The sequence below is a fragment of the Cupressus sempervirens genome, chromosome 5 (genome assembly GCF_028749045.1).
Source record: "Cupressus sempervirens isolate cs-2001-9-10 chromosome 5, ASM2874904v1, whole genome shotgun sequence".
Taxonomy (NCBI): Eukaryota; Viridiplantae; Streptophyta; class Pinopsida; order Cupressales; family Cupressaceae; genus Cupressus; species Cupressus sempervirens.
The window spans coordinates 661,993,937-662,066,025 of NC_143122.1; positions in this window are offsets into that span (position 1 = coordinate 661,993,937).

Below are 72,089 nucleotides of genomic sequence, written 5' to 3' on the forward strand. Positions count from 1 at the left end.
TTTTGTTTCTTATTTTGAGTTTCCTAGATGACTCTTCAATCCTAAGATGCTTTTCTCAAGGTACCTCTTTCCCTTTCTTGGTTCCTACATCCTCAGATGGAGTTCCTCTTTCCTCAACAGTCCCCTCAGATATTTTTCCTGATCTTTCATCCCTAAGTGGTCTATGACCAAGCAACCTATATATGAATCCATTAGCTGGTGTAGCTAATTTTTCAAGCTTACGCTCAATCCACCACCTTGTGAAATCTAAGACTAGCTTTGAAAGAGTTTCTAGATCTGTAACTTCTTTCCTCTTTCAATTATGTGGTTTAGCTATTTCTGGATTGAATCCTTTTTGCATCATGTTTGGGTCCTCCTCCATTTGATCAAGAACCTTGAATATGTTGCATGCTTTGATAATGTTCAACATTAGTCTTGAATGCATCCTCTTTCTAATATCATTCTCATCTATTGCATTTTTCCAAAAGTCTTCAAGGTGAACCTTGTGTTGGTACTTTGATCCTCCTACTGATGAGATCTTGTTGTAAGAATCAAAATCATTCCTTTTCAGATAAAGCGAAAGATGGAAGAAGTGGAGCTCATCTGAAGATCTCTCTATAGCCTTTAGACATGGGCATACCTCAATTTTCCCTTCTCCTATGGAAATTGGAAACTACAATCCCAACTTCTTCTTCCCTTTCTAAATCTTATCATAGGTTGTAAGTTGTTGAGTAAGTTCTAAAAAGATCATCTTGTCCATCAGGTACCTGGGAAGTTTTTATGGCTCCATGGAGAATCCATGAACTTGGATGTATGAAAAGGTGGGAAACTAAATGAACCAGGTGCCATATTCTTTGACCAACTTCATTGCACCCACTGACAATCTCATATGTAGCCTTTTTTGTAGTGTTCTTACTATGCATATGGCAAATATATCATTAACCCTCATGTAATCATCCTTTGAATATAAATGCAATTGTGGGTAGCACTCATGGACTTTGAGGTGTTGAGTTCCACTTCCAGTCGGTCCTTTGCATCGTAGTCCCTCATAATTCATTCTTCGTACTAGCATCTAGATTACATATGAGCTCATGTAAAATTTCCTTGTATGCTCTAGATTCATCAACTATTCATTCATATTATCACTTATGAGCCCAACCCAATCTATTCTATCACTTTCCTCCATCACTTGCTCAAAAAAATACCACATCCATGATTCAAATCTATAAGAATGAGGCATGCCAAATATGTGACTCAACATCATGATCATATCACTATATTCCCTCTACAAGTCAAGCCATACTATTTCCTTAGGAATCTTGGAATGATGTGATCTATTCCTTTTCAACCATCTTTTGTTCATTATTTCTTCACAGAAATTGATTCCAAACGTGTAGATTCTTAGTGCTTGCTCCTTTGTTTTTGTGACCATCCTTGGGTGAGAAGGAATTCCAAATGCTTCAAAAATGGATGCCAAAGAAAAATATGCCAAAATATTTCATTCCGAATCCTTGATGGTTCTATCTCTAGGACTGTAGTGTTTTGTACATTCCACAATTAACTCTGGATGCTAAAAAGAAGGAGGGAAACTAACTGCAGCAACAATTCAACTTCTCACAATCCTTGTGGCTAGGTGTGTTGGGTGATGCTCATTGTACCCAAGCGTTCTCCAGTTAAAATCTTTTAAATCAAGGCCGCTGAGGTTTGTATCTCCAATTTTTGCCCACTTTGATATAATTTTGGATTTAGGATAGAATCCTCTCCTTTCATTCTTTATCAGTTGTCCTCATGTTTCTCCTATTCCCTTGGGTTCTGTCATTCTTGTTAGCCTAAATAATAAATTTGACAACTGAGTGTCAATACACATAACCAAGATCAAGAGTAAGTGCTGAGTGATAACAGGTGCAAGTATAACAAGTATCGAGTGATACTAAGTGCCAAGTGTAATAGATGCCGAGTGTTAACAAGTGCCGAGTACAACATGTGCTGAGTGATACAGTTTTGTTTAGGTGCCGAGCTATCCAAGAAATAGCATGTTCCGAGTATCAGAAACACTTAAGGAGTCGAGTAACTCAATAGATCAACATACGAGTTTGTAATTGCACAAACTATGATGCAAACAGTTTTTACAGCCAACATAAAGTAAACCTCGAAGGATTTAATGATGAGATCGAATCTTTTATTTTGCATGCAGCCAATAAGAAAAATGCTAAAGGCATGCAACCAATCAGCAAAAGATAAGTACTGAGTGGAAAATAAATATTAAATATGGATCCTAGATCCATACCTAACCCTAAAATCTAAAAATGTCTATATAAGGAAGACAAAATTTCATTTTGAAGAGATGATATGATATGAGGGGATGAACGAGGGTATCAAAGAAAATCTATATTTTAGAAGCGAAGATTATCAGATCACAAAGGATCAAGATTAGACAAAGCATAATCAGAGCTTGCATTCAGCAATCAAGGATTGTAAACTATCAGGTTCATTATACCTAATACTTTCTAGCCATTGTATTAGAATGAAAATCCTATGGTGATAGGTTAGCTTAATAGCTATTTTGTAAGATCCTTTTGGTTAGGTGATTAAAATCCTTTAATAGGGTGACACTTCATGTTAAGTGTTTGTAAATCCTCTAACCAGGTCACTATTGACACAGTGTAAAGCCTTTAACAGGGCAGACCATCAGAAGTGGTTGAACAATATTGCTGCACTAAATTTTTGTAGGTATCATCCCCACCCCAATTTTACCTTCTTATTCATGGAGGGTTTTTGGGTTACCAAATTCTAGTGTTATGAGTTATTGATGCATGAGTTTTGACATGTTTATTTGATGTATTTACATGCATGCAATTTACTTTAAGTTAAAAGTTTTATTGGTTAAAGTTTGGCACTTCTGATTCACCCCCCCCCCCCCCCCCCCCCCTCTCATAAGTACTCTTTCCATATTTGAATATTTCAACAATTGGTATCAAAGCCGTCAAGGCTATCTTAAGAAAAAGCCTAACAACTTGAAGGAAAAGATCTAAAGATGGAAGCTTTCAAACAAGGAAAGATCATTGAAAATCAGGTGATAGATGTGCAACTTGCTTTGCATATCTTGGAGAAATTCAGAAACAAGTTGAGAAACTCATTAAAAAAGAGAAAGGATCTAGCCATAGCTGAAAATGATATACACTACAAGGAGATTGATACCACCAACATACTTTCCAGTGGAGACACTAAAGAGTTTGATGCAACAATAGCAGAACTGATGGAGAAAAACAAAATTCAAGCAGAGGAGATAAGATCTCTCAAGATGGAACACGAATCACAGGCCATAATGATATGTGAAATTATTGAACACAAGAAAAGAGCAGTTGAAGACAAAGTGATGTTGGAAAATTATAAAAGAAATCTTGCAAACAGACTTGAAGAAAAATGTACTGAATTGACAAGGATCTCAAACATGCAAATGGATACACTTGCCCAAATGATGAACCTTCATCATGAACTCAATGTAAAGGATATTGAGATCTCTACCTTGAAGATGCAGAATGAACAAATTTAGAATGAATTGAATAGAGAAAAAGAGGTAGCAGAGAATTTCAACAAATCAAGTGAAGCAATCACGTATTTTGAACAGTTGCTGAAATCACCAAAATTTGCCCATGATACATCAGGACTAGGATACAATAGCACTGAAGTCGAAGAATCATCAAAAAGTGTTGAACAAAGAAGTGACAAAGGTAAGTATTCAAAACCCACTTGTCATTACTGTAATAAGAAGGGACATACAACTAATGTGTGGAGTAGAAGATTAAATCAATCAAACATGCCCAAAAGTTTCTGTCACAAGTGCAACATGCAAGGACATATGACACAAAATTGCAGATCAAATGTCACAAGGACTCAAAGATTTGATGGACATTGTTATAATTGTAAAAAGTATGGACATAAGGCATTTGAATGTAGATCAAAACCTATGTGGACATCAAATCAACCAGCAAAAATAGAAGGGAATGGAAGTCATTATCATTGGGATTACAACACCAGGTACAATTGTCACTATTGTCAAGAATATGGACATATCCCACAAAACTACATAAGAACACATTTTAGAGGAAACTACAAAAGATGGTTGAGTCAAACTACATGTTTCAGTTGTTTAAAAACTAGTCATATCAGCAGGAATTGCCCAACAAGGTCAACGGCATCATGTTTTGAGTTCAACAATGGAAAGGCAAAGATAGAAATGAATAAGACATGGAGGAAGAAAGATGAGTATAGGACATCAAGTACAGAGATCACTTCACCTAATAGGTCAAGTGATCACACTTCATCAAATTAAGCAAAGAACAAGTGTGTGGGATTGGTAAACCAAGTTACATCATAAATCAGTCCCAAGACATATAAGTCAAAGTTGCCTTTAGGAGCCAAGTTGCTAACAACGACCGAGTTGATAGTTGATGCCGAGCTATAAAATATCAAAAGGAGCCAAGTAAAGTAAAACACAATGGGAGCTGAGTCATAGCGAAACTTTTCGAGTGCCAAGTAGACAGTTGGCAGTGCACTAAGCATTTATTACTCTATTTTGAAGGGTACATAAATCCAATTTTTGATCATTTTCCCACCATTCAAACAAGAAGCAAAGCCAAAAAGAGCGGAGAAGATCAAGATCAACTCAGAAGCCGTATGTGAAGATTTCAATAGCGATTCAAGACAAGTTTCATCGGTTTAAGGTATTTTACTTAAGTGTCAAGCTACGTTGATGATGATGATTTTAGCATATTCTTCAAGTGGGCATAGCAAAATGATAGTTTATATAATGTTGTCATAGTTCAGTGGTGAATAACGAATTTTGTAGTTATAGGTACATACAAAATAAGGCATTTTGGTGCAACAAGCATCAAATGTCAACACACTATCATTCCATATTTCACTGGGACAACTAGTATATTTTCTATTTCAAAATAAGGTAGGTGATCAAGTAACGTAATTGAATCTAGAAATTAGGTCCGCATAAATCACAAAACTCACTTTATGGTTTAATGATAATCTAACTCGTGATGAAGCTGCATGGTGTTGAATTTCATGTTTGCTTGTCCTACAATCAGTTTGATGCATATAAGATGAACAAATCTTGAACTTTTTTAATAGTGTCTATACTCTCATCTCAAGTAATTACGTTATGAAGTTGTCTTAAACTTACAGAAGAAAAAGGAAAAATGCAATATTACATTTGAATATATATATAAACTTATAAGGAAATAAAATACACCACATATAGGGATCTATGAATAAAGCTTTAATAAGTGTAAACAAAGATCTGAGTATATTTATGCAAATTGAATTCAAATGACAAAGACATAAATAGATCTTACATTGTTTATGGTGATATTTCAACTTCAACAACTTCAACAGGTTGAAACACTCACAAGAAATTTGAACTTTGATGTGGTATTATATCTAAGATTAGGAACCTAAGTTAAAGTTATTCTCAACTTTTTGAGGCCTAGAATTAGTTGATGTCCATGTCTCTATCCTTGAATATTTTGTTTGTGCACACTCTCATCCGCTGTTAAATTTCACTTTCAAGATTGGCAGAATATTTTTTTGCCTATGTTTCTACTTGCATTTGAAAATTAGTTTGAACAAAAAGTACCATTTTGCATTTATGATAGATAGTGCATAGACCCCATTGACTTCAGTAATAATAGAAGTCAAACCCTATTATAACTGATAAAAATAAACTAAGAAGAATCTGTCAGAATGTTGATGTAGCAGAAATTGAGCTATGAAAAATACAATTATGACTTTCTGTAGATTTAAATACAATGGAAAATCTATTGATGATTAAAATAACCTAGGGTGAAGTCCTTGAATACACAATTAGGACAAACATCTTGTGACCCTTGGTGCACAAGCCAATGAGTAACATTCATATTTGGGAGAGTTGGTGTGAAATCAGGATATTTTAAATTAAGAGCTAGAGGACTAATCCACATGCAATTCTTTTCTTGATAGATAGAACTGTGTGTGTGCCATAGTTTAGGGAGGGATAAAATTTCTTAATCGATGGATGTAGCATATGAGTAATGGTTCATGCATTGGTCAATTTTTTTTCTATATAATTAAGTAAATTGGTACCACAAAACAAACAACCAACTTGTAGAAAAGAAATAAGCATAAGATAAACAAAAACAAATACTAAAAATTGAGCCATAACTCTACTCAAAGAAACAAGACTGGCCATTAATTTGATAAGACAACATATAGGTACATATCAAGTTAAAATATATAAATAAGAGTAGTTAAAATTGATTGCATTCAAGAATATGTTTCCTTGTGCTATTATGCAAAGGTTCTCATGTTAATTGGGTCACTTTTTGTTATCCTAATTAATGTTCTTCAATTTTCCAATGGGACTATTAATATATGATCTTTAATCACTTTAAAATGGACCCAATAATTAGAAAGGATTATAAAGCTGCAAGTTGTGTGAGATTTCATCCAATTAGGTTGTAGCTTATGTTTCTTAACACACAATATAGAGAATGATGGCCTCGAGAATAAGATAAATTCAAGTGAAGTTCTCACAATAGGAGTAGAGACTGAGATAAAGAGAATGAAATATTGTGTTGAACTACTTGGAACTCTTTATGTGTATTTTAGGAAATTAGGATGCAAGTTATGTAGAGAACTGTACAACACAAAGGTATGCATTTCATATAGTATAGCCATTCTTTAAGCTCGTTATGGAGAAGAATAAGAATTTTTGATCTTAGGTGTGCAACTAGTCTCAATAGTATATTAGTTGTAGGTTTGGTCATGAAGACATCGACAAATCTGTGCATTGGATCAAAATTAGCTATGCTATAGTTGCATGTTTTCTACTCTGATTTGTCATCCAATGACTTTAATGTGTTGCTAATCACTTTTTACCTTTTCTTGATTTTTTTTGATGTGGGTGCACATGGCCAAGTGTTACATTGTTAGAATTCTATTGAAAGATGGTGTTTTCAATGAATTGTGGCTTCTTATTTAAGATATGACTTCTTTAAGGTTAATTTCTTGGTACAATTATGCTTATAGGTTCTTGCAAAGCTTGGATCAATAGAAGCAAGCATGATATTGTAGAAATATACATCAAGCTATCTTAGAAAGATCTCACAACTTTCGTGAAGTGTGAAAAAGTTAAGATGGCAGTCAGAGGCATAATATGTGTTTGTTTGATGGGGATAGCAAATACTTCACCCCCAACAGAACAAGTTTTAGTAGATGGGGAATTCTATTTGAAAATATGATTAAAAGCTTTGTTGGTAGTCTAGTGGAACCCCAAATTGGCATTGAGAACCACACTTTAAATCACTTTAGAATAATGATATTGTAAAACAAAATATATTCAATGGGGCCTCTGGTCACACAATTACTTACTTTGATTTTCTTTCTATCATAGTGATTTTGGCATTTCTTTTGGACACTTAGGTCAAGTCATTTGTAGTGCTAAGGCTCCGTTTACATATCCTTGTTTATTGCTATACGATTTCTCTCTTTTGCAACTTCGAGATGGTGATTCTTTGACAATATGAATTATGCCTTGTTTTTTAAAAGGCTTTGGCACTATTTCACTTAAAAACTGAACTCTTACTATGTGTATGTTTGATTTGTACTACTTCTAGTGTCATGTAGGTTACCATTCAAAAGGGAGATTCTTTAGATTTTAATGCTTTATTTTTTCTCATTTTTTTTGGCCTTTTCTATCTAATAAGAAATCATATGGGTGTCTCTATTATGTGGAAAATTTTATGGTGGGTTCATTTGGATAGGGCATTTTTCTTTAACCAATCCACATGCTCATCCTTATTTCTAGGACATATTCTTCCTGGGACTCTCTAGGTAGGTGTGGAGGTTAAGATGTGCGGTAGATTTATTTCTTCTTTTGTTGTCGTTGTGCATGGATGAAGGAGTGTCATCCCTTATCAATTGGCAACCAAAAAAATGCAAAAATATAGAATGTGACACAAATAACTAACATTTCCACTCCCAATCCTATTAGAGTATGTTCTCCCATTATGTGTTGTTCTTTAGGATATAGAAAATTGGACATGTCCTCCCCTCACTTGTGAAGATAGGGATAAGAATTTTTGGTTTTGCAAAATGGAGAAGATTCATAGCTAGTAGAGAGGTAGAGCCAACTATCTTAGTTTGTATCAAGACTTGGATCCCTCTCTTGCTTGTTTTTACTCCTCTCCTCTAGCGAGAAGAAAGACTCAACCAACTAAAATAAAAGAAAAATATGTCAGACATTTGCACTAATAAAGAGGATGATGGAAGTGACAAAATGTATACAATCTGATGAACACTAAGGTAGAAATGAAGTAGTTCAATCTATTAAATTATTTCCTCTTAAGCACAAATAATGAACTTTGGCCAACACCTATAAAGCACTGAAGCAATGAAAACTGTCTAATTATTTTCCCTTAAGCCAATCAATAGTTAGCCATTCTATTCCAATTGAATGGAATTGGCCTTTTGGGTGTTCACTCAGCATACTGAATAGGAGGACACAGAATGAACAAAGCATAAGCATTGAAGAGAGTATTAGAGAGTTGTAGAGCCATATTTAACAAACTTTTCTGGCATCAATCTAGTCAATTCAAAACCTTTGATTACAGATTTATTTTTTTGCAAAGAAATTTTAATACTCTAGTGAAAAGAAGAATTGGACGCCCAATGCTAGATGAAATGAGAAGAGGATAGGCTTGCATGTTTCAACACTGGTAAACTTCAATCACTCTCTTGTGCCAACAATTTCTTTTCCTATTTCTTTTAATTTTCTTGCAATGTGAAAAAGGGTGGAGTAAATGGCCCATACTATTTCTAGGATATGCAATGCAATAACGCATAATTGTTTAAAGGAAAATAGAAATGATTAAAGAACAATAGGTTTGGATCTATGAGAACATAAATTGAAAAGCTAAAAGGTGATGTCATCAATGTAAGAATTACATGCGAAAGACTACGTCCACTATTTTGCATAGGTCTTCCCACCCATTGCCACAACATGCACCATTCCCACAAGTTGCCATGAATTTTATGCCAATTTTTTTGCATAAGAAATTAGAAAAGATCGCTAGGAAATTGCAAGGCAACTAATGGAAAATTTGAAATTTATACCCTAAAAATTGAGTTTAATAGAAATTGATTGACAAAACTTCGATTATAGAAATTTTTTTGATCATTTGTATATTGACTGAGGTGGGAACAAATGCAAAATAGTGCGTCAAAATATTTAGTCCCCACCTTAGATGGTAGGGACTAACAATGATATTTGTTAGATGGTATAGATAGAGAAAGAGGAGTTCCTAAATTTATAGAGAGAAGAAAAAATAGTACAATCTTAGGAGGATATAGAAATTAAAGTTTCATTTCAAAAGAATTCAATATCAATCAGATATCATAAAACAAATGTGTAATGTTATTATTGTAAGAATTAGGGTTATTTTTCATGTTAATGTCAAAAGAAGCAAGGTAATGTAGGAAAATAAAATATGAATTTTCCTAAAAGAAGTTCAAAGATTGTATTAATTATATGTCATGTTTCTCAAGAAAGTTTTGTGATGTTTAGTTTTCTGATAGTAGTTGTATTAGTTATGTGATAGGAAATAGAGACATATTTGAAAGCTTGGATACCTCAATCAAATCAAAAGTGAATTTTGGCAATGATGACATAGTGGAAGAAACTAGAAAAGATACAATCAATGAGGTAGAAAATCTTGGTACAAACTATATTCTTGATGTTTATTTTGTACCCTACTTGAAGCATAATCTTATTTATGTGGGACATCTTCATCAATATGAGTATAGACTTATTATTTAGAAGAATGTGTGCCCTATATTTGATATTCTTCCTAGCAACATGATGATTGCAAAATAGAATTTTACTGCTTCACAATAAGAGAAATATGGTGTAAGATTTTGAAGTAAGTTTCAAGGTAACAAGTCATTACAATCATGGATATGGCACTTGAGTTATGGTAATCTAAAACTAAAAGGATTGTATTTTATTGCAAAGAAAGAAAATGGTAAGAGGATTACCCTCCTATTTAAGAACCATTGAGTTTGTTCAAAAGTTCTATTTTGGCTAAGAATCAAAGAGAAAAAATAATTCAAAATTGATGTCATATATAGCCTAAGCACCTATACAAATTAGTCATACAAATATATATAGTCCAATGAAAGCATTATCATTAAGGGGAAGTGTATATTTTCAAACATTAATTGATGACTTTACTAGCAAAACATGGATTTTTAAATTTTTTTTTCTAAAATATTTGAAAAGTTTAGGGAGTTTGAAAAATTTGTTGAGAACAAAATGACCTATCAATCAGAGTATTAATATTAGGAGAACACAAGTGAAATCAACTTTTGTATTTTTATAGGGATCATTAAATAAAAATTTTTTAAACTAAAAGTAATACACCACAAAAAAATAGTACTGGGAAAAAAAAGAATTGAACAATAATTGAGATGAAAAGGACTATGTTGGAAGGCAAGAATTAACCTAATTAGTATTGGTTTGAATTAGTATTTTGTGCAACTTATATTGTAATCAGGAGACTAATAAGGAGTATAGTAGATAAGATTCCATAGCAAGCATGGAGTATTAAGCATCATAATGTTTCATATTTCAAGATTTTTTATTGTATTGCATTTTCACATGTTCCTAAGGAAACAATGAGTAAATTTGATGATAAGAGGGGAAAATGCATTTTTATTGGTTATGATGAAAAATCTAAGTCATATGGGTTATTTAATCCTATAATTAAGAAATTTATTGTAACTAGAAATGTTTTCAAAAATGTAGAATCTTGGGATGATAGCATAGGCAAGACATTTATAGGTGCAACATCAATACTTTATGATGACGAAGATGCAAGAGATGAAGAAGATAAGGATGATCAAACAAATGAGCAAGGATGAATGCCGCCAAGATGTCCAAAAGGAGATCAAACTAAAATGAAATTTTAACAAGGAGAGTCACAAAGCCTACAAGTAAGTAACAATTCAAATCTTATATTTTCATAATTGAGATCAAGGCTTACAAGTAAGAAAACTAGATGTTTGCAAGATATTTATGAACAAGGAGATAAAGTAGATTTGCAATTAAAAATATGCTTTATTCTCTCATGGTCCTATATTATTTGAAGACAATTAAAAAATAACAATATATTAACAATGAATGATGAAATGAAATCTCTTGAGAAGAATGATACATGAGGATTAGTTGATTTACATAAGGATAAAAAATGCATAGATGTAAAATGGGTTTATAAAACTAAGTATAAGGTAAATGGAAATTTGACAACTATGAGGTAAGACTAGTAGCTAAAGAGTTTGCTCAAGAATATAGAGTTAATTATAATAAAACATTCTCTAATAGTTAGAAAATATGTTGTTAAAATAGTACTAACTATCATTGTTGAAAATAGTTGGAAATTTTATCAAATGTATCTTACATCAACCTTCTTTAATGGATATTTGAAAGAAGAAGTGTATGTGCAACACCCAGCAAGTTATGAGATAAAAGGCTCTGAAGAAAAATTCTATAGGTTAACCAAGGCACTCTATTAATTGAATAAATGACCAAGAACATTGTACAACATGATTGATGCATACATGATAGAGAGTGGTTTAGTAGAAGCACTGCCGAGCATACACTCTACACCAAAGTCAATAAACAAGATCATATTTTAATTGTTTGTCTATATGTTTATTACATGATCTTTACAAAATATTTCTACTAACATTATTAAATCAGCAAGTAAGAAGGAATTTGAGATGAAAGATTTGGGAATGATGAAATATTTTCTTAACATTGAAGTTAAACAAAATAATAAATACATTTGCATAGATTCTTAGATTGAACTCACACTAACAAATAGGAAAGAAATTATTGAGGTACATTGCAGAAACTATGAATCATGACAGTGTGTATTCTACTTTAACAGATTCTCAATTGGTTTGATATACAAATAGTAACTTTTCAAGTTGTATTGAAGATAAAATGACTACACATGAATATGCATCTCATCTTGGAACAAGTGTTGTGGTCTAGACATCAAAGAAATAACCTATAGTGATTATCTCATATGGTAAAATGTAATATTTATGAGGTACATCAATAACTTGTCAAGCACTATGGATTCCCAAAGTCTTAAAGGATTGGGCTATGAAAGAATCATGTTTTCTAGATATTTCTAAATATTATTTCCTTTAATTTCTATTGCCCTTTATTTATAGAAGAGATGCAATATATTTTAATACAGTATAATAAAAAGAATCTGGTTTCTATGGCATGGCAGACTAGTCTCCCTTGTATTCTCTGTCTCTACCCACTTCACAAATTTGATTTTCTAGACCAACAGTAATGTAAGAATGATTCTGCCCTTAATTGGCCAGCTTTACCTTTTTAGATTAGATGTTAACTTTCAAACTATTAGCAAGAGAATCCCCAAAGGAGATGTCCTAGGCCCCAACAATATAACCATGCAATAGAAACACAAAAACAAAAATAAATAACACAAGATTTGATACCAAATCAAAATGCTTTATTCATAAAATAACTGTTACATGCAATGTGTTAGCTATAAGGCCTTCCTGGCTATGGCCAAATACAATAGCAATTACAATAATAGTTCTGTAAGATCCCTCAAGATCCAATCCAAACCCAAGCTAGTCTAGATCCACACTCTGGTAGAAACCTCAAAGATCTCAACTTATGCTCACAAGTCACCAAGCAACCTCCTTGTTTCTAAATTGCAGCCACTAGCTCTTCTCACAAACTCACAACTCCACCACAATCCTATTGTAACCTGCCTCACATTTGGCGCTCTGTCCACAGACTTAGGAAAACTCACTCCTCACTTCCTCGTTCTCTCCAAGCTTCTACTAAGAAGAGATCACAGCTTGAAGCTTTCACACGTTAAAGTCTTCACACCTTCTAGCTTGATTAGAAATGCTCATATGCCTTGCTTAAAAATTCACTTTCCACCCAAGATGTTACAAACACAACCAATGTGGGAGAAAAAGGTAAATACAACTACCTTCAAAAAATATTTTATTCCCACCCAAATACAACTAAGCTCCCAACAAATATTAAATGCATGATTTAATAAAATGTCCACAACCTTCTAGAATTCCACCTATACGCCTTGATAAATGGAATGAAAGCCATTTTTATTTATATTTCTGTTTACACCACCTTTGCACCTCAAAAATAGAAATTCCTCTTTTCTTTTCTCCTTATTCTTTTTATTTTTATTTTTTTTCATTATTTTCCTCTAATTTTTGTCACTTTCTCTCTCCATTTTTTTATTTTATTTTTTCAAATTTTTCCACGCAAGATGCTTCTACATCAAAAATTTGAAGCAGATGATGAACAATACCTAGATGGTTATAATAGTTATTATAGTATGTATGTAGAAACTTACAACTCAAATTCTACTAGGACACCAATAGAAATGTCTTTTTAAAAGTTATATATATTATTGTGAAACGTATTTTCTTATAATTTTTGTAATCTAATTTTTTTTTTCAAATAAGATAAAGATATTAAAAAAAAACTATAATATGCATTAAAATTTAGAAATGTGTCCTTGAAATTAGAAATAATATAATTTAGAAATATGAAAATAATTTTCTAGTTTTATCATTTTATTTATTTAGGATACACATAATAAATTAATGAGTTTAAAATTATATTTTACAAATGAAATTATACATGCTATTATATATATATATATATATATATATATATATATATATATATATATATATATATATATATATATATATATATATATATATATATATTGTTATGTCTATAAGGAAAGGATATTTTCAAACTTTAACATGCACACAATTTTTGAGGAAAAAAAACAATTTGTGCCTCCTAAAAAAGCTTCTCTAGAACACAAATTGGTTTTAACCAATTCGAGTGCAAATAAATAAAGTTTTTTTTTGCGAAAAATAGAAAATATAAATTTTATCTTTATAAAAACCATGATTATTTAAGAAAAAAAAAACGTGATTCCATTGGTTGAAGTTAATTCATTTTCATTGCATTTTATATCATGAACAAATGTAGATGGGTTTCTAATTTATCTTTTTCTATGACATTATTTTTATATTTGTTTAAAATTTATTGGAAATTATGAAATATAATGTATTATTAAGGAATGAATTAGTTTAAATTCAAATGAACTAATAGTGTCTCTCAACATCTATCTCTTTGCATTATTTTATATATAATTTGAAAACAACTTTCTATAATGAATTTGATCATATTTCATAAGAATGACATTACCATTGTATAAACAAGTACATTTCATGTAGTATGTATATTTTTAATAATTAAATATCTATAATTTAACACAAAATGGAAAAGAGGGAATGAAAATAAGGTATTCTTTGTATAATGCCAATGTTTTACCACCATAACTTTAGTTAAACAATAAAAAATCATTTTTATACCATCTTATCATATGGACAAATATAAATGGACTTTTGGCATATAAAAACTAAGAAATTTAGATTATTTAAACATAATCAAAATTCACAACTCTCTTTTTATAGGAAATTATTTATTAATTTTTAAAATATATTGATGATTTATTAATATATTATATAATTAACGACATGGTTAATTGTAGTTCAACTGAATTAACATGAATAACTAAATTATAATGCTCATGGCTATAAGTTAGAGGCTGAATTGACATTTTAATCAAATGTATGATTTGAATAAACAAATGAAAGTGACTTTGGAGATATGGAGAATTTGTTTTTGAATGTTGTTAAATAATAACATTGTGTTTTAAAATTAAACTATTATATTTTATTATTTTTCTATTTAAAAATGAATCTCTCTATTTGAGCCCCTTTTTCTTATACAAGTTATTAAAAAATTTATAATAAACTAAATTTTTTTCGTTCTAAAATTTTAAGATTTATGAAAATTGCTATTCTATTAAAAACCTTTGTAAAGGAATCATTCAATTCAAAATAGTTTTTTAGATAAAGTAAAATCTATATTTTTGTTGAAAAATTATAGTTCTTGTACAAATGTTGAACAATCTCTTTTAAATTTGTAATATTTAATCTTTCTAAAATGTATGTTTCTATATAAAAAATGAATAATCTTTCCAAATTTTCATTTATTATTGTTAAATAAAGTTAAATCTATATTTTTATTGAAAATTTTATATTTCTCATGCTAATGTTGATCAATCTCTTTTAAATTTATGAATTATAATCTTTCTAAAATGCTATTCATTTATTATTTTCATTAACAATAATTATGAGAGTACACTAATAGTGCTTGTATATAAAGGCCTCATGAGAGCTTCTAGAATGCATAGAAGTCAGCATCATGATATATCATACAACCAAGCACATGTCCACCAGATATGGGTTATCCTCCATTGAGCACATGATTAAGTGTGATGATGTGAGGATAAGCCTACAATGGTGTAGCACACAAATCAGTGTTGTAGACAACATGTGCTAAATGAGGAGTGCGGATAACTATATTGTCAACATGACAACTCAGTGAATGATGCATACTCCTGTGTTGTAAACACCATGTGCAAAATTAGAGTTGAGTAACTCAATGAGAGTACACAAACTCCTAGGTGTCTCACCTAAAACAATAATAAAATAATGCAAAAATTATTAAATAATTCATTAACATAAGTAAACTTAAGTAAGTGTAATAAGTAAATAATTATTTATACCAAAACCCCCCCTTAAGTACAACCTAGGGGAATTTCCTTAAGCTTACAAAATCTAGGATGCAATGTAGAATGGGTCCTGGCTACTAGGCCATGTTAGGTACCCATGTACATAATGAGATGTAATCTCTCATAAAGCTGGGAAAGAGGGAAAACCTCATGGGAAAAACCCTCCCCCAAAAAGATAGATAAAGGGATGGATGGATGGATGGAGTAATCAAGACCCCCCCATTACAAAATACATCCAGTGTATATATAAGAGAATGATGAGAAGAGGAAGAGAGATAGGATAGGTTCCCCCCCGCAAAGAAGAATGCCAAACAGTGACTTCTCTGATGAAGAAGTTGACCCAAGACTATAGAATGGTATTCCTCCCCTTAGGAAGAAACAATGCCAAGGGTACAAATGAGATGCTTTCGCTGTGTGTGGAAAGAATCCCATGGAAAAGTGATGTCTCTGAGACCTGCTCAACTAGTTGAAGAACCTATCCCAAAGAACTATCTATCTTTGCAACTGATAAAGAACCCTGCTACAACTGTTGATCATAAGTATCCACAATCACTTCAACTTGTGAGGATTGATCATGTAGAGAATGAAAAAGAGAGTTAGATGGAGCACTTGTGACAAATGAAGAAGGTAATTCTGCATCAAGAAGAAGAGGCAAATCATCAATACTGTCCCCCAAATCTATCACTGAATCTATATTTGGAAGACTAGATGTACCCTGTTGTTCTAGACCTATCACTGTGGCGATGTATGCATGTGGACTGAACTGATGAAGTGACCTCTCACTACAATTTTCAATAGAACCCCACATGCTTGAATTTGTTGAAGCATTATCACTGGTGTCACTATCAGTTTCCACACTGTATAATGTGTAGAGAGGAGTAGAGGACAAGCTTGGAGAACTTTCCTCAAAATGTACGTCCTTCCCCACAAATATCTAATGTGTCTCAAGATCTAGAAGTCTATATGCCTTCACACTATCTTCATAACCAATGAAAGTACAAGGCTAAGATGACTGTGCCTTGCATGCTCTAGAAGATCTCTTTGTCCATGTAGGACAACCGAAGACTCTGAAGTGTGTCACAATAGGTTTTCTGCTGCACTATGCCTCAAAAGGAGTTTTTCCATCTAAGGTTGGATGAGGAGAATGATTAAGAATGTGAGTGGCACTAGAGATTGCTTCGACTTCTAATGATTAATCTAGAGAGTTAGCATGAATCATGCAACTTGCCATAGACTTAAGAGTTCAAATCCTCAAAGCTGCAACATCTATCTTATGTGGACTGAATGCTGGTGGAGTTTGAAGATCAATTTCCTCATGTCTGCAAAAGTCCTTAAGTCTTCTGTTCACATCCATGTTTCCATTGTCCATGTGGAGTACTTTGATGGCCTTTCTGGATTTCTGTTCTACATGAGTCTTGAAGGCTAGAAATGTGTCCAACATGTCATTCTTGCTATGCAAAAAGTAGACCCAAGTGAACCTTGAAAAGTCATCAACAAAGGTAAGTATGTAGTGACCCTGGCTGAATGCAAAAGGACCTGCTAATACCATGTGAACCATCTAAAGAACACCATGTGCTCTTGAAGACTTCTCTCTCTGTAACTTACCTTTTGGATGCATATCCACTAAATCTATTGAAAATTCACCCTTATAAAAGTTGATTTGAGGTAGACCTTTCACCATGTGGTATTTGCAAAGTTTCTAAAGGTAGTGGTAGTCAAGATGACCATACCACTCATGCCATAATTGCAAGTTTGAATTGGATTGAGATAAAAAGGCCTTTGAAGGAGATTTGGGTACAATATGAGAGAAAGAGTACAACCTTTTGTTATGATCCACTTTCACCACTGCAACCAAGGAATCATCTTTAAGACTATGCAATTCTACTAAGCCTGAAAGGAACTTAACTCTATGTCTATTTCCAAGCTTAGTGATTTGGTAGATTGATAGGAGATTTGAACTTAGGTTTGGAACATAGAGAACCTCTTGAAACTCTCCAGTTTACATCTCCACATTTCCTTTTCCTTCAACTTCCACTTTTCTATCATTCCCCATGAAGATGTGTGGTACCTTGGACTGCTTCATTGAAGAAAAATCCTTCTTTGAAGAACCCATAAGATATGAGGCATCTGAGTCAAATATCCATTCCTTTGAAGAGATTGAATTAGCCATGAGTGTTTTCCCTTTGCCCTTTGAATATGAAGATGATCCTTTATCCTTATAAGCATTAGGAAATGGAACATTATGTTTCTTCATGATATTGGTTAATTCATCAATCTTCTTGAGATAACACTCATGCACTTCATGACCCAATTTCTTGCAATAAGAACACTTCTTCTTCTCCTTATTGTTGTCCCCTTTTTTGTTGTTCAAATTCAAGGACATGCCTTGTTTATTGGATTATGGTGTTGTCTTTTCTAGATCCTCAAATTTTTCCTTCTTCCATTTCTTTTTACCCTTTCATTTATTTGAAGATTGTCCATTTGAATGTTGAGAACCCTCATTGGCCACCAATGCTTTGGATTGAAGTGTTTTGAGAATCCCCATTGATTTCAACTTCTTTTCTTCATCATCCAACAGTTTAGAATATTCATAAAAAGTGACTTTCTTATAGGTAGACCCTAAGGTAGTCTTTGAAGTGTTAAAAGAAGATACAAATGTGGAATACTCTGATGGCAGCTTGTTATGAATGAGATACATCAGTCTGTCATCTTTGATATAACTCCCACAATCAGCACGCTTTGTCCTTAGTTCATTCACCTTGATGATGAAATCTTGTATGGAATCATATGACTTAGGATCTAAAGAGACAAGCTCATCTTCGATTTTGAACACATCCTCTTCAGGCACTTTACCATAAAGGCTTTTAAGGATATCCCAAGCTTCCTTAGATGTAGTACACTTCTTGATTTGATACATGATCTTATCATCTACCCCCAAACATATATCACATAGGGCTTTCCTATCCATTGCTAGCTAATCTGAAATATCACTAGCTGAAACATTATCACCTGCTGGTTTAGAAAGAGTACCATCTACATATTGTGAAACTCCATTATGCATTAAGTGATACCACATTTTGATTGACCATGAAGCATAGTTATGAGGAGTTAATTTAGGAAACTTAAAGTTGCCCATAATGTAGAAAATGAAAGAAAAGTGTAGAAAAGTGAGAATAAAACACCAAGAACACCCCCCCTTTTCACTAAATCAAGAAACCACCCCAAAATAGATGCTTTGGGCACTTTATCAGTAGTGCAATTACAATGGGCCACTTGCCAATTTTGGCCTTTGTGGACTTTTGATTTTTCTTTTCACAACATCTTAATGGAGTACAAATCTGAAACTTTACAATGTGCTACAATTTTGAAGCATTACAAAGAAAAGAAATGCCCTATTGCTAAAAGTGACACTTTTTTCCACACAACCCTTAAATATGATAGTAGATCTAGAAAGTAGACAAAAATAATGCACTTTCAAAAAAAATGGAACCTATTTTTGACTCCAGATGTGCCTGTACAAAGCATTTGAAGTTGTCAAATGTAGGATTATGCAAGTATAGTTGCCAAAAAATGCAATTTCTGAACAATCCATGTACCAAAACTAGAAAATAGCGACACCACTAAAAAATATAGAAAATTCTATGCAATTTCAAAAAAATCACACTTGATTTAGAGTCTGGATGTCTGAGTTGTGGCCTCTCAAAGTCAGACTGCAAAAATCCAAATAAATTTGGAGAGGGGTTGCATCAGCGAATGAAGGGGTTAAATTTGATGGTCATATGGCTATCGTAGTAGTTATAATTTGCCCTGTTTTGACGTCTAGATGGCCATCAATTTTAAAAAAGCCAAAGCATGACATTAGCGACAATCAGAATAGTGATGATGTCAGCAGTTGACGTGGTAGTATGGTATTGTATGGATCATACAAAAATTGGTGATGTGTCCCTGACAAGGCATATAGATTTGTTGACTCAGTAATGACTGGGCTATGTAGTTAGATGATGTGGGCTGACAGGGACTAATGACTGGGATCTTCGTTTGTGGATGATTGAGTGGGTTGATCAGCTGTAGACGTGTCAAGATTTTTTCGTGGCATGTCTAGTTGGGCAGTGACTAGATGCAAAGCTTTATTCCTCCATGTGTTGTGTGAAGATCAGAGAAGAGGTGGGCTAAGTAGTTCAGGTCTTTGCCGAAGACTTCACCCTTGTCGTGAAATATTAAATGGCACCGAGAAACCTTTTTTACAGTGGCCAATGTTTACTACATGCCAGACTTATGCAGTATAGTCCCACATTTGTTGGTTGAAAGGTTTTGTTGTTTATAAAAAAAAGATAGTGCAAAGTACAAGGTAACGACTTCGAACTGGGTCAACAGATTTATGGGCTGCCAGTTGATCTCTGTGGCCGAATTTAGTCATAGGCCACCAAATTTTTGAGGTTTATTGCCCTTATTATAAGTGCAGTACAACATGAATTTGGTGAGCCCAGATGTAATTGTAGAGGCCCATAGATTAATATAATAGAACCTACAAAATTAAACAAAATTCTTCAGAAATACAGAGCCAAGCCAGGGTGTCACAGCTGGGTTTGGTAAAAAAAAAATTCTCTACTTGATACTAATTTTGAAAATAAAATCTAAAAATTACAGAGAAATAATAGATTTGAAAATTAATAATCAGATCAAATTACCATACCTGAATTGCAAATTAGGGCCTCCTGGTTCTTATTTGCGAAAATAAATTGCCTCACGATCAACTTTCACCCTACATAGGTTTATTTATAGTCGATCTTCACCAAATCGACACTTTGAATGCAATGGTGAGGTTAGATCTGGCTCTAGATGCTCCTAATTTTTGTGGATCCTCCAAATTCGTATCGAGGTGCTGAAACATGAACGGTCTTGAATGGCTATGTGTAGAGAATCTCCCTCAGCTCTGATACCATGTAAGAATTTTCCTCTAGGAAAAATTCACCTGGGAACTAAGAACTCAAACACAAGCACACAGTAGACCAAAGAGAGAGAGAGAGTATGATCAAAATGACAATGTATTCAATATGTCATGATTTAGAGTACACTAGGACAGCCTATATATAAAGGCCTCTCAAGAAGCATCTAGAATGTCTCTAGAAACAACCAAAAGATAAGACAACTAAGCACCTTATCCAACATTCTAGATGAATGGATAAGAATGACAAAGTGTCATATGTGTGTAGAAGATTCTTGTGTTGTAGACAACATGTGCTAAAAAGAGGTGCGGACCCCTGTGATGTCATCAAGACAACTCACAAGAGTGCACAAACTTCTAAGTGTCTCATAAATAAAATAATGCAAAATAAATAAATAACGCATTAACCTAAGTAATCTTAAGAAAGTGTAATAAGTAAATACTTATTTATAGCAACACCCCCCCTTAAGTGCAACTTAGGGGAACACCCTTAAGCTTACGAACTAGGATGAAGATGCATAATGGGTCCTGGCTACTAGGCCATATTAGGTACCCATGTAAATGCAAATCTCTCATAAAGTGGGGAAAGAGGGAAAACCTCGTGGGAAAAATCCTCCCCCAAAAAGAGAGATAAATAAGGATGCAGTGATGGATAGAGTAATCAAGACCTCCCCATTACGACATACATCTAGTATATACAAAAGATAATGAGAGAAGGAAGACAAACAGAATAGGCTCCCACCCGAAAAGAAGAAAGCCGACAAGTGAAAGTTGCTTCGATGAAGAAGTTGGTCCAAAAATGTAGAATGGTGTTCCTCCCTTTAGGAAGAAACAAAGGAAAAGGTACACTTTTGAAGATGTATGCTGGCCCTAAAACCTGCTCAAGTATCCCTGTACTAATGCTGAAGTTCACCCCTTCCAACTGTGTTGAAAAGAACAAATGTAGATCGATCAAGGATGTTTGTTGAACCTATTCCACTGAACCATCTATTTTCTCAACTAAAAAAGAGACCTCCACTAATTGTTGTTCATAAGGACCCACAATCACACCAACCTGTATAGGTTGGTCATGTAGAGAATGGACATGAGGGTTAGAGTGAGCCCTCGCAACAACTGTAGAAGGATCACCTTCATCAATGAGAAGATGTAAGTCCTCAAGTCTGTCTCCCAAGTTAACTAAAGAAATAGGTGAAAGATGAGATGTAACATGTTATGTTGGCCCTTTCACTGTGGCAATGTAAGCATGTGGACTAGACTAATGTGACCTCTCACTGCAGCTCTCGACAGAACCCCACGTTTCTGAACCTGTTGAAGCACTATCGTTGGTGTCACTATCAGTTTCCACTGTGTATGATGTACAAAGAGAATTAGAGGATAATCTAGGTGAACTCTTCTCAAAATGAACATACTTCTCCACAAGGATCTCATGTGGCTCTGGATCCATCAGTCTATAAGCCTTCACATTATCTTCATAACCGATGAAGGTACAAGGTCTAGGTTCTTGTACCTTGCAACTCCTGGAAGATAGGTTTTCCCATGCTGGACAACCAAAGACTCTAAGGTGACTCACAACTGGTTTTCTACCATACCATGCCTCAAAAGGAGTCTTTCCATCGAAGGCTAGATGAGGAGACCTATTAAGTATGTGAGTAGCATTGCTAGCGGCTTCAACTTGAAGTGTAGGATCAAGAGACTTGGCCTTAATCATGCAACTTGCAATGGTCTTGAGAGTCCTAATCCTTGTAGCTAGAACATTTGTCTTGTGCGGACTAAATGCTAGTGAGTTCTGAAGATCAATCCCCTCAATTCTACAAAAGTTGTTAAGCCTCTATCTACATATATGTTCTCATTGTCCACCCTTAGTACTTTGATGGCTATCCTTGACTTGTGTTCAACATGAGTCTTGAAGTCTTGAAGCTTATAAACCGATTCATTCTTGTGATGAAGGAAGAAGACCCAAGTGAATCTTGAAAAGTCATCAACAAATGTGAGGATGTAGCAGCCTTGGCTGACTGAAGTCACTGCAAAGGGTCTTGCTAAAACCATGTGAACTAGTTGAATAACAATTGGAGCTCAAGAAGACTTGCCTTTATCATACTTCTCCTTGAGTTTCATATCCATTGAGTAAGATGAAAATTCTCCCTTAGAAAAGTTGATATTAGGTAGAACTTTGACCATATGTTTAGAGCAAAGTTGCTAAAGAGAGCAAAAGTCAAGGTGACCAAACTGCTCATGCCATAAGTTCATGTTTGAAGTAGAGTGAGTCAACAAGGATTGTGAAGGACTCTTAGGCACAAAGTGGGAGAAGAAATAAATCCTCTTTTCATCATTGACTTTCCCAACTGCAACCAACGAATCATCTTTAAGACTTCGCACCATCACTAAATCTGGAAGGAACTCAACTATGTGACCATCTCCAAGGTGAGTGATTTGGTAAACTGATTGGAGATTGGAGCTAAGGTTTAGAATGTAGAGAACATATTTGAATTCCCCATTTTCCATTTCCACATGTCCTTTCCCTTCAACTTCCATTTTAGTATTATCTCCCATGAAGATGTGTGGTACCTTTGACTGCTTTAATGAAGAAAATTTTTCCTTTGAAGAATCCATGTGGTAGGAGGCACCTGAGTCAAGTATCCATTCCAAAGAAGAGCTTGTGTTTGCCATAAGTTCTTGAACTTTACCCTTTGAAGATGTTCGAGTTGAATCCTTGGAAGTACCTGGCACTTGAATCTTGTTCTTCTTGAGTAGATTTTCTAACTCATCAATTCCTTTTGTCTTGTGATGATTCTCGTCATGATTTGGCTTTTTGCAGTATGCACAAAAGAGTTTGTCCTTATTTTCATTACTTCCCTTCTTGTTTGAAGAAGAACCTCCTTGTTGAGAGGAGGATTGTTGTGTCTTAGATTGTGTTTTCTACTTCCACTACTGACATAGGCAAGAGGGTGAATAACTAGAGCCAAAAGCTCACCCAGCTATCCAAACCACCCTGCAAGAGGTAACACAACGGAAATAGACACAAAGAATAGCAACTAAAGGAGGAAGAAGATTGAATTACTTTATTGATTCATCAAATGATCAGCATACATGCCCAGCTGTAAGGCCTTCTGGGTTATGGCCTGATACAAAATATAACTCCTAGATCTATAATCTAGCTTTAAATTTGCATTTTCAGCCACATATGCATTCCTTTTTTTTACTCTCTAAGTTCTCCCTTTAATCTAAGCCTAAGCACTCTATTTATACTTGCCAAAATGGCTTACATAAGATTCTAGATCATTACATAATAGAAAGGTTGACACAAGATCCTATCATTAAATTCACCATCAAAATTAAATATGCAAGTCGGCTCCCACTAAGAACAAAAACATAGACAACTCAACACCCACTGGATAACTCGACACCCACTAGGAAACTAGTACTAAGCATAAACTAGAAACTAGCACTCAACATCAACTAGAAACTGGCACTCAGCATCAACTGGAAACTGGTAACTCGACATCAATTGGAAAGTGGTCACTTGACATCAACTGGAAACTAGTCACTTGACATGAACTGGAAACTGATCACTCATCATCAACTGGAAACTAGTCACTCAGCATCAACTAGAAACTGGTCACTTGGCATCAACGAGAAACTGATTGCTTGGCATCAATTAGAAACTAGTCACTTGACATCAACTGGAAACTGGTCACTAGAAATCAACTGGAAATTGGTCACTCGACATCAACTATAGAATGAACAAAAATGAGTAGGATAACAAGGCAACCTAGGATGCTCCTGCATTAGACAACCAGGGTTGAAAGAAATGATTCTCTTGAATCATCAATATGTCAGAATCTGAGTGGAATCCAACTCAGATTGCAAAATTCATGAAGCATCTTCAATAGGCCTATTCTTCCACTTTACCAAATATTCATAATAATCTTTTCCTCTTGTGCTCCTGCCAACTCTCTGATCCAATATTTGTTCAACTTCTTCAATCTTTTTTTTAGGATAATCATCTGGTATAACAACTTCATCCTTTGACTCATGATACTTATACAAATCAACAATATTAAATATAGGAGATATATCCATGTCATTAGGTAACTCAACTTCATAAGCATTACCACTATTCAGGATCTTACAATGTCCAAATTTCTTCATCTTTAGCTTACTATATGTTCCAACTGGGAATCTTCCTTTCTTTAGATGAACAATCACCTCATCACCAACTTGAAAATCATCATATCTTCTAAACTGATCAGCATTCTCCTTATACTTCTGATTGTTTTGTTCCAACCTCAACTTCACTTCCTTATGCAAGGACTCCATAAAATTAGAAAATTCTTCTCCTGCAGTGCTTTTCTTTTCTTCACCAGCAACATCTCTCAAATCTAATATACCTCTAGGATGCATTTCGGTAACAATCTCAAAAGGTGTCTTCCCTATACTCCTATTCATAGAATTATTATATGCAAATTTAGCTTGTGCCAATACCATCTCCCAATTACTTGACTTATTCCCAACTAAACATCTTAGCAAATTACCCAAGCTTCTATTCACAACCTCTTTCTGTCTATCTATTTGTGGATGGAATGTAGAATTAAACTTCAATTTATTACCCATCTTCTTACACAAAGCCTTCCAAAAATAACCAACAAGCTTACTGTCTCTATTTGAAATAATACTTTTTGGTAATCCATGCAATCTCATAATCTCTTTAACGAAAAGTTCAGTAACATGCTCAACATCTAATGTCTTCTTACATGGTATAAAATGAGCCATCTTAGAAAATCTGTCCACTACAACAAATATGGAATCATACCCTTTCATTGTTTTAGGAAATCCAAGAACAAAATCCATACTGATATCACTCCAAGGTTTCTCAGGAATAGTAATAGGTGTATACAAACCAGTATTTTGACTCACTCCTTTTGCAACTTGACAAACTCCACAACTCTTTACAAATTTCTAAACATCCTTATACATTTGTAGCCAATAATACTTCTCTTTTAGCAAACTCAATGTCTTATCAATTCCAAAATATCTAGCTAATCCACCACTATGCTTTTCCTTAATCAAATTCAACCTCATAGGACTTCTAGGAATACACAACTGAATACCTTTGAACAACATACATTCTTGAATGAAATATTCATCACACTTACTTATGTGGTCTATCAGATTTGGTGCTCTACACTGTCTCCATGCCTCAGAAAAATTATGATCAGCATCATATAACTCTTTCATCTCATCAAAACCAAGAACTTCAACCTTCATTTAAGTCAACAAAGAATGTCTTCTACTGAATGCATCAACAACTTTGTTAGTAACTCCACTCTTGTGCTTGATCAAAAATGTAAAACTCTACAAATACTCAACCTACTTCATATGTCTTTGATTCAATTTATGTTGACTTCCCAAGTATTATAAAGCTTTATGATCAGTATACAATACAAACTCCTTAGGAATCAAATAATGTCTCTAACTCTTTAATGCTTGAACAATAGCATAAAACTCTTGATCATAGACAAAATATTTCCTTTTAGCATCATTCAACTTTTCACTAAAGAAAGCAACAAGTTTACCTTCTTGACTTAATACAACTCCTATTGCATTACCACTTGCATCACATTCAACTTGAAATACTTTGTTGAAATCAAGTAAAGCCAATACAGGTAATTCAACAACCTTTTGTTTCAAAGTCTCAAAAATCTTATCAGCTCCATGTGTCCACTTGAATTCCTTTTTATCTCCCCTCATTTTTTCAGTCATATCATTACAAACAACACTAAAATTCTTTATAAACTTTCTGTAAAAACTAGCCAAACCATGAAATGATCTTACCTCACTCACATTCTTAGGTGTAGGCCATTCCAAAATTTCTTTAACCTTTTCAGGATCCATCCTCAATCCATCAACTGAAATCACAAATCCCAAATACACAATCTCCTCTTGCATAAAAGAACACCTTTTTAGATTAATCAGCAACTTTTCCTCTTTCAACTTGTGCAATACTTGTCTAATATGCTCAAGATGTTCTTCCTTAGTCTTGCTGAATATTAGAATATCATCCAAATAAACAATCAAAAATTTACCCAAGAATCTTTTTAGAACTTCATTCATCAACCTCATGAAAGTACTAGGTGCATTAGTCAAACCAAAAGGCATAACCAACCATTCATACAATCCATCTTTTGTCTTGAAAGCAGTCTTCCTTTCATCACCTTCTCTAATTTTGATCTGATGATAGTCACTCTTCAAATCAATCTTGGTAAAATACTTTGCTCCACTCAAAAAATCCATTATGTCATCCATCCTTGGCATAAGAAACCTATATTTCACTGTTATCTTGTTAATGGCTCTGGAATCAGTACACATTCTCCATTCTCCATGCTTTTTAGGTGCTAATACAATAGATGTAGCACATGGACTCAAGCTTTTTCTGATCAAACCTTTCTGCAACAATTCATGCACTTGTCTGTTAAGTTCTTCATTCTTTGTAGGTGTCAATCTATATGGTGCTTTGTTTGGAAAACTAGCTCTAGGGATCAGATCCATACAATGACTTATACTTCTTACAAGAGGTAAACCATCAGGAATATCATCAGCAATAATTTCTTTATACTCATTCAACAACTCTGCAATTTCTTTTGGCACTCGATCAATACTACCATTTGTCATTCAGTCACCACTGACTAGCACTCGGTTAACACTATTTTCTTGCACTTGGTCTCCATTGACAAAACTCAATTTTCTTTGAATTATAGCAAAATAGACTTGATTCTTTTTCATCTCCTTTTCAAATTGTTTCCCATTAACCATGCAAATTTTTATAGTACTACAATTAACCTCATTTGAACTTTCGATCAAAGGCAACAATGTTTGTTTCTTTCCATTTACCCAAAGAGTATATTGATTCAATCTTCCATCATGTACAACATATCTATCATATTGCTAAGGTCTACCAAACAAAATATGACAACAATCCATGGGCATAATATCACAAAAAACTTCATCAAAGTAATGTCCAATTTTGAACTTCACAAGGCATTGCTCACTTACGAGTATCTTATGCTCATCTTTGATCCATGAAACATGATAAAGTTTGGGATGTTTCAACCTCTGCAACTACAACTGTGTAACTAGCTCTTCTAATGCTAGATTTGTAGAACTTTCACTGTCAATGATGACTTTACAACATTTTCTAGCCATCTTACATCTTGTCTTGAAAAGACTTCTCCTTAAAATAGGTTCTCATCACCTCCCTTATTACATAAGGTTCTTCTCACCATCAAATTTTCTCCAGCCTTAGGTCCACTTGGTGAACCCTCATCATCTTCTTGAATCATAGCATTTCTATTATTCTGCCTACCTTCAGAAGATCTACATTCAAAGGATCCATGCCCTTCTTTACCACATCTAAAATAATTACTATGAAATCCACCTCTAGAATAAGAATTACCTCTTCCTTGGTAAGAATTAGTTCCTCCTCAATAAGAATTACCACTTTTCCATTCACTCTTGCCTTTGTCATCATTTTTCCATTCATATTTGCCTTTATCCTACATAGAACTATCAAATCTACCACTTTCTCCATAAGATCTACCTTTGCCTCTCTATCTTTGTTCATGATTTTTGGTCAAGATCTTCTTAGCTTTCAAGGCATATTGATATTCTTCTTGTACACTTTCCAACTTCACAAAACTTATTTCATCTTGTATTCCAGATCTCAATCCATTTTAATGTACCTTGCAATTTTCTCAACATCATCATCCACATGTCCAAATATGATGTCTAATCTATAGAATTCCTCAGTATACTCTTTCACAATCATTTCTTTTTGCTTCAAATTTTGCATCTTTCTCAACAAGCTAACTTGGTAACTAGCACGAAGGAATTTGTTCTTTACCTTGTTAACCATCTTTGGCCAAGTTTTGATCTTCTCCTTTCCTCTCCTTTGTCTATCAGTTTGCAAGTGCTCCCACCATAGTGTTTTCATACTTAAGTAACTTCTCCATATCAGAGATCCAATCCAGCACAACATTGGTGTCCAATTTTCCATCATAAGGAGCACCTTCTAGAATAGGTTTTGAATTCTCTCTAGCCAATAATCTCAAGAATCTTTCTTCATCTTGATCTTCTTCAGGTTTTGGATTATGGTTTAGTGCTGCTGCTTCATCATCACTTACATCATCAAGATTTGCTCCTCTCCTCTGGGTTGTCTCCACAGCATCTAATCTAGCTGTAATTTGTCTCAACTGATCCAATATAGCATTATAAACATTATTTCCTCTACCAAAAACCATCTTTACAAATTATGTTCCAGCAAGATCGTCACCCTCTACAAGTTATAGGTCAAATCCCCAGATCTTTCACCCTACAACCAAATCCAAATTAGGGTTCTACACAATCCAATCTCCACAAGGATGAACGTCAAGCTCTAATACCAACTAACACATGAAAGAGGGTGAATAACTAGGGCCAAAGGCTCACCCAGCTATCCAAACCACCCTGCAAGAGTTAGCACAATGGAAACAGACACAAAGAACAGTAACCAAAGGAGGACGAAGAGGTAATTACTTTATTGATTCATCAAATGATCAACATACATGCCCAGCTGTAAGGCCTTCAGGGTTATGGCCTGATAGAAAATACAACTCCCAAATCCATAATCTAGCTTTAAATTTTCATTTCTAGCCACATATGTATTCCTTTTTTTTTTTACTCTCTAAGTTCTCCCTTTAATCTAAGCCTAAGCACTCTATTTATACTTGCCAAAATGACTTATAGAAGATTCTAGATCATTACATAATAGAAAGGCTGACACAAGATCCTAGCATTAAATTCATGATCGAAATTAAATATGCAAGTCGGCTCCCACTAAGAACCAAAACACAAACAACTCGACACCCACTGGATAACTCGGCATCCACTAGGAAAATAGCACTCGACATCAACTAGAAACTGGCACTCAGCATCAACTGGAAACTAGCACTTGGCATCAACTAGAAACTGGTCACTTGAAATTAACTAAAAATTGGTCACTCGACATCAACTAGAAACTGGTCACTCGACATCAACTGGAAACTGGTCACTTGGCATCAACTGGAAACTAGTCACTCGACATCAACTAGAAACTAGTCACTCGACATCAACTAGAAACTAATCACTCGACATCAACTGAAAACTAGTCACTTAGCATCAACTGGAAACTGGTCACTCGGCATCAACTAGAAACTGGTCACTCAGCATCAATTGGAAATCGGTCACTCAACATCAACTATAGAATGAACAAAAATGAGCAGGATAATAAGGAAACCCAAGATGCTCTTGCATCAATTGCTTCTTCTTCTTGTTGATTTTCCTCCCTTGACTTGATTTGTGATCATCACTAGCCACCAAGGCTTTGGTCTTAGATGACTTGGGAAGTCCAAAATCCACCAAGTGAGATTTTTCAGCAATAAACATGTCTGCAAATGCATCAAAGGAAGGCTTGTGGTAAGTGGATCCCATTGTCAATCTATGAGTATTAAAAATCGAAACAAAGTTAGCATACTTAGAAGGTAGCCTCTTTAGGATATAATAAATCAACCTATCATCCTTCATGGGATTTCCACAATCTTTGAGAAGTGCCTTATACTCATTGATATTGATGATGTAATCTTGAATTGTGTCAAAATTCTTAGGATCTAAGAGATGTAGATCATCCTTAATTTGAAATCCCTTTATCCACCTTACCATACAAACTGTTCAAGTTTATCCCAAGCTTCTTTAGCTTCTTTAGAGTTTGAACAATTTTAATGTGGAAGAGAAGATCCCCATGTACACAACTCCTGATAACTCCTAAAGCCTATCGGTCTTGATTTTTCCCATCAATGAGTTCTTTAGCATCAATAGGTTTGGTAATTGTAGCATCTATATAAAGGCTAAATCTCTTTTCCATTAATCTACTCCATGCAATATCTTTCCATGTAGAATAGTTGTGTGAAGTTAAAGGAGGACATTTAAAACCCATGATGCAGAAATGTAAAGACCACAATAGAGAGACACAAAAAACATAGTACACATGCCCCATTTTCACTCAATCAAAAGATCCCCCCAAAAAAGATGCTATTGGAACTTTATAAGTAGTATGTTTACAATGGGCCACTTGTCAAAATAAACAAAGTGGACTTTCTAATTTTTCTTTTACAACTACCTTTTGAGGTTAAAATCTACCACTTAAGCACTGTAGCTCAGATTTACAACAATTCTAAAAATGAATCAAATCTTTACAATGCTGAAAAAGGCCTAATTCTGAAAGTGAGAAATTGGTCCACACAACCCTAAAATCTAACTCAAGATCTAGAAAGTAGACAAAAAATATACACTTTGAAAAAAAAATAGAACCAGAAAATGTGAATAGATGTGCCCGTACGGAGCTTCTAAAGTTGCAAAATGTAGGATTATGCAGGTACAATCACCAAAAAATGCAATTTCTACAAAACCTATGCACCAAAACTAGAAAAAAAACCACCACCGGAAAATTTAGGAAATTCTACCCAATTTCAAAAAATGTTGCACTTGAATCGGAGTTCAGTTGTCCGAGATATGGGCTCACAAAGTTAGGCTGCCAAATTAAAATGCAATCTGAAGAGGGGTCTAGAGTAAAAATTGGGAGTCTAAATTTGACGATCAAATGGTTGTTACTATAGCTGTAAATTGACTAGGTTTGATGGTCAAACAGTCATCAAATTAAACCTTAGGAAAAGATGATGACAGCAAAAAATTTGTGCCTTGTGTGACGTTGCAGCTGACTGTATCTTTTGTACTATATGGATGTACACGTGGAAAAATTTGTAAGTTGATGTGGCACTTCAAGTCAAGTTCCATGGCTGATGTGGAAATCCTAGATCTATGTGTCAAAGTCTTAGATGTCAAATGATGTGTGCAGGAGGGCCAAACTCTGTAGAAGACTGTCCACTTATCAAATTAGGTACAGTCCACATGAATGCGGTTGTTGTGGGTAGAAAAAAAGTCAAAGATGCAAACTGTCGTGTGTGCTAAGGTATTGTCACTTGGTGGGTAGGTTAATGCAACGGGTGGGAAACATGTGTCAGAAACATGGATCGTGATGTTAGAAATTGAGTGCAGTGTGTCAAAGAAGACTCTACCCACACCGGGAAAGGTCTATGCATGAGCAGGAAAATTGAAACTGTCAGAGTTTAGAAGATGCGCTTGCATCTTCAATGCTTGCCAAAAAAGTCACGTTAGCCGCTTGTTAGAAATCGTCATTCATAGGTTTAGTCCCACATGGGACATGCAATTGTATCCGCTTTGTTTTAAAAACAAAGCCGCGGGGTATCAAACTAAAAGACAAATAGTGGAGAGTATGGAGGGGGTGGCTACTGAGATTCTGTGTGGTTGGGGAGGATGGTAAGTGCCCAAAAATTATGTTTGGGTCGCTATCTTTGCCAGAATTTGCTAAATAAACCCGTTGAAAGGAGGTAGGTTCCCACAGATTGAATACAAATAATTAATTGGTACGGCCACTATAGTATAAAGGCTATGAATAATATTTTCTATGATAACACACAATAAAATATCCTCTCAATGGTAGATCCGGGGTGTCACTACCTAGGTCTGCTAAAAAAATTCTTTCTTGGATGCCTGAAAGGGCAAAAAAATTGGTCAATAATTTCATGAAAATTACAAAGAAATTAACGCAGATATGAAATAAATCAATTGAATCTATGAAAAATGGCCATACTCATACTGCAAATCGGGGCCTCTGGGTTCTTATTTGCAAAAAAAAATTGCCTCATGGTCGACTTTGGGCCAAGGTAGGCATGTTTATAGTCAATTTTCACCGGTTCAACATTTTGAATGCAATGGCAAGGTTAGATCTGGCTCTAGACACTCCCAATTTTTGTAGCACTCTAGATTCAGGCTAAGGTGCTAAAGAAAATATGGTCTCGAATGGCTATGTGATGAGAAAATCTCCAAGTTGCTCTGATACTATGTAAGAATTTGCCTAAGGGAAAAATTCACCTAGGAACTAAGAATTCAAACACAAGCACATAGTAGACCAAAGAGAGAGAGAGAGAGAGAGTATGATCAGAATGACAATGTATTCAATATGTCATGATTCAAAGTACACTAGGAGTGCTTGTATATAAAGGCCTCTCAGGAAGCACCTAGAATGTCTCTAAAAACAACCAGAAAATAAGACAACTAAGCACCTTATCCAACATTCTAGATGAATGGATAAGAATGACAAAGTGTCATATGTGTGTAGAAGATTCCTATGTTGTAGACAACATGTGCTAAAAAGAGGTGCAGACCCCTGTGATGTCATCAAGACAACTCACAAGAGTGCACAAACTCCTAAGTTTCTCACAAATAAAATAATGCAAAATAAATAAATAATGCATTAACCTAAGTAAACTTAAGTAAGTGTAATAGGTAAATACTTATTTACACCAATATTTCGGTTCCAATGTCATCTTCATTGTTATTTCTTGCTATCAATTTCAATTTATAATCATTTGAGATCTATTCATTATTTTGCAATAGAAACACATACATATATTCATTTAAAGATTTACCATTCACATCTGGAACATTTTTTCTTCTTCATTTATCTTTTCTCTTCCCAAGCATTAATGGGGTCATGCATTATCAATAAGAACTCCTATATTTTATAATGTTTACATATGGAGTATTTTTGACACCTAATTGGAACTAAGTAATAATATTAAACATGTGAAGAATAGAGTAATCTATTGTTTAAACCAATATATCATTAAAAAGAAAAAATGCATGTGAAATATTAAACATAAATCATAGTAAAAGATTTTTGCATACACAAAAATTAAAAATGATAAATAATTTAAAACTTTTCTATTTAAAAAATTACCTACACATCATTTACTAGAATTATATAAGAAATTTCACAAAAAGTGTTGTAGGAATTTGAAAAAGAAACATCCACATGATGAAAATTATTACGGTACACATGCATGTCAAATGTAGAAGCATTCATATAGAGTAATTTTCATGAGAAGCTATATTGTCATGATACCTTTGGATGTCCAATAGATATAAGAGGACTTCATTACCAAAATTAGAGACAACAGATATAAATAGTAGACATTTGTGTAGGGATTCAAAGATAATAATTTAGGGAATCTAAATGTGTAAAGAATTAAAATAATTAGTAAAAGAAAATAACATTCTACATCAAAAAGATATATGATAATAATTCATCCACTAGAAATAAGAAATATTTCCCTATTTGATGAGAAATAGTAGATCGATTTTATCTCCAAATTTCCTATTTTTTTTATTAGGGGGCTCATTCCTATAATAATGATTTAGAATAATTGAGAAGGGTGGGGGAGGGTGGGTGAATAAGTTATGCTTAGGTCTAGATGTACCAATTTAACTTTTACTAAATTCAAACAACTCAATCAATCTTATAAAAGAACTCTGTCTATATAACATATAATCAACAAATCAACTTTTCATGCAATTTATTAATTATCTATATCCTATATGTTTCGATTGCTAGTAAAATAAATTACTTTAAAATTAACATGCAAAAAATCACATCCAAACATGTAAATAACTCTTTGACACTATGATTTAATGTGAAAACCCAATTTGGGAAAAACCACAAAGTAACATGCTACCAATTGTTCACTCTTCTAAAGTTAGCTCGATTAGGAGTCATCCATATTAAAGATTATACACCATACTATTAAATATGACCTTGTTAAAGAATTTAATCACCTTATTAGGAGTGGCCCTATTAGAGGAATTTGGATGATTCCATTATAATATAACATTCATTAAAGGATTTACAAAATGACTTTTAGGTCAACCTTGATTAAAGGATTTTGACTGGCACAAGGGTTAGAATGTAACAATCGGTTTCATCTATAGAATTCAAATCAATTTACAATTTTAGATCTCCATTCAATCATCTTCTAGTTCATTAATTGACCTCTATTCACATCTCTATCACTAATCTTCTTGGCATCCCTTCAAGAAATCATACTTTCCAAACTCTTCACACTTCTCTTCTTCTCTTCTCTTCACATCTTCTCCTTAAAATTGCTAATCAACAATGAACCAAACCTAGAAAACATATCCTATGCCTCCCTGAATAGGTAGTTTTTATTTTTCCCCACTTAAACATCACTGTTAATCTTGGGTCTAGGTTAGATTCATTGAATCCTTCAATCATTTTTTTCTCTTTCTTCTTGAAACTTTTGATCGAATCCTTGGATTTGATCATTTTACAAAATCTACTTGTGTATGAAATATGTTTTCTCATTAATCCTTATCTTTCATGTGATTTGACAAATACAAAATTCCAACTGTGTCGAGTCAATATTATTTTTTTCTCAAAATGTAACTTTATTTGTCATTCAGTAATCACTATGTTCTTCTACTTAGTCATCACTGTGTAGCTTGACATACACTCTATTGTCTCACTTGGTATCAACAAGCACACTCATACATTACTATGCTTGGTCATTACTAATACTTCTTCATAAACTTTCTCGATAATAATTATCACTTAGCTTCCACTTAAGTTCATTAATCTTCTAATTCAACTCCTTCATTAACCAACGAATACTGATACTCAATCAAGCTTAGAGTTTAAATCAAATCTTTCCATTTCTCTTATACATCAATTCTAAATATCATCTTTACTTAATGTATTGACTAAACAACATATTATCTTGTCAAGGGAAAACTTATCAAGTGGTCATTGTAATTCCATGATAGTTAACTTCTCATCACTCATCTTCATCACTATCTCATGTTTCTATCTCTTTTTTTCAAATCTTCTTCATCAATCAAATGATATGGCACTCTACATAGTTAGTAAATGTCTCTCTAATAGGTTCGACACTCTATATTATCAACAAGTTTGAAACTAATGAAAATATAATAATTTCTCCAATTGTAGTTTCCAACAATCTCCCTCTTTGGCATTGATGGAAAAACCACTAATTACGATGGAATCAAAATCTTCAATACTTGTACTGATGACTCCCTTTGTTTTTTTGTTCTCTCTTTCTTTAGTTTCATTTTGATTCTCATCCATGAAATTAAATGATTCTCCTTCTATCATTTAAAAATGTATTTTTTCCCTTTAATAACTCTAGATGAAAAAATCTCTAGTTCAATAACATATGTCTCCCTCTTTTGATATTAATCACTCTCAAGATATCTCAATTAATGAATTGCAACTAAACATCTCCCTCTTTCTTTGTATGTTAACTATCATACATCTCCCTCTTTGGGAATAATACCAAAGAAATCATACATTCACATACATCATCATGTCACTATTTTGACTAATATAGAAATTTCACTCCAACATTAACTCTTTGTAGCTTCATCTACTCATAGTCCAGTTTCTTTCTTTTCATAGCTTTAGGCACATCCTAAACTATGACCTCATGCATCAATGTATATGATATTCTAATTAAAACATTTGATGCAATGTATCATCTTTGATTGTTTTTCTTCAAGTAGGGGAATGACTCCCAACTTACCTCTTAGATACTAGAAAACATCCTTGGGTAGTCTCTTAGTGAATATGTCATCTAATTGTTCCTTTGTATTTACATATTCTAGTCTTACTTCTTTGTCTTGTACCAACTCTCTCAGGTAATGATACTTGATCACAATATGCTTTGTATTATTATGCATCATAGGGTTCTTTATATTTTTATAACACTTTTGTTTTCACAATATACCACAACAATTCAAAGTGATCTGTTCCTTCATTCCATTGAATAATTTCTCAATCCATAGAATATTAGAACAATTCACTACTACAACAACATATTTTGCCTCTATTGTAGATTGTGAAATATAGTTTTATTTCTTGTTTGTCAATGAAATCAATCTTCTTCCTAAAAATAAAGCTCCTCCACTTGTACTTTTTATATTATGAGAATTTCTTTTCCAATCAACATTTGTATAAATATTTAACTCAAGTTTATCACTTTCTTGTACCATAGTCCATAGTCTTATGTTCCTTTCAAGTATCTCAATATAATTTTTACTACCATCATGTAATTTTTTCTGGGATTGGTAGAGAATATATAAACAATACCATCTACTAAAGCAATGCTAGGTCTTCTATGTACAAGATAATGTACTTTTCCAATCATTGACTTGTATAATTTTTTATTCACTTTAGCTGAATAATCATTCTTTGACAATTTGTATCCAATCGCTATAGGTGTTCCAACTGGTCTTGAATCTTCCCTACTAAAATTCTTCAAAATATTTTTGATAGACTTGGATTGAGTAATGTAAACACCTTTATTCATTTGATAAACTTGTAATCAAAGAAAGAATTTTGTCTCTCCGAGCATTGACATCTCAAATAATTTTATTAGCAAAAGTTTTTCTTAATGGAGCTTTCCCTCCAAATATGATATCATCAACAAAAAATTCAGCTAGCAATATCTTATTTTTTGATTCACTTTCTAGATACAAATTTCTATTGTCATCAGTTCTTGTAAAACCAATTTTCACCAAATAATTGTGTAACCTTTGATACAATGCTCTAGGGGCTTGGTTCAAACCATATATATGTTTTTGTAACTTATATACCATTTTTTTTCTTATATCAAAAAATCTTTTAGATTTATCAATGTAGATTTCTTCCTACAAAATTTCATTTAGAAATGCAGATTTAACATCCATTTGGTACACTTTGAATCCTTTGTAAGAAGTATATGCAAGGAAATTTCTCACTCCTTCCAACCTTGCAACTGGGGCAAAGCTTTCACCATAGTCAACCACTTCCTCTTTTGCATACCCCTTACAAACTTTTCTTTTCTTGGTCTTTGTGACTTCATCTTTCTCATTTAGCTTGTTCTTGATCACCCACTTAGCTCCAATCACATTCTTATTCTTAGGTCTAGGTACCAATGTCCATGTCTTATTTTTCTTGATTGGTTCAATTACTTTATTTACTTCTTCTTTTCAATATTCATTCTAAAAAGATTATTCAACATATTTAGGTAATAAAAAATATGGAAATAAGAAGAAGAAGGTGGATTAATGATATTCTCTATTTGTAAAGGAAGTGGACTAGTGTTAATATGAAAATATTGATTAGGTGATGTAACCGACTTATTTGTATGATTAAATTTAACATCAATAGAAATAGCCATAGAATAAATAAGGTCTTGACCAACCTTCATTTAACCATAACACCTTTTAGTATCATGACTTGGTTAATGTTGATATTGATAGAAGGTATTAGAATTAAAATAATTGGGCAAAGGTTTACAAGAATAAATATGAAAAATAAGAGAAATATTAAGAGTACAAATGTTAATCAACTTAGTCATCACCTCAAACCAAGGTTTAGATAAGTTAGTATATTAATTATTAGGACAAATATATAGGAGAAAGTATCCATACCTCAAAATGTAGCAGCCACTTGACCACCATCTGTATATGGATATTTGATTTTAATAACATTGTTAGATTTAGAAAACTTGTTTGAATTTCTGGTGACATCATACTTATATTTAGAAATAGGAGCCATTGGATTAGAGCTCTCAACTTAACTCACTACTGACTAGTAATGGTGAAGCATTATATATAGGTGTGAAAAGGAGATATACTCAACAAAGATAATCTTACCCCTAATGTCTTTTTGTAAATTAGAAATAAAAATGTACTCAATATCATGATTAGGCACATAATAAGAAATATGAGCATACAAATGTTTAAATCTACCAATAAAATCAATAATTTTTTCTTTAACATTCTTCTTACAATGCATTAAATCAGGTAAAGAAACTTGTGGACAAATATCATTCTAAAATTGTTGAATGAAAGAATTAGCAAGAGTATAAAAAGAATCAATATAATAAAGAGGTAGCGAGAAATAAAATTGCAAGGCTCTATCCCAAAAGGTGCATGAAAATAATTTAGTCATAAACTTATAGTCATGGGAAAATCACTACATATAGTTTGGGAAGTTTCTATATGAATTATGGGATCTCCCTTACCATTATATGTCTGAAGACAAGGTACCTCAAGATGTTGCAAAATAAAAACATGAAGGATATATAATGAAAGGGGATTCAATACATCACATGTAGAAATATTGTACTTAGATTAAGTTGAATGAGAAAGTTGTTATTGTAAAGTAGAGAAAATTTGAACTAGGGTGCTAAGAATAGGATTAAAAAAAATACTAGTAGCCATAGGTGTACTAGATGGAATAGGAAAGGTATTAGAAGCTTCAAGAATATGTAAGGATGTTAGTGGAGAATTAGAAGGAATGGGTAAAAGGTTCAAATAAGTAATTTAGGAAACACATTATACAAAGGAAATGAAGACGAAATAGAAGTAGGAGGAACACTCATGGGAAGTGAAAGACTAGGGAGAATAATACTTAAAGGAGTGGAAACTTGTATAGAATTAGTCATAAGAGCCAAAGAATATGTATGCATGTTGAAAATAGTGGTAGAAATCAAGATAGAAGGATCAATGGTTGCAAAAGGAGGAGGAAGATATCCTATCTCCTAATATCATTCCATCAAAGACTTAGTATGAGTGTCAATAAGGTGAGATATACCACACAAGATAGAAATTATATTATCATCAATACTAACAAGCTTCTTAAGAGCTCAATGCTATCAAAATTCTAATTTTCTTGAAGAACTCAAGTTTTTAGTTTATCAAATTCATTAGAAATCTTGTTAACTTTAAAAAAAGTAACTCTTAAAGTATCATCCTATCATGAGATGAGTGAGAAGAGTTATGCTTTGTTATAGGATTAAGATCATGATGAAAAATGTGAGTACCATCAAACAAATCCATATGTCTACAAGTTTTCCTAATAGGAATGCTATAGGTAGGGCTTCATGTAGTTAAGCTCATAAAAAGAGGGAAAATAAAAAGGAAAACCTATTGAGATCCAAGTAAGTAAAGAAAATCTAATATAAGAGGAAAAGATATGAAAAATAATGCAACACCCAAAAGACAGGGGATTCACATTGGGTTCACCAAAATGCTTAATGGTAAAATGGAAGCACTTTAATATAATTGTAGACTTCAACTTTATAGGGACACTAAGCCATTCAATTGAAATGTGAAATGGAAAGAGGAAATTTCTAATTATAATTCCACTTATGCTCACAATTAGCTTAAATATACCCAAAGGAAAATGGGTGCTAATACTAAATCTGAGTTGTAAAGAAGAATGACATACAAAGAAATAAACTCACTTATGTACTAAATAGAATAATGTAAATGTGAAATCGAACTAATTGCTTAAGAAATATAAATCTAGATGTTACGTGAATTCAATCAACCCAATTAAGATGCAAGTCTAGGGTTAAGATATGAAAGGAAATGAAATATGAAAGACACTCCTTGAAATGCATAGAGGAAGATGCGTTTTTTCTCAAAAGCTTTTGGATCTAAAATTTTCTAAACCTTTGATCATAGATTCCAGAATAAAATGACAAAAGGAGAAAAACCTAGAAATGTCTCAAAAATTCAAGATTGAAGGACTAGGTAGACTACGAGTAACATTGAATAACCAGGTTGATGTAGTGTATGACTTTGAAATCGACAACTCCATAAATCTTGCAAATTGTAGGTTCTAAATCTATAATTCTTTCCACTCTCAACCTAGGAAAAAACATAGAATTTTTTTTTTGGGGGTTGGGATTTGATGAGGGCCTACTTTGGTGAAGCGCTAGATTAAAGAATTAATGATAAATGAGAAAAGTAAATGTTAAGTGAATATAGAAAAATAATATAAATTTTAGAATTCATCTTACCATGTGTATGTAATGTAGATCTTGCATTAGGAAAGTAGGACATCTCCACACTTTGTAGTAGATCTATCATAAATATATCATGGTTCCATGGATATGGATGTGAATCTATGAAGAGGCTAAATTATTTAAGATGGATCTCATCACTTGATGGCCAACAATACACTAGATGTTAAAGAGGAAATTCTCACAAAATATTCTCCAATGTTAGATAGAATTCTCCTTTGTTGAATGATTGAATGTTTGAACTCCTTGAATGCAATAGATTGAAAAGTTCACTAGAGAGCATGAGCTTGAAAATGAGATGCTTGAGGTTCATGAGATATGGATTTCTTGAGATGAGATATGAGGATGAAGCCTGTAAGTCTCCTTGTATATGATTTTTTACATGAGAAAACCATATAGTCTAACTAGGTAGCTATTGTAAAATAATTAAACCACTAAGAAATTTTGGGCCCAAAGATCTAGAACTATCAGGGACTAGGTCAACTTGGGTCAACCTATTCTAGGACTATGTTGACCTTGGGGGACTAGGTTAACCTAGGTCGACCAAGTCTAGGAGGAAAGGTCCTTGATGCTATAGAAAGCCAAGGTAGATGATGTGGCAAACAATCTTACTCCTACCCTAGTCTCTCCTTGGGGCTCTCTAGGTCTTTCTCTTGACCTAATAGGGTTTCTAGTTACCCTACTCTTCTTAAGATCCTTTCTATGAGATCATAGTCCATTCAACTAATGCACACCAACTAGGTAGAACAATCACTCATTCACAACTTCCTAGGCTTGCCTTGGCCTTATTGCTCCATCTTCATTAACACCACAAACAACCCTAACTTCATGAGTAACACCCCAAATTAAGGGTATATGAATATTAGAAGACACTGTGACACTTCTCAAGACTTACTACCACATTCAGAATTAGAACCCTAAATAAGTTTCGAAAAACACCCAAAATTGCACAAAACTACTTGCAAAAAGGCTACAAGCCATTAGCCTTCCTAATGAAGAAAAATTGGATTAACTTGGACCATTTTCTAAGTAATAAAGGATTTTTGAGGTCTTAGTCTCTCAAGTCATCCATACAGTATGATCTATTTTAGTGCCTAAAATTCATGGTTTCTATGGAAATTGTACCAGTTTGACAAGAAACAAGTTTTACCATCTTTAGTGCCTTCATCATTACCTCCCACTAAGTTTGAGTATTTACCACACATTATCCTATCATACTCCACCCTTTTATTTAAGCATTTCAAGCATCCAATCACTCCTAAGACCTCTATTGCATACTGTGACCCATAACCATGTATCACTAGCCTGCCTAGGGCAACACCACAAAATATGTTCCTTTCTTCCCAGGGCCACTCCTTTATTGTAAACTATGAAAAACTAGTCATGTTCCTAATGGCAAGAGCTTGTACAAATCCTGCAATGGGAAGAGGAGTTATGTCTTCCATTTTACCCAGTGGCATGGTTAAGAATGTTGAAGACAGATTGATACAAGTATGATAAATGTGTTTCAATCATTATTTTGTTAGTGATGTCAAACCTACTATTTTTCTAGTAAGAAAACTTCATATATGATTTATGTACTATCACTTTTTTGATTGATGAATAGGATTTGATCAAAAAGATATAACAAAAGCACCTAGAGGAAATGTTGAATTATGATATGAAAAAGGAGTACAAGAACCAACTAAGATTATGATATCATAGTGCATTGCTAATCTACTTAAGGTTGCAAAGGTTGGTTACATTAAGCAAGTTTAGAAGAGCAAGTTAAAAAAAGTTTGTCTATCAAGCTTGACAATATGGATAGTAGGTGTTGAGAAAAGTCAATGCAAGCCAAGTAAAAAATTAGTTGGAGCCAAGTAAAAGTCTATTTTAGTGTATGCTAAGAAAAATAGTGGATGCCAAGAAAACTTTAGTTGATTCCAAGAACTAATAAAATTAAGTTTGCACTGAGTAATTTTTCAAAAGATGCCAAGCAACATAATATGTGTTGAGCATCAGAACCAAGTTAATGCGAAGTACCAAAATTATTAGAAAGATTGTGAATTTGATGATTTTGAGCTAAAAAGTTTATTTTCTTGGATTATGTGAACCAGGTGGAAGATAATATTGATGAGCTAGTGGAACAAAATTCATGGTAAACATTTTGAGGTGAATTCAAAGAGAATTGAAGGAGAAGTTTCTAGAAGTGATATGGAATGAAGGGTAGATTCATTGAATATTACCTAATTTGTCCTCACCCTATATTGGATGATGGAAAATGAATTACACAAGATCTTAATTCTCTATTTATAGAGATGGTCGGTCAGAAGCAAGGGTTCTCATATGCGAGAACCTAAGGAATTAAAAGAGTCAATAATATTGCTTCATCAAATGACCTAAGTAAAGAGTCTGCATTGGCATGTTAATCTAGAAGGCTTAAGGGTATGGATGCTTGAAGGGTGAACAAGCTAATAGAGCTAAAATATGTGAAAGCCAAGTAGAATGGAGGACTAAAACAAATATCTATAATCTACAAATGGAGTTGTAAGTTGTTATCAGATCAAGCCTTACTATTACTCTCTAATAGTTGTATCATTCTAGGGTAAATCCTTTGGATTAAGGTTGACCTAATAGTCATTTGTAAATCCTTTAACTAGGTGACATTAGAAGTGAATGGCCTAAAGTCCTGTAACAAAGCTCACTCCTAATAGGGTGATTGAAATCCTTTAACATGGTCGCATTTAACAGTATGTACTATAAACTTTAACAAGGTTGGCCTTTCACGGGACATCAATTTAGAAGAATGAAAAAGAGTAGCATATTAGTAGTGGTTTCTCCCAAATTGGGTTTCCACTTAAATCATTATGTCAAATGTCTTGCTGAATCTATTATGTTTCATGTTTTCGTTTGTGCAAATTGATTTGATAGTAACCTACAACTATTAAGTGAGTACATAACCTTATGGATGCATACATGACGATAAATACTTTATGGGTTCACTAAGCTATGAAAAGTTTAATTTATTCATCTGGACCTTGGATAACTAATTCACCCCCTTCCCCTCTCAGTTATTCTAAAGAATTCCAGCAAAGAATAATAGGCAAACAAGAAAAAAATAAAATTATTTAAAAAATTTAAACCCTACAAAAACACAAATTAAAGTTATAGATAATCTCAACTAGTACTCCTCTAAAACTTCCAAACACTACAATTCCAAATTCAATCCATCTAAATGCCAAGATCCATAAAAAGCATAAAATTTTAATTGTTATCTTGTTGATAGTCTTGCACACACCGAAATGGCTATATCTTCCAAACCTTTCAAAAGTATGAGGATGGCCTTAACTACATATCCCAACTCAAAATCTAAATGTTTTTGATAGTTACCAATCTCCAACCAAAAAGTTTCTCAAATGCAACAAAATTTGTCAATGTTCTCAATGACAACACTAACAATTTTGGAGCAACTTTTACATCTTTTATTATTTGACCCTCAAACTTGCTCCAAAGGTTACCAAACCTTAGAAAAAGCCTTAGATGGATAAAAAAATATGTAAAGGGGACCTTCAAACACTATTTTTTCCATTCTACCCTTCAAAACAAAATGATACCCTTATTTGACCTAATCATGCAACTAGGAGCAACTAGGGTCTAAAGAGGCTTTCTAATCTTAACTTACCTAAACCTAGGACTAGGTTATCCGTATTATTCACCTAGTGGTATGGCTAGCACCACTACAAGAAAAAATAACATAGGAGGCCTAGGTCTTCCATGAGCCTACGTAGGTGCACTTGCACCACACTCCCCCACAAAAGAAAACTATGTGACTCCTCTAGACAATAGGTCTTGGGGGATGCCAACCTTGTTGAATTCTTCCTTAGCAACCCAAGTTGCTTTTGGATTTGGCTTTGCTTTCAACTTGATGAGGTACTCCATGTAAACCTTATATTTGGTGGCCTTCTTAACCCTTGATTCCAACAGATTTTCAACTTCCAACTTGCTTGATGAAGGTACTACTATAAGCTCTAGATCAACACTCACTCATGGACTTCTAGGTATAAGTACAATGTTGTGTCACCCTTCAAGCTAACTTACCAGAACGACTGAATTTGAGTAGTTTTATCTAAAAGTTTTTTATTTTTTTAAATATATGATCTAGATAAATTCATTCTAGCTAAGTTATTCATGTTTTTACACTTTTCCAATTGGAAATATCTCTTAAATGCATGTTTTATACTAGTTTTTGTCCAATTACTAACAAAATAAGATTATTTTAGAATATTGGCATTTCAATAAATCTTACTCTTTTTAATGATACTTTTTAAATAAAATATAAATGCCATTTTATAGAGCTCAAATTTAAGAATAGTCTCATATAGAGTTTATAGTGTTTTACTTTGATATATTATATTGTAATTTAAAAATACTACAAGTATGCATTTTAACTCTCAAGAAGATGTTCATTTTGAGAAAGAAAAAAATAGTACATCTTACTCAAAAAAATTAAAGATCATATAACTTTCTAGGGGGGAGAGTTGTCTTCCAAAATGCATAATCTTTCTTTTGGTTAAAATAGCTTTGTTTTATAAAATGTGGTGGGAGATAAAAACTACTGATTTTAGGTGAGTTAAAATTTGAATTGTTATAAAAGATAAAGTATAGGTCAAAAGGCCATTTTTATTTTTGATTGATCTATTTATATATGTCATCTATAACATAATTTTAGATCAAATAGAAAAAAAGTTTTATTTCCATTTAGTTTTGTGGTGGGAACTCGACCCATCATTTTCAACATTTTTCAACAACTAAAAAATCATCCTTGAAAATTAGGAAGATATATCAATTCTTATCCAAAATAATCATTATAAATAATAATCCTAAACTTCTTCCATTTCTACACATTTGATTAGTTTACTTCATATTTAAATTCTAGTTAATAATACTAGTTTTATGTCATTGATATTGAATATAACTTATAGTTTTATTGGCCTTTTCCTTTATAAAAGGGTGACATAGGTTTTTCCTTTTACCCTACTACATGTTAATGTACCTTTGAATACAACCAAATCTTGGACATTGAAAATAGGAAAGATGCCCCAATCTAGTGGAAAATTGAGTTTATAAGAATTGGCTCCAAATTTGGCCATAATTTTGCAAGGCCCACTCTTTTCATTTGCACCTTAGTTGCCACTCCCTTTTGTAACATGGACTTGTTTAAATGAACTATAACATAATCATCAATAGAAAAATAAATGTCTTTCCTTCTTCCATCCACCTTGGCTTTCAATTTCTGTGTATTATCTTGGATAGTCTTCTTGATTTTCTCTTGGATTTCTTTCATGGTTTGGGAAAAATCCTTAGCATGTCCACTTCTATGTTCCATTCCACCAAGATCCCTCAATTCACATATACCCCTCAGATGCATGCCATAAACAATTTCAAATGGGCTTCTGCCTATGGTCTTATTCCTACTATCATTGTAAGCATACTCTTCTTGGGGAATGATGACATCCCATGTTTTCATGTACTCCTCAGTTAGGAACCTCAAGAGATTACCTAACACCCTATTAACCACCTTAGTATGACCATCAATTTGAGGATGGTATGATGAAACAAATGAGAGGTTTGTACCAAGTCTTCTCCACAAAGTCTTCCAAAATTGGCCCATGCACTTTACATCTCTATCTGAAACAATCCTCAATGTAAGTCCATGAATTCTCACAACCTCCTTAAAGAATAAGTGTGCAATATTTCTAGCATCATTGGTGGTCTTTCTTGGAATGAAGTGTCCCATTTTACTAAATCTATCAATAATGACATTAATACTACCATAGCCCTACTATGAAGTCCATGCTCACACATTTAAATGACCTATTTGGGACTAGTAAAGGCTGGTACAAACTTGCATTACTCATTCCACCTTTAGCTTTCTTACATCCCATGTATTTCTCTGCATACTTAGTTGCATCCCTAACTAGTTTAGGCCACTAGTAGAACTTTTGAAGTAGTTCTATAGTTTTACTCACACCAAAGTGTCAACTTAGACTCTACGTATGCTTTTTCCTGAATTAGGTTCTCCCTTATGGATCCCCTTGGTACACATAACTAATTTGCCTTAAATAAAAATCAATTTTGTAAGGTAAGTTCAAAGAACTAGCTATATAAATGGTTCTCAAAATTAGAGCATACCTGATATGCCTCTGCATAGTCTTCATCCTCCTTATAAAGACTCTTGAAACTCTCTATCCCAATGCCATGCTTATTAAAAATCTTCTACATCCTCCCTTTCTTATGCTTGATTGTGATGGTGAAAGCTTGTAGATAAGCCATCCATTTCAAATGCCTATTACTCAACTTTTCTTGAGTTTTGATATAGCTAAGAGCTTGATTGTCAAGGAATGCAAAAAATTTCTTAGGCAATAGGTAATGTCTCCACTTCCTAAGAGACTAAACTAGGGCATAGAGTTCTAGGTTATAGAAAGAATACTTCTTTTTGGATTCATTTGGCTTTTCAGTAAAGAAGGCTACTAGTCAACCTTCTTAACTCAACACTCCCCCTACTACTACACCACTTGCAACACACTCTATGGTAAAAAGCCTCTCAAATCTAGGAAATTGAAAAATAGGTTGGGTAGCTACTTGCTTCTTAAGTCCATTTAAACTTAGACTTTACCCCACACTTTATGGTATCTAGAAATGGTGCACATATGCCACTAAATTTCCTAATAAATTTACTATAAAACAAAGATAGACCATGAATTTTTTTTACCTCAATTGATGTAGTAGGTGGTGGCGAATTGAGGATATCATCATCCTTCTCTTGATTCATCTTCAAGGACCCCTTTCACACCAAAATGCCCTAATACACAAGCCCTTTCTTGAAGAAGTCACACTTCTCAAGGCTTATAGAAAGCTTCTCCTCATGAAGTCTCTATGATACTCCTTCCACATATTTTGTGTGCTCTCATTTTGTCTTGTTGAAGATGAGTATATCATCTAGATATACAACCAAAAATCTTCCAATGAATTCTTTAAGAACTTCATTCATGAGTCTCATGAATGTGTTAGGAGAATTTGAGAGACGAAATGGAATTACAAGCCATTCATATAGCCCATCTATTAGTTTGAATGCTTTTTTTAATTCATCTCCCTCCTTAATCCTAATTTAGTGATATCCACTCTTCAAGTCCAACTTTGTGAAGTACATTGCCCTAAAACACAATCCATGAGATCTTCTATTCTAGGTATGGGAAATCGATACCTAATTGTGATAATATTTATAGCCCTTGAGTCTATAGATTATCTCTACTTTCCTCCCTTCTTAGATGTTTGTACAATAGGAACTGCACATGGGGCTTATGCTATTCTTGATTAGACCTTGGTCTGAAATTTCTTGCACTTGTCTTTCTACTTCCAAGTTTTGATTTGGAGTGAGATTGTATGCTATCTTGTTTGGGAAAGATGCACCAAGAACAAAGTATATTTGATGTCTTATCACCCTTCTTGGAGGTAAGGTGGTAGGAGTACCATGACTCACAATGTGTATGCACTTTTCAAGCAATGCTTGTACCTTTGCAAGCAATGGGTGTTTGCTTGTCTTGTCTTCTATGTTGGACTTCAACACAAATTTATAGCTTTGGCCCTCATCATCTATGAGATCATTAACAAAGTATTTTTCACTATATAGTAACACACCAGGCACCTTAGACTATGATTCCTCTCCTTCCAATAGAGATTGAATTTTAACGGTCCTACCTCCTTTCTTGAATTATATGGAGTTTTTCTTCCCATAACATATTGTCTCTCTAACTAATTTCTAGGATCCACCTAACAACAGATGGAAATAATCCATGGGTAAGATGTGGCACAATTGTTGGTGTCAAATTGGTTTTGACAATTCAGTGTCAACACACTTAACCAATTTCTAAGTTGATGTTGAGTGTCATATAGATGTCGAGCTATAGTATGTGTCGAGCCAAAGATTCAATAGGTGTCAACTAAACTTCAAGTCTTGAGTAACTATAGGTGCCAAGAAAAGTATAGATGTTGAGTGAGACAGAATTATTATAGGAGTTGTGCAAGACAAAAATCCTATATGTGCCAAGCATCAACAATCAGTAAGTGCCAAGTAACACAGAATCAACATATGAGTTTGTGCTTTCACAAACTTAGATGTAAACTATTTTTTAGCTAACTCAAGATGAATTTCAAAGGATCTAAAAGATAAGATTGAATCTTTTACATTCCCAATGTAATCAACATGCAACAAATTAGAAAAATGGAGAAAGCATGCAATCGATAGAAAAAGTATAAAGATTTGAGCAGGAAAGATGGATGAATATTTTTCATAGATTCATACCTAACCCTAAGTCTTTGAAGCCTTTATAAGGAGGTCAAAACCCCATAATTCATGTATGGATGAGAGTTATATGGGAAAATGCTAGCGAAGTTCAGAGGGGTGTAAATACTTAGAGGAAGAGCAGCACTATACAATCAAGTTGTTCAAAACAGAGTATCAACAATATAAGCATAGAGTTATCAGATTAGGAAGGATCAAATTAGATTAAGCAGAACAAGGATCTAGAATTAGTAATTAAATATTGTAAGTCATTTGGTCAACACATTCTAATACCTTATAGCCATTGTATTAGGAATGAAAACCCTATAGAGGTAGGTTGGTTTAACAACCATGTTGTAAACCTTTAACAAGATGATAAATCCTTTAACACGGTAACATTCCAAGTGAATGTTTATAAATCCTTTAACCAGGTCACTTTTAACAGGTTGTAAAGCCTTTAACAGGGCAAGAATTTCACAAGGAAGACCATTGGAAGTGGTCAAAGTTTGTAACCTTGATTAGTTACATATTGCTATAGTGATAGTTTGTGGGTGTCATCCCCACCCCAGTTTTACCTTCTCATTTTGGAGGGTTTCTAGGTGACCAAAATCTTGTGTTATCTATTTTCATGCATGACTTTATTTTCATATTAAGGAGATGTACTAGATTCATGTGAATAATCTTAGTTAAAATTTTTAGAGGTTAAATACTATTACTTTTGATTCACCCCCCCCCCCCCAAAGTAAATCTTCTCACTTGTAGATTCCAACAAAAATAACCTATTCTTGTACCCTACTATGGACAAATCAACCCAATTGTGTTCTTACATGAGTATTATTTGACCCTTGTTGAGACAAGTAACCTTGTATGGATTCACATGGGGTGTCTTAGTTAGTTTAAACTTTTCAATTGCCTCCTCTGATATTATGTTATAAGTAGAGCTTGAATCCAGCACTACTTTGCAAACCTTTCCAAGGATCTTACATCTAATTCCAAACAAATCCCTCCTATGCTTAGGTTCATTAGAAGTTGGTTTCTTGATCCATACCCTCCTAAACATAAGGTTCTCACCTTTCTCTAACTCTATGTGATCCAGTTCATTCTCCTTACCACTAGAGTTATCCTCTAGAGCATATGCCTCTCTTTTGTAATGGTTTGAAGAAGAGGGCTTCTCAGGGCTTCTATATGTTGGATGACCTAGATGACCATAGTTGTAACACCTCATACTAGAAAAGTATTAGTTAATTTAGCCTAATCTTCTACCTCTGCTAGAACCTCCTTGTTTACCTCTTCCTCTACTATAACATCCTCTAGGAACAATTTTTGTAGCTTTCTTAGTGAGCTTTGTCTAACATTGGTTCTTCTTTTCATTACCCCTACCTTGGTATCCTCCTCTTTGTCCCCTTTGATTTCTAACATTTCCTCTATCCTTTAAGTTTAATTCCCCTTTCTTTCTAGTCTTCTCTTCTACCTTTAGGGCTATTTTATGGAACCTTTTAATAGTAGTAGCTATTCATAAGCTTAGCTCATCTTGGATGTTCCACTTTAAACCACCCAAGTACCTAGCCACCTTTATTGTCTCTTCCTCTTGCTTCTTGGATCAAAGGCATAATATCTAAGACTCCTCTGTAGAAGAGGCCACATCCAAATCTCTTTGTTTCAATGCTTGTCTCCTCTTTTGGAGTTTAATCTCATAGTCCTCTGGTAGAAAATCCCCCCTTAGTTTGGTTACCATTGCATTCCAATTGGCTATAGCCTTCTTTCCTATCCTAATCATCTCATCTTGGACATATTTTTGCCAAGTCAATGTTAATAATTCAAATGTTGACTTTGATACTTTAATATTTTGTGCATCTGACACCCCTTCACATTCAAAATGGTTTTCCATCTCATCTATCCAATCCATCATCACATCTATGTCCATCTCCCACTAAATAGTGGAACACATTCCAAAGTCTTCCCTTCTAGGGATTTTATGGCCTTCAAGAAAGGTTCTTCATTTAAGATAGGGTTTAGCTTAGGGATAACATCTTCTGCTTCTATCTCCTTAACCCTGACATTTCTCTCTTCTTCATTTTTCTTGTCTACATTAGCAACTACATCCAACTTTATCATCAACTTCCTTAGCTAGCTTTGCATTAATCGTCAACTTCCTTATCTAGCTTTTCATTACTCACCATACTTAACTCACCCATTGATTCTCCTTTAGCTGTAGAGATACACTTCCTTGCCAAGTCTTTAACTTGCTCTAATACCAATCTAATGTGACAACCAATCTTACTCCTACACTAGTCTCTCCTAGGGGCTCCTTTGGTAATTCTCATGACATACTAGGGTTTCTAGTTACCCTAATCTTATTAGGATCCTATCTATGAGATCCTAGTCAATACAACTAGTGCACACCGACTAGGTAAAAGAATCATTCATTTAAAACTTCCTAGGCTTGCCTTGCCCTTATTTTCCCCCTTCATTAACACCACAAACAACCCAAAATTCATAACTAACACCCCAAATTAGGGTATGGGCATCTTATAAGACACTAAGAAACTTCCCAAGACTTACTATCACATTTGGAAATAAAACCATAAATGAGTTACAAGAAACACTCAAAATTGCACAAAACTGCTTGCAAAAAGGCTACAAGCAATTAGCCCTCCTAATGAAGAAAAACTTAATTAACTTGGAAAATTCCTTAAAAAGGAGTTAATCATTCACTAATCTTGTTAAATTTTCAAATTACTAAAGGATTTTTGAGGTCTCATTCTCTCAAGTCATCGGTATAGTATGACCTATTTTAGAGCCTAAAATTTAGGGTTTCCAAGGCAATTGAACTAATTTGACAAGAAACAAGTTTTACTATACTTAGTTCCTTCATCACTACCTCCCCATGAGTTTGGGGCTTCTCCACACATTCTCCTATCACACTCCACCCTTTGATTGAAGCATTTCAAGCATCCAATCACTCCTAACACCTCTACTGCATTTTGTGATCCTGAGCCATGCATTAGTAGATCACCTAGGACATCACCACAAAAATAATTTCCTTGATTCCTATGGAACTTCCTTCACTATAAAGTATCTACAAGGAATCATCTTCCTAATCCCTAGAGACCATATAGATCCTTCATTGGGAAGAGGAGTTATGACTCCATTTTCCCAGTGGTCTCGTTCAGAATAACAAGCAAACAAGAAACAAAATAATTTATTTAAGAAAATTAAAACCTACAAATACAAAAAATAAAGTTATATAGAATCAAAAGTATAACTCATCTAAAAATTCCAAACACTAAAATTTCAAATTCAATCCATGTAGATTTGAAGATCCACAAAAAGCATAAAACTGTAATTATTATCCTGCTGACACTCTGTACATACCAGAATGGCTAAAGCTTCCAACCCTTTCAAAAGGTCAAGGATGACCTTAAATACAAATCCCAACTCCAAATCTAGTTTATTTAGATACTTATCAAGCTCGAACCAAAAATTTTCTCGAATGCAATAAAAGTTGTCAATATTGTCAATGATAGCATTGACAACTTTGGAGCAACTTTTACATCCTTTAGTGTTTGACCCTTAAACTTGCTCCAAATGTTACCAAACCTTACCAAAAGCCTTGGATATAAAACATGTAAAAAGGGCCTTCATACACTATTTTCACCATTCTACCCTTCAAAACACAAAGATGCCCTTATTTGACCTAATCATGAAACTAGGAGCAATTAGGGTCTCAAGAGGTTTTCTAATCTTAACTTACATCATCCTAGGACTGGATTAGCCCTATTATTCACCTAGTGGTGTGGCTAGAACCAATATAATCCAAAATATTATAGGATACCTAGGTCTTCAATGAGCCTATGTAGGTACCCCTACACCAATAGATGCCAAAGAGATGAGGTTGTAACATGGAAGAGAGAAGAGGAAAATAGAGTGAGCACTAGATTATCCATGGACTTAAAATAAAAGTTCATCTATTTTAATATGGTATAGTTTTTACTTGACAAGATAATGTGTTATTTGATAATTCTATTAAATGGGGAAGGAAGATGAGTTCAAGTGTAGAAAAGATGATTGGTGGAAGTCAAAAATCAAAAAATGACTAGTTTGACCAAGGAGTAGAGCATTACCAAGAGAAAGGTTACTAGGACAATAAAGAAGTTAAAGTAGAAGATTAAGGAACATAGTTATTAGCTAAGAAGAATCATCATAGACAAGTTATGGTAGGGACCAAGTATGATAAATGGAAACTGAAGTAATGACTACGCACAGTGATGTCTATGCGAGTTAGTGTCAGTTAAGAAATATAGAATAATAGAGATGAAGCTACCCAGTGATAAATGAGCTAAAAAACAAAATGATTATAGAGTGTTAGCTTATTAATATTTTGTGAAAGAATCAAGATTTGAGGCCAACATTATTGAATTTATAGATTATTCAAAATCCATTAAAGATAAGGATTGATGAGTTGGCATATTTAATGCATGAATTGGTATTTTTAAGCAATCCTAGGAGAAGATTGTAAGAGAAGTTTCTAGACAAGAGATGCAAATAATAGACACATTCAATGAATCTAAACAAACCCTAAGAATGATGATTATTTTTAAGTGGAAAAAAATTATACCTACCTATTTAAGGAGGCACAAGAGATATTTTAAAAGGTTGTTGAGTTGGCTGGAAAATTTGTGAAGAACAAGAGTTGTAGAGGTGTAGTGAGAACTTGTTGTAAGTGTGATTGCTTGAAGTATTTCCAAGAAGATCAGTGATGAAGAATGTAATGAAGACTAGTCAATGAACCATGAATGAGATGAATGTAGATCTAAACAAGGAAAGTAAGCTTGATTTTATTAGATCAACATACCTATTACTTTTTAACCATTTTAGTAGTAAAATACATTAATCAAGGTTGACCTAAAAGTCATTTTGTAAATACTTTAATCAAGGTAAAATTATAGTGGGATATTTTGAAGACCTCTGACAAGGCCACTCCTAAAAATGTGATTGAATATTTTAACAAGGTCACACCTAACCATGTGTTTGTAACCTTTTACATGTCTAACTCTTTACCAAGCTCCATTCAAAAAAGTGAAAAAGTGGGAGCATGTTACTTGGTGGCTTTCCCAATTTGGATTTTCATAGAAAATCTTGGTGTCATATTTATGAGAATGATATTTCCATTTGTTATGTCATGGATTGCTATGCATTTTTGCTAATCAACTATCACTAAAATTGAGAGTTTGATGTTAACATGAATAAGTTGATTTACTCATGAGTTTCTATATTGACCAAATGGGTTTATGAGTTTGATTAAGTTGTTAAAAGTTCAATTGGTACATACATGGATATGAGGATAACTGATTCATGATCTCTCTAATTTATTCTAATTATTCTAAAAATTGGTATCAAAGGTTTGGTGCTTGTAAGTAAAGCTTGAAGGAGCCTAAAGATAGATCAATATGTATAGGAGAGAGATACCCAAGTTGAACAAAGATAATTTCTTAGAATGGCAATATTTATGAGATTGTATATATTTGGTCTTTGAGACTCTACACTATATTACATGGAAAATAAATACATACAAGTACCAAGACCCATGAAAATTGAGAAAATCAAAGAGAAGCAAGAGAATAATCAAATGATGATAGAACATGCATTTTCCCTAAACTATGTTGAGTTTAATTGTATGAACGATTGTGCTAATATAAAGAAAATGTGCAATAAGTTGGCACAAATTCAAGGAGGATATGTAAATGTGTTAAGGGCTATATCTAAAATCTTGAGAGACAAGTTTGATGAAATTAAAATGAAAGAAGGTGAATCCATTTCTTAGTGTTGTCGCTGAATCTAAGAAGTGGTGACTACAATTAGAAGAGATGGAGGAAATATAACTAAAGAGACTGTGATCAACAAGATATTATGAACTTTACTTCCTCTCTACACTATTAGAGTATCAAGAATACAAGAACTAAAATGCACACTTGGTAATGACCTAACTTAGATAGTTTGGTTGTTAGAGTCACTGCACTTGAACTATCAAATTTTGATAATAATACATTAGTGTTGAATCTTCTTTCAAGTCTCAATTAACCCTTAAAAGATCTAGAAGAAGAAAAAGTAAGCATGTAAACAGTGATAGTGAATTAGCTGATGACCTTGAGGATCTAGAAGGATTAATATTGATGAAATGAGGACAAGTGGAAAGACAATAAATATTGAAGACAAAGAGACAATAGTGACAACCAAGGCAAAAAAATCTACAAAGTTAAAGGTAATACATCTAGTTAAATTTCTCAAAAAATGATTCTAATAGTGATTCTGATGAGCATGGAAAAGAAGTTTTTTATGTTGCAATGGAAGATGAATATGCTGAAGATGAGAAAATTTCTCTTATTTCATATGTGAGTAAAAATTCTAGATGGACAATTGATAGTGGTTGTTCACATCATATGACTTGTGATACAAGCAAGTTTAAAAAGATAGAACACTATAATGGAAGTTGTGTTAAGTTTGGAAATGATACACCATGTTATGTGAAAGGTAAATGATCCATTATATTGAATGACAAGATCAAAGGTAAGAATGTAGATTGAGTTGATGGATTGAAATATAATTTTTTGAGTATGGCATAATTGAACTATTTAGGCTACTACATTGAATTTCAAAACAAGAAGGAAAAAATCTATGATGCTACTAGTAAACTAATTGGAAATGGAGAACAAACAAGATGTAACTTGTTCAATATGGACCCATCTGAATATACATGTTTATTTTCACAATTTTAATATTTTTGGTTATAGCATGAGAGGTTGTGTCATGCAAACTTTAATAATTTGATAATCATTAGTAAGATGAAAAGAGGAAGATGACTACTAAAATTGAGAAAACTCGAGAAGGTGATGTGGAAACAATGTCAAATGGAAAAAATGACAAAGTCTAGTTTCATTGAGAAAGACCTATACTTTTGATGATATTTTGGAGTTTCTTCATACTAATTTATGTGGTCCTATTGGAGTTCAAATCCATTATAGTAAAAATTAATTTATGTTATTTTTTGATGATTTCTCTAGGATGATGAATATGGTGGTTATTGAAGAAAAATTTGATGCTTTTTAAATGTTTAAGTGGTATTTGGCTAGAGTTGAAAATGAAATAGGTAAAATCATGAAATGCTTGAGATTAGATAGAGGAAGTGAATTTATATAAGAGGAATTCAACAAATTTTGCAATGACAAGGGAATCAAGAGATAGATGTATGCATCAAGGAATCCACCACAAAATGGGATAAGTGAACAAAGAAATAGATCAGTTATGGACTATACAAGAACATTAATGATGGAAAATATTTTTTCACAAAAGTATTAGAGAGAGGCTATAAGTACTATTATTTATACACTAAATCATGTTCAAATCAAGAAAAGTACAAACATAACCTTTTTTGAACTAATGTATGGTTATCCATCTAATGTCAACTATTTCAAAGCATTAGGAAGGAAGTGTTACATATTAAAAGATTCAAGGAATCAAAAACTTGATGTAAAGTGTGATCTAAAGGTATATAATTAGATTATTCCACTAAAAGAAAATTACACAAGTGTTTAAATACTAACACTAATAAAATTGTTGAAAGTGCAAATGTTAGAGTTGATGAATTTGTAAAAAAGAATGAAGAAGAACATTAGAAGGAACATGAAGAATACAAAATTTTTGTATCCATGTTTGAAGGAGGGCCAAGTACTTTACTAGAACAAGAGAAAGAAGTTGCCAAGATTAAAAAAATACACACCACTGAATTACATAAAAGAACCTTTTTCGAGCATCAATAGGCTATCGAGCATCAGGCTATAGAGCACAAGTCACAAATAGAACATAGTGAATAATAAATAGAGGAAATTTTCTAATAATAGGAGATACCTAAAGAGGATAAAAGTATAGACCAAGTGAACTAAAATAATAAGAAAGATTATATGTACATTATTAGCAAAGTATGTAAGAAGACACCATAAACTAGACCAAGTCATTGGAGAAAAAGATTCAAGATTCATGACAAGAAGAAAGTTGAAGAATTATACATGTCTGAAATCTAAGTTTGAGCCAAAAATAGTTGGATGCATTAGATAATGAAGATTGGACTAGAGAAATGAATGAGGAGGTTGATGAAATAGAGAAGAACAAAACATGGACATTATTACCAAGCCCAAATGAAAAGAATGTCATTGGAAACAAGTGGGTACTAAGAAAAAATTTGAATAAGAAAGGTGAAGTCACAATGAACAAAGCAAGATTAGTTTGTAAGGGATATGCACAAGAGAAAGGAATTGACCATGGAGATATATTTTCCATAGTTACAAGGTTGGAAGGAGTAAGAGCTTTACTTTCATATGTTGGTTACAAAGGATTCAAGGTATACCAAATGGATGTCAAATATGTATTCGTGAATGGAGTTATGGAAAACGAAGTCAACATGGAACAACCATTTAAACATTTTTTTTGAAGTTAGAAAGAAGACCATAATATGTAAGTTGCACAAAGTATTGTATGACCTATAATAAGCTCCTAGAGAATAGTATGAAAAGTTGCGTACATATTTTGTAAAAATTGGTTTTAGAGAAGCTAATGATAATAGTAATCTATATTTAAAAAGTGAATATGAAGATGAGATAATATTAGATGAAATATGTGTTGATGATATTATATTTGGAGGAAAAAATTCATTGTGAAAATGATTTGCTAATTTGTTAGATAAATAATTTGAGATGTCAATGTTTGGAGGTTGAGAAAACTCTTTGTTGGTTTGCAAGTCTATGAGATGAAGAGAGGAATATAATTACACATTTACATTATAAAGAAAATACTAAAGACTTTTGGAATGCAAGAATTAGGACGTTGGAATACCTCTGGCCACGAGACATAAAACTTCAAAGAATGATGATTCTACTAAAGTAAATCAAATATTTTATCTGATCAATGATTCATTAATTGCAATATGTTACTCATATCAGATTACAAATTATATTGGCTATTGGAATTATCTCTATATTTTCTCTTAATCCTAAGGAAAATCACCTAATGGTCATGAAGAGAATATTGGGATATCCATAGGAAAAAAAGGACTATGACTTATTGTATAAGAAGAGTGATAAGTTTGAGCTACAAGTTTAATGTTGATTGGCTAGAAAATTTGACAAAAGAGAGAGTACAAGTTTAGGTACTTTCCTTCTAGGAGAAAGAGTAGATTTCATGGACATGTAAGAAGAAAAATTGTATTTCACAATATACAACAAAAATGGAATATTTGTAGCAGTAGTTAATTTCTTAAACATAGTATGAATCAAGAAATTGTTGAAAGGTATGAAGGAAGAGATTACTGAAGCTATGGTAATTTATTGTGGTAACATAAGTGCTATAAGTATATCAGAGAATCTTGTGATGCACACCAAGACTAAGAACATTATAATCAAGTGTCATTACTTGTGGGAACTAGTTCAATACAAATAGGTAAAACTACAATATGTGAATATAAAGGAATATATAGCTAATATATTCACTAAGATACTACCCAAGGATTCTTATGTGTATCTAAGAGGTAAATGAGGGATCATTCCCCTAGTTGAATGAAACAAAGAAAAGATACAACACTACATCAATTATTACATGATAAGAATATAAATATGCATTGATGCATAAGGTCACAGTTTAGGATATTCCTAAATATGTGAAAATAAGAACAAAAGCACGAAGTGATAAAGCTATAAGTAGGTATATGGTGATACACTGAAGAAAAAAAGATGAAAATGGGAGAGATAATTTAAAGATATGACAATTAGAGACATTTGCACAATGAAGGCTATGTATGTGATATCTTTGGTATTGTTGTCAAAGAGGGATATGTGTACCAAGTTACGATCCAATATCAATATCTCAAAGAGGAAGCTAATACAATTGGTATTATAGTTGGTATCAAAAAGGGGGAGGATATTAGAGAATCCATAGATGTAAATTAAAATGAAACTAAGGATATTGTTGGATGAGAATCATAATGAAACTAAGGCTATAAATGTAGATTTGAGACTGATAGAAAGGTTGGATGAACCAATCACTTGTTCATGCTCTTAGTCATCTTGTAATTCATTTAGGGTGTCTTCCCCACACTACTTGCCACCTATAGGACCTAAATTTTCAAAGGATCTCATGGCCTCTCTATCCAATCCAACAACAAGAAAATATTCATCAATCAAGTCAAAACTTGATGCCTTCTTTCTTTACTCACCATAACCCTTAAAACATCAGAAAGGATCTTAACCTAAAAATCTTGAACTAATACTTGTCAAGGTTTTAAGGTATTATGAAATAAATGAACCATCCAAGGGTGTTATAAATCACACTTATTTCATCTTCCAATCCAATTTCATTAATTCTTCATAAATAAGCATAAAAGGCTACTAGCCCTAATTAGGTCTCCTATAGTGAGAAAATAGGTAATTCCTCCTAATATCTCCAAAGAAACCCTAAAAATTTTCTTATGATTATTGGATAATTTTCTAAACTCTAAATTAGTTTTTGGGTCTTGGGGTCACCACATTCCGTACAATACCCTAACTCAATTTGACTGAATTTAGGGGTTGTAGTGATCTAACTAGCTATTATAGAAGTTGGAAGGTGTCAGGATATCAACTAGATTGATGTCGTCATACCCTCTTCATCATAAATTTTCAAGGCTCCTCAAATCAATCCCCAACTAGAATCATTTCTCTAGCTATCCACATCTATAAGATATGTTGATTGCACCTTAGTCTTCCCTAGTTAGACTCACCATAGGATTGCCTAGGGAAAGCCTTTAAAAATGGATCCCTTTCATTTTATGGCCCAATCTTATGTGCATTGAAAATACATGGAGTCTACTCACTATTCCCAAGATCTCATACATATTGGATGGTGAAAATGACTTAGAGCTCTGTCTTTGCCAAGGGATTGGACAAGACCAGCAATAACGCAAGAACAAAAATATTTACAAAAGAAAATAAAGTGATCACCAAATTCCTATCTAATGCCACAAAAAATAAAGAAGACATATAACCTACACACACCAGATACTATAGGAACAAGTTAAATAATCTAACTAACTACTGTCATAAAAAAAATTCCCAAATTTGCTTCGAATTACTTTGAAACTCTAATGTCAAAAATTCTATCTATACAATGGGTGTCCAACCCTGTATCTTGGTCAGGTAATGCCTTTTATAGGCTATTTGGTTGGTTATTTTACCCTTGTGGCTCTTTTTCATCAAGTTGACACTTTTTGACAATGTTGCTGAAGCAACTTGTCAAAGTTGCAAAGTTGCACAATGCAACTTTTACATCTTTTTGGCAAGTTTTTGCCAACTTAGCCAAATAAATTACAATGCTTCCTAATCTTAACCAAAGACCTCAACTAAAATAAAAACATCATCCCAACCCATCATAGACCCTAACATCCTCATGATGATGTCAACATCATCCTTGGGAAATCAAGGGCTTTTAAAACTTGTTAATCCCTCATTGCACTTACAAGTGTCCTAGAACTCTTCAATTCATACCTTATTGTACTCCTACAGTGCACCACATGAAATTATGTAAAAAAAATCAAAATTTCCTAAGGCACACCCACACTAAATAAAAATTTGGATTGATCAAGCAATCCTTAGGTGCTCTTGCACCATCCTCTCCCTCTGCATAACTTTCAAGGTAAATGATGAGAAATCAAAGAGAAATCAATGCCCGAGTTCTTGAAGGTAGCTTCCTATACCCATGTGGCTTCATATTCTAGTTTCCCCTATTGAGATAATGGGTGTTGCACACATTGCATAATATTTTTATGTATTATATTATTTTATTTTATCATGTAATGTTGCACCTAGATGGACTTACAACATGTAAAGATTCTCATGGGATATACTTGATGAGTTGTATTGTAACATTGTGATAATATTTCATGTAATTATTTAATATAGGGGAAAAGAATTAAATGTATAATATTAAATGTAGGGTCAATTGGTTATGTAGCATATGATTTATGCAATACCACTTGGTGGTTTTGTGGAACTTGCTACTATATAAGCAGCCCCAAGGGTAGTTGTTGTATGAGGACAAGACAAGAAAGTAAAAAGACAAGAGTCAAGTGGGACAAGGCTTGATAGGTTAGCTTGGAGAGCATTTGTGATGGTTGGAAGCATGGCATGGGATGTGTGGATTCATGCTTGTTCACATGGATTTCCTAGTTGTGGCTATGACATTGAAGGCTTCCATGATTGTATTGCAATGGTGTTTTTGTTAAATATTACATGACGATGGATGCTTTTGGAGGCTAGGTTTTTATGTCAATGAGGGTTTCCCATGGTATGCCTTGTGTCACAATTTTTTTGGGTATGTTGTCTATTCTCTTGCATATGGATTTCAGTTGCATATTTATTTTAGATTTCTAAGGGGTTATGCAGAAATAGTTATATTCTTTATTGCAAGTTTCCTTACAAGTGGTATTAGAGCTATGGTTTTATTATTGTAAATCTAGATTCAATCCATGGGAATGCATGACATGATCAAAGAAAGGGCAAGATATATGAGTTATCTATTGTAGATTAAGGGTTTAGGGTTTTTTGTTATGATGGAATGTTGGTAGATTTTGAGCATGTGAAATTATTGGTCAAATAGATATTTTTGGATGTTTCATTTAAATAACAGTTTTAGAGGGAGCTTGCAGAAATGACCTCATGGGTAAAAACAAACCTCACCATTGGATTTAGGTCAACATTTCCATGAATTTTGATATATAATAGCCCTAGTTTGGTCATGTTCAGAGGAAATTATAGAGTTTTTTAGTTTCAGTCTGTGATGGACATCAAATTTAATCTCATCTGAATTTTTGTCACGTAAAAAAAATCGCAGTGAAAATGGTAAAAAGAATGTCTTAGTAAAATGGCCATAACTTTCTGTCAAGATATTGGATTTCAAACCTTTTATAGGTGTTGGAAAGATAATTTAGAGAACTACAACTTGGTATAGGTTTGGTTCTATGATTTTGACATTTTTAAGGTTTTAAGAGCCTGAATGTTGGATTTTTTTTTTTTTGACCATAAATTAAGACAAAACTTGGGCATATAGAGTCATATTTTGGTCTTTTAGTAGTCAATGAAAAGCTCTTGGAGAGCTCTATACATTGTTTTAGATCTGATGTAGGTTTGGCATAATTTATCTAGTGATATCTTTATCTAAACAGTTTATGGTATATATTGACTATGGTAGCATTTTGAGTTTATGGAATTGTATGTTTAGAGAATTGGATTTGATGTTACTGTATACTCAGTTCATATTTTAGATTGGTCTTATGATGATATAGTTATCAATATTTTGGATATGTATGATGACTTGTTGGATTTACAAGTTGTATAGTGTTGTAAGTGGTCTATACTTATAGGTTGCATTTACAGCTTGGTTATGGGTTGTCTTTGCCCATTAATCTTTCATTATTGATGCATATTCATATTGGTGGCTTGGATTTGGGTTATCTATATCCTAAGTCACATGATATGCTAATTTTTCTTCATGTAGAAGGGATGAGATGTTGTTACCAGGTTTAGTCATGGTGGAGGATTGTGGTTGACTATTTTATGTTGACATATTGGACACATTGAATGTTAGTTGATTGGTTTAGGGATGCAATCATGGTGTCATGGATTTTGACATGACATGATTGAATATACAAGTACATCCTTGATATTCAATGGCTTGGATTTCTGATTTGGTTATGGTGGTATATCTTCTTGGTTGAGGATCATGGTTATTTGGTTTCTTTTGAGGAGCTCATGATGTGCACTTTGAGTTCTTTGATGGTTTCATGCCTTTGTTTATTCTCATGGTTAGAGGATTTTTTCATCATGATCTCATGGATAGCTTGGATATATAATTTAGTGAGAGCTCATGACAGTGTTGAGGTGACCGTGCATGATTAGTTCCTAGTTTGGTTTGGAGGTCTTAGTTTCATTTAGTAATAAAACTTTGGTTGTGTGAGCATAGACCTAGAGGATCTTCATGTAGGAGATGAATTTTATGATGCCATAGGTGACTTAGTATTGTGGTTGAGTGGGGGTTATTTGGCATTGATATATTTATTGAGTGTTTGCATATGTTGGAGGTTTGTCTAGATCCTATTGCTATAGAAGCATCTTTGACATTTTGATGGTGCACTTATCATGTTCATTACCTATGAATATTGTTAGATCTTGAGGTCTCATGAGGTTCATCATTATCTTCATGGTGTATGGAGATGGTTCTTCATGATATGTGGAGATAGTTTTTCTTCATGGTTTGTGGAGATAGTTGCATCTTGAGGACTCACATGGTTCTTGGTAAAGATGTGGTTTATGCTTTCATTTGGCACGTTATCTTTGGTGTGAGGATAGTTTCATTTTAATGTCATGCTATACTCTTGATACATAGAGTTTTGACATGTTATAGTATGTTCATATGAAGCATGTTATCTCTTTGGTTGAGATGATTAGATCATGCTGTTGTTTATGTTCCTGAGGCCATGGTTGGAACTTTGACATTGCTCTTCTTTTAGATTCTTGGTATTGAGTAAATTTATCATAAGATGGATACTTCATGATATTGTTATGTTGCATTTGGAATTGGAATGGATTGATTTTTTATAGGTGCTCATGGATACTTAGAGATAGTGGTAATGTTGATTTTTCTTGGATTAGAGAAGTATTATTTTGCAATGGTTGATGGTTTTAGTACAAATTTTGAGGGGCATTCACCTATTGTGGGCTTGAAAGCAGATTATTCTTAGATGCGTCTTGGTTTGAGACTTGGATATCTTGATGAGCATTCTCATTCCCCACTCTTGATCTACTCAGTGATTTTCTACTTGAGAGGTATATCCCATTATTTTTATGTTTATGATTGTCTTTCATGGACATGGATTCTGAGCTATGGTACATGAGTTAGTTCTAGAGGGTTCATTTGAGTGATGGTTTAGCATCGGTCATCTCCATTTTTATATGTTGTTATGTTAGTTGGGTTTGGGAGATGGTTTTATATTGTGCATATTCCTTGGATTAGGAATGGTTTATGAGTTTGATCTTCTTGTGAGAGGCTTACATCCATTATTATTTATATGGTATGGTTTGGGTGTTGTTGTGGCTTCTTGTTTGGGGTTTTATGGAGAAGATCATACTTGTATAGTTTACATCTAGAGGTGTGTGTAGAAGGACATGATATAGGCTATGATTAGCATGGTTTCTCTTTGGTCTTGGTTATCTTCCTAGATGCTCAGTTTCACTTATATTAGATTTGAGATTGGTTAGAGATTGTGATCATTGGTTTGTGCTCATGTATGTAATGTGAGAGATGACATGGTTTTTTATTTATCTCTTTTCTTTTTTGGTTGTGGACAACTTGGGAGACTATTGGAGACTTTTTATGAGAGTTTTTATTGTAGGTTATTGGTTTACATGTTGTGGTTGTCCTTGATACTACATAGATTCACTTCTTTGATATGTTGTGAGTGGATTGGTTATAGATTTGACATTATCTTTTGCAGTGGGAGCTCCTTGGTATATATGTGGTAGGTATTTCTCTCGAGGCTTGTGATTTTGAGTTACCAATTAGATATGTTGATGATGTAAGATTCACTTGGTATACCTTTGGAGGTATGGATATTTGGATGGGTTTGGCACTTTACTGTGGATACTATTTTAGCTCTGGATATTTTGAAAACTATGAATACATGTGATTGCTTTTGGATCAAGTTTTTGTGCTTGGCATTTTAGTCGGTACAAGATTTTATGATTTTAAAATATGACAACTTGGGTGGCTTTCTCTTTGCATGGCTTCTATGTATGTTCGGTGGCAGTGACATAATAGGAGGTGAGATCATTCATGTTCGAGATGTTGGATACTTTGATTTTGTTGTGGGTATTAGGATGGATCACATGGTGTATTTTGATCTATGATGATGGATGTGTTGGGAGGGATTATCCCTTTGTTCATTTATGTGGCTATAGATTGACCCTATGAAATGTGTAAAACAAGTGGGAAATTTTTGAGATAATGGGTGTTGTACACATTGCATAATATTGTTATATATTGTATTACATTTGTTAATGTTGGAAGCTTGGCATGGGATGTGTGGATTCATACTTGTTCACATGGATTAGTTGGTTGTGGCTGTTGCATTGAAGGCTTCCATGGTTGTATTACAATGGCATTTTTTTTTGATAATACATGGTGATGGATGCTTTTGGAGGCTGGGTTTTACCCTTAATGAGAGTTTTCTAGGGTATGTCTTATGTCACAATTTTTGTGGGTATGTTGTCTATTCTCTTAAATGTAGATTTCAATTCTATATTTAGTTTAGATCTATTATTGGTTATGTGGAAATGTTTATATTCTTTATTGCAAGTTTCCTTACAATTATGTCCTTCTACACACACCTCTAGATGTAAACTATGCACATATGATCTCCTTCATAAAACCCGAACCAAGAAGCCACAACAACACCCAAACCATACCATATAACTAATCATGTATGTAAGCCTCTCACAAGAAGCTCCTCTCATAGTATCATATGCTCCATATATACCTTATGCTTAATTTATTACTTTGCCCTTAATTCAAAGATTATCTCTTCATGTAATTGAACATTTAGAGGAAGGAGATTAGTACTTACATCCCCCAATATCTCTTGGCAATCCTAGTTCACATTTGTTAGTAGTTATTTATATTTGACTAAGTCAGGCCCATTGAACATTGGTAGGAGATAATGTCTCCACTTACTAAGTGACTAAACTAGAGCATACAACTCTAAGTCACAAGCATGGTACTTTTTATTTCCTTCATTAAGCTTCTCACTAAATAAAGCTATAGGTCTTCCTTATTGGCTTAGTACTCCTCCTACTGCAATCCCACTTGCATCACACTCCATTGTAGATATTTTATCAAAACTAGGTAACAAGAGGATATGTTGGGTAGCCACTTCTTGTTTCAATTTCTCAAAATATCTCTTTTCTTCAAGTGTCCATTTTAAATTGATCTTTAATACACCCTTGATGGTGTCTAATACTGGTGAACAAATATCAAAAAATTTCCTTATAAAATTTCTATAGAATTGAGCTAACCCATAAAAAATCCTTACCTATGTCACTTTGGTTTGTGTTGCCCAGTTGAAGATGGCCTCCACCTTTCTTGGGTCCATCTTCAATGAGCCTTGTGAAACTACAAATCCTAGATACACAAGTTTTTGCTTAAAGGATTCACACTTCTCTAGGTTGATAGACAAATTCTCTTCCTGGAACCTTTTGTGCACAATATCCAAGTGTTTCACATGTTCCTCCATTATTTTTCTAAATATAAGTATATCACCTAGGTATACTACTACAAACCTACAAGTGTAATCCTTGAGAACTTCATTCATTAGCCTCATGAATGTGATAGGTGCATTAGTAAGTCCAAATGGAACAACTCCCCACTAATACAACCTTTTAGTGATCTCAAGAATTTTGTTTTTCAATCATCTCCTTCTTGGATCCTAATCTGTTGGTAGCCACTCTTTAGGTTTCATGTAATAAAATACCTAGATCCTCCCATACAATCCATCAAATCCTCAATCCTAGGTATAGGAGACCTATATTTTATTCTAATACAATTTATTGCACTAGAATCAATACAAAGCCTCTACTTAGCACCTTTCTTGGATGCCAATACCCTTGCTCTAGTAGCTCATGCACTTGTCTAACTACTTCTTTCTTCTTCCCTGGGTTGAGCTTATAGGCTTCCTCGTTTGGTAAAGAAGCCCCTGGGATAAAGTCTATCTAATGACTAATAGACCTTTTAGGAGGCAATGTTTCAAGTGTTCCATTATTGACTATGTCCTTGAACTTTTTAACTACGTCTTGTACTTCCTTAGGTATAGGTTCTTGTATAATTTTTCCTTCTTTAGGTTGTACCATTATAGCATATCCTTCACCTCCTTATTGGATACTATCAAAAAACTCCTTGCCACTACTTAATAGGACACTAGGAATATTTGGTTGTATTTCCTCTTCCTCTATCAATGACTATATTTTGAAGGTCCTTCCATCCTTCTTGAAAGAAATGGTGTTATCCTTTCCATCATTGATGGCTCCTTTGCCATATTTCTATGGTTTTCCCAATAGAAGATAGCTTGCATCTATTGGCAACACATTAAAAATCATCTTATCTTTGTATCCTTCAATGGAGAACTCTACCCATGTCTATTCATTCATAATTACACATTTCCCCTTATTCAACCATGTCCCCTCGTAAGGTTTAGTATGGGGTATCCTCTCCAACTTAGGCTTCTTTACTACTTCTTATGAGATTATGTTATCTATGAAACTTGAATCCACAATAGCCTTATAGATGTTTACAAGTATTAAACATCTTATCCTAAATAAAGCTCTCGTCTATTTTGGGTCCTCTTTGATTGGTTTCTTGATTAGAACTCTTCTAAACATTAAGTTCTCTCCCATCTCTAACTCAATATGGCTAATCTCTAGTAATTTGGCGCTAGATGTGTGCTCTTGAACACATGTTACTCTCTTCTCAATGTTTAAAGAGGACAGTTTCTCAGGGCACTTATATCTAGGGTTACCCAACTATCCACAACTATAACACTTCTTTCAATAAAAAAACGAGTTATTTTTTCCTACACTACTTCCTTTGTTTGAACCCCATTGAGTTCCTATACCTCTTCCATGGAATCCTCTAGAAGTAGTGTCATTCCCATGATCTACAAATTTAGACTCTCCTTGATTTCTTGACTCAATCACTCTACCTTGGTATCCACCTCTATGACCTCTTCCATATCTTCTCCTTCCACTTCCCTTGGAAGTCTGATCATGTTTCATTTTGATGTTGTTTTCAACCTTGATGGCCAATTGATAGCATTGGTGTACTATCTTGGGATTATGAAGAGTCATCTTTTCTTGTACACTCCATTTCAACTGATTCAAGTGTCTAGCAACCTTAAGATTTTCATCTTAGCTACATTTGATATCATGCATAGCTTTTTGAGGTCCTCGGTATAAGAATTCACATCAAGATCCATCTATCTAAGAATTTTCCTCTTCTAATACAATTATATTTCATAATATTCTAGCATGTATACCTCTCTCATCTTGTGACCCATTCCCTTCCAAGTGGAAATTTGTTTCTTAGCTTCCTTTTCTGTCTTTTTCTAGATGAACTTCCACCATGCCAACACATAACCTCTCAACCTTGAATTTTCTACCTTCACCTTTCACACCTCTATGATTTCATCACACTCAAAATGGTTTTCCATCCCTTTTGTCTAGTCCTTGATTTGATATGCCTCCATCTTTTCACTAAGTAGTGGTGTTCCCTCCAGTGCATTCCCACTCATGGCTATTAGTGCCTTGAAAAATGGTTCCTTTGTAAGAACATGATTAGGTGTAGAATCTTCATACTTTATAAGCACTTCTTTCTTCTTTCCTTCAATCTTACCTTTGACTTCATCGGTCATTTTTTCCACTTGATTTAAATTTTTTTCTCGCTGGGATAATCTATCTTTGAGAAATATGTTTTCTTCTTATTTCTTAATCACTTTATTTTTCTAACTCTACACTTCTCACCATTGTACTCTCTCCTACTAATTCCCTAGTCTAAAAAATTTATCTGCAAGCCTAATCTTTTGAGGCTTTGATACAAATCTAATAGGGAGGTTGCATGAACCAATCACTCGTTTATGGTCTTCATCTTCTTGTAATATTTTTAGGGTGTCACCCCCACACCACTTGCCACTTATAGGACCTTAATTTTTTAAGGATCCCATGGTCTCTCTAGCCAACCCAACTACCAAGAAAGATTCATCAATCAATTAAAAACTTGATGCCTTCTTGCTTCACTCATCATAGCCCTTAAAACATCATAAAGGCTCATAACCTTCAAATCTTGAACTAAGCCTTGTAGAGGTGTGGAGGTGTTACCAAATATTTCAACTCAACCATCTAGTGTTGTTATAAGTCTCACTTGTTTGATCTTCCCATCCAATCTCATCAATTCTTCAAAAATAGGCCTAAAAGGCTACTAACCCCAATTAGGTCTCTTATAGTGAGAAAATAAGGATTTTCTCCAAATCCCTCAAAAGAAACTGATGTAGGAGCATTAGCACAAGCAAAGGTCCTCATGGGAGATGAATGGTTGATGAATAGAAAGGAAGACTATTAAACAATAAAGTGGCATTTTCTAGAGTCTATCATGACCTTAGGATCTCAAAAGGTGAAATAAAGGTAGAAAGGACCTATGCACTCAAATAGAGTCTTTAGGAGTCCCAGTTTTTTAAATTTTGTCTAAAGGACTAATAGGCTATTTGGTAAGGGTAATTAGTTGTTTTAAACAATAAAATGTAAGTTGGAAATTCAAATCTTTGAATTCCAAGTGTTAGTTATGTTTTGGAGGGAAAGTATTTTTAGGGAGTTCTATTCTTAACTAACATTGGAAACCAATTCCAATTATTTTTAGTAGTTTCTAGGAAGGTTTTATGATCCTTTGAAGGCATTATATAATAGACAAAAAGTAGAGCATCCGTTTGTATAGATTGTGCAAGAAAATCAATCAAAAACTCCATTTTGTGAATGAAATCTTGATGTTTAACATTTTGTTTTGTGTCCATAAGTTGTTCTAACATTGGAGGAGATTTTATTTGTGTAAATATCCATTTTATATACTTGAAGTTGTTTTTTGGTCTCTGGTTTTGCATTTGAGTGTGCACAACATTATGAATAGTGCTCTTTATTGTTGATTTTGACAAAAAAATGATGTTTGGGTGATCATTACATGAATGACTTGCTAATTATCATGAAATGACACATCCCTAACCTATACAATGATCTAACAACCCAAAAATTTTCAAATGAGAGCTTGTTGGTGGTGATCACCGAAGAAAGAACTACGAATGGAAAATGAAAGTGTAGGTATGGAGCAACAACATGAGTTTTAGCCATTTGAGAATATTATTTAATGATGGAAAGTGATTTTTTATGCTAAGGAAAAGGCGAATCCACCCTTGGTTGATCCCAAAAGTGTGGGGAAAACATTGAATTAGAAAGACCTATTTTTAGGGTTTGGGGGAAGCAATTTGGGCCTTTTGGTGTTGAAGAGACTTTGATTAAGATTCCTCTTGGAATTTTGACATTCAAATCATAATAATAGACTTTCTTAAGTGGGGAGACTAGAAGGTGAAGATAACTCATAGTTCCTATGTTAATTTTGTCACTTTTTATACATTTTAGAGCCACCATATAGGGCTCCAATCATGTTTGGTCCAAAAGAAAACTAGGTAACCTTTAGATATGTTAAAGAATTTCCAAATGGGTATACAAAAAATTATATATTTGAGTTATTTACTTTGGAAATTTGGGATAATATCAAGCATCTTTATCATCGGAGACCTAATTGGGGCAACTACGCCTAGAAAGTCATTTCAAGAAATTTGAAGGGTTGGATAGTTTGAAATAGTTTAAAACCTCATGAATTATTGAATCCAAATAATAACCATAAAAATATGTCAGCTCTAGCACTTGGAACCTTGGTGAGAAGTTCTTGTTAGGTTTTGAAGGTATTTGATTACTTAAGGCCTTGGGAAACACTACACAAATTTCACAAATTGTTGAACTTGTAGTTGGGCTACCCATATACCACCCTTACCTTTAAATCAAGTGGCATGATAGCATCAATAAGAATCCTTTGGAAGGTGAGAAAGTGTTCTTAAGAACTTTGATAGTTTGGATCCCTGGTTAGCCCTTGAGTTGAAGTATTCTTTAAGGAGAAGCACTTGAGTTGATCCATCTTGTAAAGAAGATTAGGAACCATGTCTAAATGAGAAGGATATTTTCCCACAAGGATGAAAAATATGAAGTTGGCAAGAATGGTTAAAGAATTTTTGGTTGATAACAAGAAGCTGAATGCATCACTAGAACAAAGAGAGAAAGAGAGCCATGAGAAGGATAAGACACTAGAGATTATGATGGAAAGAATATTAGCATTAGAGAAAAGAAATAAAGGAAGAAAACATGATGAGGAAGTATAAGTTGGAGGATAAGAGGAAGAAGCACCCCAAGAGCAGGAAGAAGTAGATGCTAAAGACATAAGGATAGCTAAGTTTGTAAAAGTCATAAAGAGTGGAGATACAAGGGAAAGAGGAGATTTTCCTATGTATGGAGGAAAGATGGATGATGAAGAGTTGATAGATTGGTTCAATTCCATGGATAATTTACTTGAATGTGAGGATATTGAAGAGGGACAAAAGTTGAAGATAGGAAAGTCAAAGTTGAAGGGACACACTCTACTATGATGGGATTGTGTTCAAGCAAAGAGATGGAGGAATAGGAAGCCAAAAATCACATCTTGGTAAAAAACAATGGATAATATGAAGGAAAAATCTCTACCAATTGATATAGGGTAAAATTATATAAGAAGTTGTAGGGTCTTGAACAAAAAGACATGGACATATAGAAGTACACTGAAGAGTTTCACAAATTGGACATAAGAGTGAGTCATGATGAAGAAGTTGAAGAAAAGATTGCAAGGTACATAAGAAGACTTGGGTTCAATACCCAAAATGAACTTAGTCTTGCTACCACTAGATTAGTTGAAGAGTGCCACAATTGGCCATCAAGGCTAAGGAAAAGATTAGATGAAGGAAAGAGAGATAGAGTAACACGAGATGAGGTTCATCCATGAGAGGAAGAGGTGGTAGAGTAACTATTGAATTTCAAAACAACAATGGTAAAGATAGGGACATACCATACACATTAGAGGCTAGAGGAGGCTATAGAGGAGGATATAGAGGAGTAAGAAGTGGAAGAAGAGATGATGAAGTTTTCAAAAGGAGATGTTTAACTTGTAATGAAGTGGGCCATCAGTCATGTAGAAATGTCCTAAGTGGATTGAGGACATGAGAAAAGATAGGAGAGTCCTTTTAACCCAAGAAAAATCAAAAGAAGAGGAGTCGAGAAACATAGTGGTTTTACTTGAAGAAGGAGAATGTGAGGATGGGTAGAGGACAACCATACAATCCAAGAATTTTTAGATCAACTTGTTTGATCCAAGGCAAGGTACACCAAATCAAAAAAAATTTAGCGGCAAGTCATAATATGGTGTCTTATGAAGTAGTTAAGAAGACGAATCTACAAATTTTTCCACATCCTCAACCATTTTATGCTACTTGG